Source organism: Schistocerca cancellata, chromosome 2 (genome assembly GCF_023864275.1).
Source record: "Schistocerca cancellata isolate TAMUIC-IGC-003103 chromosome 2, iqSchCanc2.1, whole genome shotgun sequence".
NCBI classification, from domain to species: domain Eukaryota; kingdom Metazoa; phylum Arthropoda; class Insecta; order Orthoptera; family Acrididae; genus Schistocerca; species Schistocerca cancellata.
Genome location: NC_064627.1, coordinates 756,496,759 through 756,568,847, shown reverse-complemented (window position 1 = coordinate 756,568,847; position 72,089 = coordinate 756,496,759).

The window sequence follows — 72,089 nt, the reverse complement described above, 5'->3', positions numbered from 1 at the left end:
ACTAGGTACTCCGCAAGAGGCAGATGAAATGGGAGTGTCTATCATCGTACAAGTCATTCATGAAAAAATGTGAGCGCGTGAAAAAATGTGAGCGCGGTGAACACACACAGTAATCGTACCGACGTTGCCTACAAGGCGTATGATAACCATACGCGGATAACATAAATAGCCTGGTCACTAATGAGCCACAAAACAGTTAAACTACGCTTACAAATCGTGGAACCTATTCCTTCCCACACAACGAGCATAGCGAAGACTAACGACTCTCATTTCCTGATAGCCTATGCTTCTCGCCATATGATAGAATGAAGGCTTCCACGACTGGACGAAGTTGCTGCTGGTAAATTTTTCGGGGTTTAAAATCATGGATATAAGATCGTAGACCACGAAACTCTCCTGTTCCTAACGTTTCGTCCAGAAGTGCGCTGGACATCTTCAGGGGCGTTGCTCTTGCCGGTTTACGGGTGGGACATGTAAGAGCGACAAAAATCAGTCAGCAAGACTCAACGGAGGAGAGTCACCTCTGAAGATGTCCAGCCCATTTCTGAGAAAGGTTAGAAACAGAAGAGTTTTGTTGACCACGATCTTATACCGAAAGATTTACCAATTTATCGCCATAATTAATACGCTGGGGAGTGGGGTGTGACGAGTGTCCTGGCCGATTTCCCATAGTCGCCCATCAGCCACTAGATGCTGTGGAAGCTAAGCACAAGTTCTCTGTTGTCAGAAGTCGAAATCTTCTCATCTGCAGCCGACCGCTAAAAGCTATCTCCCGAAGCCAAATACTGTGTGTTCTTGGACGAAACGGTTCTCTTCCGCAGCAGAAGCCTCAGTTTTTTCTTTCTCTGCTCTATACAAGGTCGCGAAAAATCAACTCCACCTGCCATACGGCTTCGCCAAAAGTTTCCCAGTGATATTAATTTTAACAAACTGGCCGACTCTTCTCCTCGTAAGAGTTTCACGTTGCAACGACCCGTCTCCCTTTCTGCATAGACAATTTTTCAAGAGATTGCATTCCAAATCCCTACTCCCTGACACTGAGAGAGGAAAACTTTGTTCACAAATACAACCGCTTCCCTCTCCAGGAGACAGAATTAAGTTTGCAATTAGTTCCTCTCTCCCTCGTGTTCTGGAAAGCTGCCGGTCCGGGACAACAAACGCTGGAAAATTGAACTCTGACTACTAGCTCTGCCTGTAAAAAGACCATTTATTCTGCGCAGGATCAGGCTTTCTCCTCAGTCCCTTATACTGGCGTTTTGATTAGTCATGGACCCCATGTCCTGTTGGCCACAGACTGCAAAAAAAAAAAAAAAAACGTATCTGTAACACAAGCCAGTGCCCGTGCTTGACTCTGGCGAACTGCGTACCCGGCCCCACATCTCACTGGACACTCGTACTCAGCCCCTAGCGCCTTCAATTTTAGAAAGCCGGACCGTCTCCGCAGGCTGCCCTTGAGGGTAGGTGGGCGTTATAAGTCACTGACCTCCTCTTGCTCCTACTAAGGCTCGTCAAACCCTCGCTAAGATGCACAGATAGACATACGACACGAACAAGCCAGTACCCAGGGTAGTGAAATTTTTTTAAGACGGGGGTTAATGGCATGATTCTTGCAATCACTGATGTTACTTACAATTACTCTTGAAAATTCATTTAATGCTTAAAATGTGAACACAGATTGGGATAAACCGGATGAAATGTAATAAAAGATGAGACGTATCAGTTCGACAATGGACGGAAGCGTTTCAACCTGTCCACAAGCAGGAAATTACATGGCCCAGTTTTTGAGACAAATGCTTATCTACAGCAGATTTATTACGTTATCTGACGTGTAATATCTTCGCCAGTGGGAAAATGGTTACGATGCTTCAATATTTTGTTATTTTTGTGGAGTTAGTTGAATCTACACTGCACATCACTGCCCTTGGGGCATTCATTCCCACACATTTCGCCGTCGACAACGACAGTTTGCAATGCAATGAGCAACAGGACGATGTTCTTGGTGGCTTTCGACTCTGCTGACAAACCTTGCACTATTCAATCCTTCTGTAAGCACATCGTGGGGCTGCAACGCCATCGAAATTGATCCGTCCTCTTTGCGACACTGTGTTCGGTCTGGTATACAACGTGGAATCACTAGAGACCGTTCAAAACCATTCGACGTAATTTGAACGTGATCCGAGGCAACAAAGGTTGTTTATGTTTTTTCAGCACTTTCATCGCGCCCTCCTGTGGCTTGAGGAGGAAGGGGGTTGCAAAAGTGACGTATGGATGAATAAAACGTAAAACGGCAAAGGATATCTGTAAGGCCCTTCAGTTTGCCAACACCCTCGGTGCCACTCGAGCACTGTAAAATGTACTTGGGCAGAGACATCGACACCCATTCACCAGAGTGGAACTGCTGCTCTAGCGACTGAGGACAAGCAAACCCTTCGACATCCCTTAGCTTAATTATACCTGCCCCCAGGCACTACAGCAACAGCGGAACACCATTAGCTGAATAGGTGTCGAAGTCTCTGTGCACGTACATTTTTAACAAAGCTGCAAGGGTGTCACCGAGAGTGATGCTGAAATGGGGGAGGGGAGGGGGGGCGCTGTTCCTAGAGCGACCCTTTGCTGTTTTCTTCTCGCATTGCAGCCCTTCATCCCGAGCTCCTCCCCCCCCCCCCCCTCTCGCCACCAATCCTTCCCAATGATCACGCCACAGGAGGACGCGAGAAAAGAGGGACGAAAAAGCATAAACACTCTTTGCTGCTTTGGATCACGTGGTCTCAGTTTTGTGTATCAGAGCAAAACTTGTGGTCTCGCTACACTCCAAAGGATTCAGATCACCTTCAATAGGCTTGTACACTCACAATGGAGGAGGAGGAGGAGGAGGAGGAGGAGAAAGAAATTAGCGTTTACCGTCCCGTCGACAACGAGGTCGTTAGAGTGGAAGCACAAGCTCGGATTACGGAAGGGTGGAGAAGAAAATCGGCCGTGCCCTTTCAAAGGAGACATCCCAGCATTTGCCTTAATCAATTCAGGGAGATCACCGAAAGCCTAAATCAGGAAGGTTGGGAGCAGGTTTGAACTATAGTCCTCCCGAATGCGAATTCAGTGTGCTAAACAAGTGCGCTGTCTTGTTTGGTAAACAGCCTCATGATGTACTTGCAGAGCGGCTGAATCGCAGGTGGTGTCAACCATCTCGTGCGTCGTCAAGAACATCGTCCTGTTCCTCATCAAACTGATACTGTCGTTTTGAGAGTCAATACCCCAAGCGAAGGGGTGGTTTCATTGGAGCTCTTCATCTCACCTGAGGCCTTTTCGTGTCGATTCTGATCGGTGGTGTCTCTGAGGGTGACGTCCAGTGCGCCACACTTTTGTACTGTAATGAGAAGGGTTGGAGGCACCTTTGAGCCAAGTTTCGAACTTACTCGTCATAATGGGAGAGAATTATGGGGTTGCGAAAAAGTGGTCCCTTAACTGCGTTGCGCAGACTGCGTTGATGTAGTGGACACTTGATGAAATGTGGCTATTTTCAGAACTCTGATTCCGTTGTTCGATGAAAAACAAGACAACTATTTAAACGGACTTCTTTTACATATCCTGCTCTATAAACTCCACAAGCCACAGTACAGTGCGGGGTGGAGGGTACTTTATACTTTTATGAGCGATTTTCCTTCTTCATCCACACTCATGTTGAGTGAAGTAAATATGACTGTCCGAGCGCAACCTAGTCTCTCTTAGATTATTATCATGACGCGTACACGGTACATGCGACAGAAGCAGCGCAACTGTCACACAAAATTCCTGGAATACGTGTTCTCTAAATTTATTTAACAGCTTTTCCTTCCAATGCTTGAAATTTAAGTTCGCCGAGCATCTCTGTTACAGTTTGGCATGGACTACAGCGCCGTGTTACGATCGTAGCAGCACGTCTCTTTAATCGTTCTATGTCTATTAGCATTCCATATTGATAAGGATTCCGAATGTGAGAACAATTCTCTAGAATTGGTCGCACAATCGTCTGGTGTGCGATTCCCTTTATAAATGCACTCCACTTCCCGAAAACTCTTCAAATAAGTCTAAGTCTGCCATTCGCCTTTCTTATTACTGATTTTGCGTTGTTGCCCCATTTGATACTGCCTGTTTATATTATCTGTAAATATATGTAATACGTTACTCGCTCCAGAAGTCCAACACTATGCTTGAAGTATCAGAGATACTAAACATATCATGTTTACAAGGTCAACGAGCTTTCGGATTATAAAAGAACGTGGGATACCCTGCACTTTCAAAGTATCGTTACACCTAATTTCTCCTACTGCTGGGGTTCCCAACTCTGAATCAGATGAAGTCTGGATAGATTTATACATCTGATTTAATTATATGCGTCCTATCAGGGGAAATAAGAAAACCTGCTCAACGGGACAAGTTATTCCGAGACGGTATCGTTTCGTGCACCAGAAACAAGGATGTAGCATAACACTGGAGACGAGCACAGGAGAAAAGATGGCTTAAAATCACCAAAACGAAAACAGGATAAGTTTGCTCACGACAGTTTCATTTTCCTTCGCTTCTTAGATGACAACCAAAGGAGCGTGAAACAGTGCTAATGAACGGAAATTGCTTAAAAAAGTAAAGACAACTTTGATTTACGTCCTCTCTGACAAGCAACGGATAAGTTTAAATATACTTCGCACATTCGATTCTATGAAACAGAACTTCGTTATAAATTTCTGCAAAGGGATCAAAAGGATATACTGCTCTCTTACTACTTCAGGAATTAACTAACATCAAACATAAGGCTATTGTACTCATGTTAACCATTCTTAAACCTTTTTTCCTTGCTCCCAAGACAGTGTCAGAGACATGTTGTGTCACTGGTTGCTTTAATTGGTCAGGCGTTCTGTTCTGACAGCGAAATCTTTCCATTCCTCATTAAGTAGGACTCCATTCAACACCATAAAACAGAACAAACTAACGTATCTGAGACTAAAGCAATCCACTTACGATCTGCTAGTATTTTGTTTCACTTACCGGCTCTATATAATATTTTCCCGGTACTAATTTCATCTAAATTCGTCATTTCTACATGCTATTACTCATGGCACCCACTATTTTCAAGTGAAAAGGCAACTCGTTCCATTTAAAACTGTTTCGAGACATCGAGGATCGCGTTAAATAACATGATTAGATAGGAAAAAATGTAGAAAAGACAGTAACTTTCGGACTCTTCGACTGAATGAAGAAAGAGGACAACATTAACATGGATTGCGGAAAACGAAGTACCAAGAAACATCATCAAATAATTAGGAATAGCAGAAAGAAACTTTTTACGAAATTACCAAATGTTGAGTTCTTTAAAGGCAATAAAAGTTAGAAAACAGCAATAGCATGGACAGAAGAAAGGGAAAGAAAACATGATAAAAAGATGGTGTAGGAAAAAATTAGGAAACAACCAACAACAATTGAGGTTGTTATGTGATCCTAAATGGTCAATATGAAGATGGAAAAAGAGAGAGAGAGAGAGAGAGAGAGAGAGAGAGAGAGAGAGAGAGAGAGAGAGAGAGAATGTACAGATTTTGAACTTGTCTCCTATTTTTGGGTGACGCATACTGTATGCGATGTCGGTACCTTTAGATGTGGCCAGTGCGAAAGACAAAGCAGAACCACTTATACAGGGTGTCCCAGGAGGGATGGTCAACATTCAGCGATATGACAGAGACGAGCATTCTAAGAAAAACGTCTAGTAAACATCGGCTATAAAATGCTTACGCTAAGAGCTACGAGAACTTTTTCATCTTCGATACTCTCAGACAAGTCTCTTCTACTTCAAGCTCTTTGATTTCCATATTTTGGGAAAGGTGGTATGGACCAAAACAAGAAAAAATTCCCTATTAAACATTGGCTTTGAAATGCATATCTTAAGAGCTATGAACACTTATTCAGTAGCCGAGATGTATTTCGCAGTATCGAAGATGAAGAACTGCTCGTAGGTCTTAACGTATGCATTTTAGATCCAATGTTTGCTCGATTTTCTTGCTTCGAATCACGGTTTCTCTCAGATCCCTGAATATTGACCATTCCTTCTCCTGCACGTCTGCTGCTATTACACAGCGATCGCATATCGACATCAAAGATAATCTGTTATTTCAATCACAGCATTCCGTTTCACATTAGCAGCCATTTAGATCTCTCAATAACCGAACCACTCAAATACATCCTGCATTCGTTTGACACTGATGCTGTGGTCAGCTTCTCATTTACCTTAAAATCACTGGCAATGAAAATCCGTTTTACATGTTTCAGGGTTTTATACCACTACGCACAAATAATTAGAAGTTTTGTCCTTCTTGTATCGCTGTCGTCCCTTTTCGTGTTGCAATCACAGCACATTCAGGTTTCGTTTTCTCATATTTATTCCCTCTATGAATTTATTTTTTATCGTTTTTATTGCGGTTACTGATGTCTTTCTCTTGCAATTCAACACGATGCTCATTGCTCTGTTCACTCTACGCAATGTGCTGCCAGTTAAGAATAGCATACTCATTCTGTAAGGAGTATTAACTCAGAAATATAAGCAGACGAGTATAAAAATTTGTTTTTCCTTCGGTTTCTTCGTCTAACCGTTTGTAGTACAACGTTTTCGTATTATGGATTCGACGTAACAGACACGTTGATCTTCAGCTACTCATTCTGTGGCCAACAGAAAAGAGTTTTCAGAATTCGAAAAACCTTGCAAATTCTCAGTGCCACCTGTTCGTCTTTGTTGAGCACCATAAGAATGTATCTTTAGAAACAGAACCCATGACGAGAGCTTTATGCGCCTGCAGGCAGGCGACGCCGCTACTTTTGCACCTGCTGGCTGGCCATGCAGAGTCAAAGGAGTGTCGAAGGTGTTGCCTGTCTGCAAGAACCTAGGACTTCGTTACAGTTGTCTTCAGGTGCATTTTTAAAGTGCTCAGCAAATGTGGATGTGTGGAACTGAGTTGCCGAACTGAGAAGTCTTGAAAGAACCTTTTGTCGTTTCATTCGTGGATGTGTCAATGAACACTCCTTTACAATCATGCCACGGCATAGCGTGAAACTAGAGGACTGAAAAAGCATAAGAACCCTTTGCTGCTTTGGATTGCCTTCGAATGGTTCTGAAAAGTTTCTAGTGATTCCGCCCTGTACACAAGAGCAAAAATTACGGTCTCATTGTACTCCAAAGGGGTGCAGTCACGTTCAATGTGGTTTCTGGCCCCCGATGCCCTTAGAGAAGTGTTGAACCGTCCGTGGGGTGTCAGCAGTGTCAAATGTTATTAAGAACGTTCTGTAGCTCATAACACTGTGAACTGTCGTTTTACACCGCAAAATGAATGAGAATCAACGCCTCAAGGAAAGGGGTCGATTTTGAACCGCGGTGTCTCTGAAATATTTTCTTCGTCCATCCGTTAGAAAACACCGCAGAGGCGTCAATAAGGGTGAAAAACGTGTAAGAGGAGGTGTGACAACCTTCCCGTCGAGCGGCACATCCACGATGGCGTTGGACAGCATTGTGGTGGCATTTGGTGCCAATGTGACACCATTAACCCACTTGACTTGAACTTCTGAGCTGTGGATTTTTTCACACGTGTCGACACCTTGCTGTCTGAAGCGTCGCAGAGCCGGAGGGTGACGTCTCAGGACTCCATGCCTTTGCACCATTACACAGGAACGTTGTTGTCACCTTTGAGCCCAATTTCAAACTTAGCGTCACGATGGGAGGCAATTCCGGTGCTTCAAAAAAGTGATGCTTTAATTATGTTGCGCGGCATAATATGCGCAACAGAACGCCACTGTGCAGCTGTCCTGCGTCTCGTAAACTCATGCCCGGCAAAAGTGCACATTTATGGACCCCTGTGCAATTTACGTAACTCAATCTGTTGCAAAAATACGAAAGTGGTACCATGAGGAAGGCAGGTCAAGGATTACGGAAGATTATACATAGGGGGCGTGAAATCAGTAACAATAATTTCTAATAAGCGTATATAATACGAATACAGCACACGCAATGAGAGTTTAGACTGCAGTCTAAAGATACTTATGGTCGATCTGAAAACGCACATTATGCCTGATCCCGTGCTACCGAAAATGCAAGTCTCACAAACTCTCACACATAATATTTTCAAAAGGCGTTGAAAAATACATTGAAAACGGTTATAAGAGAATATAAAGAACGAATAGTGGAAGAAAGAAAGTCCATGTGAGTCAGAAAACGTGGAAAACTACCGAATGGTTGTTTCGGATGCTAAAATGTGCAGAAACCAACTCATAAAGACTTCCAACTACAATGTTTCCATAATTTGTCATCAGTATTAACGTATAACACAAGTAACAGGGATGATAAAAATCCTTCAGCGAAACATGTATAAGAATAACAGACATTTCGTTACCCACAGCTGCCAGTGGAGCTTATTAGGAGGTCTTTCTTGTCATCCCATTGCTCGGAAAGTCCTCTTCACGCAAAAGTTATACCTGTAGCGGAAGTTATAGTTACCCTCTGTGTCAGGTCTAACAAAGACTCACGTGTTCTGGTGCCCGAAGAGTTTCCTGATCCAGGAATATCGACACTGAGTCAATATATTTGCTTCTGCAGGTATTTCCTCGGCTGGTGAAGTAGTTGGGGCGTGATGGAAATTAGTGTGGTTGTTTGTTGCCATACATACTGGCAACGTAGAGCCTGCTTTCAAGTTTATGTGATGTGTCAAGGTGCCATCCACACAGGAGGGATATTGTAAACCCCCATATTTGAGTACACACAACAACAATGATGTGAATGTACTGGCGATTAATGCACCGTGTAGTGTTGTCTGTCGTGTTTGCGTGTTCTCGCCTTTCTTTCATAATAATTATTATTATTATTATTATTATTATTATTATTAGTATTATTAGTATTATCTTCGTTGTGCCCTGACTGATCAGGTGAATCGCGATGTATTTCACGCATCTACTTCCGCTGGCGTTCAATAGCTGTGGTTGTGAGAAGACTTACCTGCTCCAGGATGCAGCTAGACTTCTCTACTACAAAGGCGCCAGATTGTATTTCAAAGACACTCCCACTGGACAACTGGAAAGATTTAGGGGTAGCCATGTCTCTAGACCTATAGCTTCATCTCCGGGGCACTCTGATAGCCGAAATTTGTCAACACAGGTCAGCTGCTTTGAATACACGAACATGCAACAGTAAGGAATCGAAAGACTATGTTCCAGGATTTTAGTAGACACATTGCCAGCCATTGTTAGCTAAGAAAGTCAGAAGGTCATGTGAGGCAAAACTGCATTCACGCTCATATATTTTTTTTCAGTCCCCCCCCCCCCCCCCCCTCCTCTGGGAACGCTTTCAGTAAAATCTAAGAAGGCGAGGCCACGACGCTCAAATTTTGTCCACCTTAATCTATTAGGACGACATAATGTTTAAGTAGTAAGTCGTACTACTTAGGCAATTCTAGAAAATTCCAAGGGAAGTTTTACGAGTCGAATACACTGATAAGCTAAAACATCATGGCCCCTACTTAGTAGTTTGTTTGCCTTCTTTGAACCGAAATACGTCACTGATTTAGCGTATCAGTGATCCGACAGTTTGTTGGTAGTATTGTGGAGGTATGTGGCATTAGATGTCTATGTACAGGTAGTGCAATTCGCGTAAATAATGGGCCGCTGATTTGCGTACGCCGTTATGACACCCGATAGCGACCCAGATGGGGTCCATACAATTTACATCAGACGAATTTGGTCGCCGAGACATAAGCGTGATTTCACTATAATGCTCCTCAAACGACTGTAGCGCGGTTCTGGCTCCGAAACATGGACACTTATTTTGCTGAAAGATGACATCGCCGTCGGGGAAGACATCAAGCATGAAAGGATGCATGTGATTCGCAGCCATCAGCCTGTCTTCGATTACTACCACAGGTCCCATGCAAGCGCAGGAGAATGTCTCCCATGGCGTAATGCTGCTCCTGCCAGCCTGCGTCCGTAGAGCGCTGCACATTTAGGGGCGCCGTTCATCCCGATGACGGCTTTTGTGGAGACGACCATCGACCTAGTGCAGCAAAAATATAATTCACACGAAGAGCCGACACGTTTCCATTGATCGATGGTTCAATTCCGATGGTCTCGGTGCATTGCAATCGTAATTGACATGTCATTGGGTCAACACATGAACCGGTAGGGGTGGATTGCCGCAGAGCTCCGTGTTTCAACAATGTACGATGAACAGTGTGCTGCGAAACACTCGTGCGTACACCGGCAATGTGCTCTTTCGGCAGAGATGCCACAGATCACCCACTTTAAAGAACAGAGTCCGCAGCTCGTGGTCGTGCGGTAGCGTTCTCGCTTCTCGCTTCCCGCGCCCGGGTTCCCGGGTTCGATTCCCGGCGGGGTCAGGGATTTTCTCTGCCTCGTGATGACTGGGTGTTGTGTGATGTCCTTAGGTTAGTTAGGTTTAAGTAGTTCTAAGTTCTAGGGGACTGATGACCATAGATGTTAAAGTCCCATAGTTCTCAGAGCCATTTGAACCATTTTTTTTTAAGAACAGAAAAGCCTCCGAACCCGTGTTTTGTGAAGATTCGTGGACGTGCAACCATTTAGCGCCCAGTGGTAGCTTCACTGTTCTTCTACCCTTTATCTTAATTACTTCTCTGAGACGACTAGTAATGGTCTCCACACCGAGTGGTCTAGGGCGCTGCAGTCATGGACTGTGCGGCTGGTCTCGGCGGAGGTTCGAGTCCTCCCTCGGGCATAGGTCTGTTTGTTGTCCTTAGGATAATTTACGTTAAGTAGTGTGTAAGCTTAGGGACTGATGACCATAGCAGTTAAGTCCCATAAGATTTCACACTTTTTTTTGTCTCCGCTAATTTCCGAGTATACTGGGGAGATATTTTCTGTCACTACTCTTGCTGTCCGTTTTTCAGCTGTTCTTTAGATGTAACATGTTTTTTTCTGTTTCTTTATCAAGACTGGCCAAAGATTCTCAATCACATTCGGGCCTGATGATTGAGGGGTTCAAATGGTTCAAATGGCTCTGAGCACTATGGGACTTAACATCTGTGATCATCAGTCCCCTAGAACTTAGAACTACTTAAACCTAACTAACCTCAGGACATCACACACATCCATGCCCGAGGCAGGATTCGAACCTGCGACCGTAGCAGTCCCGCGGGTCCGGACTGAGCGCCTAGAACCGCTAGACCGCCGCGGCTGGCGATGATTGAGGGGATTGATGAAGTACGTCTCGACAGTTAAACAGTAACCACATTTTCACATTCCAGGTCCCAATGTTTCGGGTCGTTATCTTGATCAAACTTCAAATGTTCCCCAATCTCTATGCTTCAGGTGCTCTTTTGCAAGTTCTTTTCCAGTATTCTGAGGTACTGAAATAGGTCCATTTTACCTCCAATAAAAACAAATTCACCAACTCCATTCGCCGAGAAATACCCCCACACCATTACGTGTCAACCATCATACTTCACAGTTGTTTTGAGATTTTCCTCGTGAAACTCAGTATTAGGTAGCCGCCAAGCCGTTATCCTCCCATCACATTGAAATATGATAAATTTAGTCTCGTCAGCAAATATAACGTCATTCCACCACACATTGTCGTCTCTAACAAGCTCTTTGGCAAACAGCATTCTCTTTCTTTGATCTATTTTACTTATGAAGTCCATCCGTCATGCAATACAACCGTGGAAGTTAACTTTTTTGAGCACCCTCTGTATTGTTTCGGGATGCAACCTCAGTTGTGAGATTTTGGAGCACTTAACTTGGGGCCCTTTCTTATTTTTCTCGTAATATAACACTCTTCTCGCACAGAAAACGTTCTTGGGACGTCCCGTTTATGACTGTCACTTGTATCTTCCTTCCGGAATTTTATGGTTATAGCGGGAAAAGTACTTTTTTCATTTCTAACATTTCTGCAATATTATGACAACTTTTTTCTTTGGCGTGGTGAAAAATTGCTAACTGCCGCTGTTCGAATGTGCTCCCTCTTCCTCTGCAAGCAGCCGTTACTTCATCTGTACACAGCACACTACCTCGCTGAATGTTTACGTTCACACTGTCCGTGCCCCTTCTACACACGATCTCTGCAGGGCACATTAACAGCGTTCGGGGGTTCCAAGGTCACTGGTTCTCAGCTGTTTCCTAAAACTAAATATTTTGCCGTGGTGTTGAATCTGGTGAACAGGTATATTAACAACTAGTTTGCGTGTACACTGTTTTCTTTGAACCGTGCGACCAGTGTTTCGCGAAGGCTGCGAATAGTGATGTGAGTCACTGTATGTGCGTTAGTGACCTCGGCTACAGAAACAGATGATGTTCCAAATATACAGGGTGGTCCATTGATCGTGACCGGGAAATATATCTCACGAAATAAGCGTCAAACGAAAAAACTACAAAGAACAAAACTTGTCTAGCTTGAAGGGGGAAACCAGATGGCGCTATCGTTGGCCCGCTAGATGGCGCAGCCATAGGTAACGGATATCAACTGCGTTTTCTTTAAATATGAACCCTCATTTTTATTACATATTCGTATAGTACGTAAAGAAATACGTTTTAGTCGGACCACTTTTTTCGCTTTGTGATAGATGGCGCTGTAATAGTCACAAACGTATGGTTCACAATTTTAGACGAACAGTTGGTAACAGGTTGGTTTTTAGAATGAGATTTTCACTCTGCAGCGGAATGTGCGCTGATATGAAACTTCCTGGCAGATTAAAACTGTGTGCCGGACCGAGACTCGAACTCGGGACCTTGCCTTCCGCGGGCGAGTGCTCTACCAGGTCCCGAGTTCGAGTCTCGGTCCGGCACACAGTTTTAATCTGCCAAGAAGTTTCATATCAGCGCACACTCCGCTGCAGAGTGAAAAAATCATTCTGTAAACATCCCCCAGGCTGTGGCTAAGCCATGTCTCCGCAATATCCTTCCTTTCAGGAGTGCTAATTCTGCAAAGCTCGCAGGAGAGCTTCTGTAAAGTTTGGAAGGTAGGAGACGAGATACTGGCAGAAGTAAAGCTGTGAGGACAGGGCGTGAGTCGTGCTTGGGTAGCTCAGTTGGTAGAGCACTTGCCCGCGAAAGGCCAAGGTCCCGAGTTCGAGTCTCGGTCCAGCATACAGTTTTAATCTGCCAGGAAGTTTCAGGTTGGTTTTAAATTGAAATACAGAACGTAGGTACGTTTGAACATTTTATTTCGGTTGTTACAAAGTGATATATGTACCTCTGAGAACGCATGCTGTTACAGCGTGATTACCTGTAAATACCACATTAATGCAATAAATGCTCAAAATGATGCCCGTGAACCTCAATGCATTTGGCAATACGTGTAACGACATTCCTCTCAACAGCGAGTAGTTCGCCTTCCGTAATGTTCGCACATGCATTGACAATGCGCTGACGCATGTTGTGTAACGGCCCCTTAGAAAAATTTATACAAGACTGTGCTTAAACTGACATACAATATTATTTAGCGCAACGCAATCTGACTTTCAAAAATCCCTACAAAAGAATGGCCCTGACTAACATTAACCTATACCTTTCACAAATCACTTACCTCACAAAAATCTTCGTTACTCAAACTACTGCAATACAGCGAGCGCCACTACTGCCAGCTAAATAAAAGATTCAAACTACTGAAGGCACTAACTACTGACAGGGATAGTTAGCAAATGAAAGATATTAATAGAGAACAAATAATGTATTTACCTTAATAGTCATAATATATATAGCAGTTCATGACAAATTACAAAACTCCGCCATCTCTCTCCCCACATCCACCACTGCTGGCGGCTCACCTCCAACTGCGCAACGCTACGCGCTGTTCACATTCAGCTGCCTCTGCCCAACACTACAATGGCAGACAACAATGCAAACTAGCCACAGACTGCACACAGCACAGCCAGTGATTTTCGTACAGAGCGCTACGTAACGTTGCCAATAAGAAAACATAAACAGCCTACTTACAGTTGTTAGGTGTTGTCGGTGGATCACGATAGCAAATATCCATCAACTTTCCCCATAGAAAGAAATCCGGGGACGTCAGATCCGGTGAATGTGCGGGCCATGGTATGATTCTTCGACGACCAATCCACCTGTCATGAAATATGCTATTCAATCCCACTTCAACCGCACGCGAGCTATGTGTCGGACATCCATCATGTTGGAAGTACATCGCCATTCTGTCATGCAGTGTAGTAACATCGCTAGAACATTCCGTAGGAAATCAGCATACATTGCACCATTTAGATTGCCATCGATAAAATGGGGGCCAATTATCCTTCCTCCCATAATGCCGCACCATACATTCACCCGCGAAGGTCGCTGATGTTCCACTTGTCGCAGCCATCGTGGATTTTCCGTTGCCCAATAGTGCATATTATGCCGTCTTACGTTACCACTGTTGGTCAATGACGCTTCGTCGCGTGCAAAAAGTCTGTCATCGTCGCGTAATTTCTCTTGTGCCCAGTGGCAAAACTATACACGACCTTCAAAGTCGTCGCCATGCAATTCCTGGTGCATAGAAATATGGCACGGGTGCAGTCGATGTTGATGTAACATTCGCAGCACCGACGGTTTTTAGATTCCCGATTTTCGCGCAACTTGTCTGCTACTGATGAGCGGATTAGCCGTGACAGCAGCCAAAACACCTACTTGGGCATCATCATTTGTTGCAGGTCGTGGTTGACGTTTCACACGTGGCTGAACACTTCCTGTTCCCTTAAATAACGTAACTATCCGGTGAACGGTCCGGAAACTTGGATGATTGCGTCCAGGATAACGAGCAGAATACATAGGACACGCCCGCTGGGCATTTTGATGACAATAGCTCTACATCAACACGATACCGACCTTTTCCGCAATTGGTAAACGGTCCATTTTAACACGGGTAATGTGTCACGAAGCAAATACCGTCCGCACTGGCGGAATGTGATACCACGTATTTAACGTTTGTGACTATTACAGCGCCATCTATCACAAAGCGAAAGAAACTGGTCCAAGTAAAACATTGATATTTCTTTACGCACTACACGTATAGGTAATAAAAAATGGTGGTTTCTATTTAAAAAAATACGCAGTTGATATCCGTTTGACCTATGGCAGCGCCATCTAGCGGGCCAACCATAGAGCCATCTGGTTTCCCCTTCAAGCTAGATGAGTTTAGTTCTTTGGAGTGTTTTCGTTTGACGCTTATTTCGTGAGATACGTGGCCCGGTCACTGTCAATGGACTACCCTATAATGACATCAGATCGTGTGTAGCCATTCCATTGAGCCCGTTTACCTACGTTACTGATGTTCTTCGTAGCCACGTGCTCAGAATGACCGGCCATCGAGGTTCCACAGCGGCCGCCGAGGCAGGCAGCCGGCCGGCGGTGGCCAGTGCGGCCGGAAGCGAGCAGGGGGTCACAAGGCCGGTTCCCACTAGAGCGCGGCAGCGCGGCGTGCGGCAGCGGCAGCGGTAAGCGTTTTCCGCGTTGACGCGGCGGCTCGCGGAATTGGCGTTCCCATCTGGAAGCGGCAGGCGTTAGCGGTAGCCAATGACGGACAGCCACTGAGGTACGGGGCAGGACCCACTGAAACGCGCGCTGCGTTTGATTAACTATATCTTACACCTACATGAAGGAAAGACGAAGTTGGGCGAAGACATACCAATTTTTCATTTTCTGTACAATGTACTCTTTCACATATTTCATTATTCATGTTTTCTCATTTCACCATGAACAGATTTCATGACTACCGTTCACGATTGTTCACTATCTCCTAACACATTGAAATAATGTACGACAAAAGAAATTATTCAGATAGTTAAGCGAGACAAAAATTTAAAATGTGATACGGTAGCAGGTACACGAAACAGTAAGAACACAAAGGCTAGGTGGAAGGGATGAAAGTGGAAGCCACTTGATAGAACTTCGCACAGAGCATCATTTAATCATCGCCAGCACCTTGCTTAAGAATCACGAAAGAATAATATATATTTGGAACAGTTTTCGAAACCAGATTTTAAATTGTAAGGCATTTCCTGGTGCAGACGCAAACCTGACTGAAGACTGTCAATAGCAAGAAAAGCGTGCTGAAAAAGAAAATTTGTTCACGCCGAATATAAATTCTAATGGTTGGATACTATTTTACAAAGGTATTTGTGTGGAGTGCAGCCTTGTATGTAAGTGAAACGTGGATGATGAACAGTTCTGTCAAAAAGACAATAGACGCTTTCAAAACGTGGTGATTCATAAGAATGCTGAACATTAGATACGAGGATCGTGTGACTAAAGAAGAGGTACGGAATTAAATAGAGGAGGAAGAGGAAATTACGGCACAACTTTGACCACAATAGGGGTTAGTTGACAGGACGTATTATGGGGCGTCAAAGAGTGAGGACAAAGGGGTTGGGTGATACTATTCTGATAATAATCATCTGTTGAAATACTATTTTACTATTTTATCTATTAATGTAAGCAGTGGATTTACTCTTCCATGCACTCCTCCACAAAACATTTAAACCAAAACTGAAAACAGCTGAACACTAAATCTTTCAACCACAGTCTGACAACTACTGGATTCACTTTCAACTTTCTATAACTATCACCGGCTAGCCACACACACATACAGATATAAGGAGAACGAAAATAAACAAACATTAGTTTTCAGCATATAATTCTGCAGTTTGGCAACATGTACATAAACAAACCAGACAGGAAGGGACATGAGGTGAACACACTGTAGTTACGACGTCAAATCAGAGTTTTCAGTAAAACGTCTACTGCTAGTGACAGAAGAAAAAAGAGCGAACATGAAAATGTGCTTATGTTCCATAATCTAAGTTTTAGTTCAACCTCCAGCATGTGACCAGGTGAGGGGAAACGTATATGTCCGCCAAAAACTCGATTCACTGTAAGTAATCAGTCATTCACGTAAAAAAAGATGTTAACTGTTTTATAATCTGCAAGTATCACATATCAAAACAAAACTGAATCATTCTAGATTCCACCGAAGATGCCTTAAAGTAAAAGGCGAAACGCGTCTTGAATCAGTAAAGTACACTGGATAAAGAAAAAAGAAAGGAAATAATCAATAGCTCTACATATTTAGTAAATTACATCTTACGACATACCAGAAAATTAGTTTCGGTTTAACTTCTCATTCGACATGCTATTAATGCCGTCTAAAAAAATTCATCTATCCCTTCTGAAAAACTGTAGTTACTTTCATATCTCGTTAGATAAACAGATTTAGGATATTTATCATGCGACGAAATACATGACTTTTCAAAAGTTATCGTTTGCAAAAAAACACGTTTCGATTTCTTGAAACGTTTACGAAATTTGCGGTTGATACAACCACGTGGTTTACGACGAGCAGGACGAAGTATCGGTCGCGTCGCGAGCGAGCCTAGCGCGGTCACCGCACAGCCCGTCCGCCGACATATCATCCAATATCTCGAGAACGGTGATAGCTATCGATCTGCTCTCAGCTTTAAAAACAATTTCGATATGTTGACTAAATTTCATACGCAATAATGTATAACCTAAAATGAACTGTACGCAAAGTCCACGCAATGCGTTTTCACCTCTGCACACTCATTAAAATTTCGTGTAAAGGTTTACGTAAATGCGATACAGCAAGTAACTACGACGAATAACGAAAAGAAATTCGGTCCTTTATCGAGAGAAGATATCAGGCTATAACATGCCCAAGAATCAAATTTTTCTACCGAATAGTTTCCTTGGAATCGGATGATATGTTTTTCATAGCTGCCGCCGCGTCCGCGCCAGCGCTTCGGCGGAAGTTCGCGTGGCCCGGGGTGGCGTACCTGACGTCACGCTCAGCGCGTTCTGTGATTGGCGGCGCGCACCTGGAGCGCGTCACGCGGCAGCGGCAGCGGTTCGACATGGGCAAACCGCGACGCAGAGCCCGCCGCGCCTTGCCGCTGACGCCGTTTCCATGGCAACCACGCCGCTACCGCGCCGTTTTGACGCGCGGCAGCCCTAGTGGGAACCGGCCTACACGCGGTCGGCCACGCAGCGCGCTTCCCACGGCGCTGCCCGGGCGCACACTAGTCGTCAAGCCGTCGTCACACGGGGCGAGGCAGCGTTGACGTGCACGCGGACGGTATATCCGACGTCACGACACACGTAGCCGCCACTACACGGCACGAACTGATTGAAGTGAGTTATCGCTCTCAGTGCTCGCCAGCAGCGATTGCCGGCTTTCCTTGGCTCACAAACAATACACGCGCATAGAATTCCTACATTAGCTCTATTGAAAACTAACATTTCTTTTCCCAACCAAAAAAGTCATGTTGTTGTATCTGTGGTACATATAAATAAGAACTTCAATACCCGTGAACGTGTAACCTACATCTACATTGATACTCTGCAAATCAAATTTAAGAGCCTGGCAGAGGGTTCTTCGAACCACCTCCACAATAATTCTCTATTATTCCAATCTCGTACAGCGCGCGGAAGAAACGGAACACCTATATCTTTCCGTTCGAGCTCTGATTTCCCTTATTTTACTATGGTGATCGTTTCTGCTGGTCTAGGCCAGCTTCAACAAAATATTTTCGTATTCGGAGGAGAAAGGTGGTAATCGAAATTTCGCCACAACGAAAGACGCCTTTATTTTAGTGATGTCCACCCCAAATCCTGTATCATTTCAGTGACACTCCGTCCCCTATTTCGCGATAATACAAAAAGTGCTGTCCTTCTTTGAACTTTCTCGACGTACTCCGTCAGTCCTATCTTGTAAGGATCACGCACCGCGCAGTAGTATTCTAAAAGAAGGAGGACAAGCGTAGTATAGGCAGTCTCCTTGATAGGTCTGTTAAATTTTCTAAGTGTCCAGCCAATAAAACGCAGTCTTTGGTTAGTCTTCCGCACAACATTTTCTATGTGTTCCTTCCGATTTAAGTTGTTCATAATTTTAATTCCTAGGTATTTAGCTCAATTTACGGCCTTTACATTTGACTGATTTATCGTGTAACAGAAGTTTAACGGAATCCCATTAGCATTGATTTAGAGCCGATTATCAATTTTTGCTCCATATAGATATCTTTTTCCAAATCGTTTTGCAATTTGTTTTGATCTTCTGATGACTTTACTACTCGATAAACGACAGCGTCATTTGAAAACAATCCAAGACGGCTGCTCAGATTGTCTACTAAATATATAGATAAGGATCAGCAAAGGGCGCATAACAAAACCCTGGGCAACGCCAGAAATCACTTCTGCTGTACTCGGTGACTTTCCATCAGTTACTACGAACTGTGACTTCTCTGACGGGAGCTGGCCGGGGTGGCCGAGCGGTTCTAGGCGCTACAGTCTGCAACCGCGCGACCGCTACCGTCGCAGGTTCGAATCCTGCTTCGGGCATGGGTGTGTGTGATGTCCTTAGGTTGGTTAGGTTTAAGTAATTCTATGTTATAGGTGACTGATGACCTCAGAAGTTAAGTCCCATGTGCTCAGATCCATTTGAACAATTTCTCTGACAGCAAATCATGAATCCAGTCACGTAACTGAGACGATATTCCACAAGCACGCAATTTCACTACAAGCCTCTTGTGTGGTACAGTGTCAAAAGCCTTCTGGAAATCTAGAAAAACGGAATCAGTAAGATAAAAATGGAAGACACTTGTCCCCTCAGGAAAGCTTATAATAGTTCACCAAATCAAGCAAACATATATGTGTTCCGTTACGACTTATAAATTATCTGTGGCACTTCCTCCGGTGATCGCAGACGTCTTTCTCTGACGTATTGTCACATACATTATTACAAGGCCCCGGGTTCGATTTCCGGCTGGTTCGCAGATTTTCTCCGCTCAGGGACTGGGTGTTGTGTTGTCCTAATCATCATCATTTCATCCCAACGACGCGCAAATCGCCGAAGTGGCGTCAAATCGAAAGACTTCCACCCAGCGAATGGTCTATCCGACGGGAGGCGCTAGTCACATGACATTTACTTACACAATATAGTTATATACGCCATATTAATTCACATAATGAAAGAGACTTAAATCTTCGAAATGCGTTGTGTACATAAATAGTGATTCGTAACAGTAATCTTGTTATTTTATTCGATATCAGTAACAATGAGGAAAAACGTTCGCATTTAAAATTCATTTCCTTATGAATAGGCGTCTGGAAAAATTAAAATAATATGAGAAACTTTCACTGTTATATTAACCCTGTAGTTTTGTCTGACAGCAGTTTAAACACAGGAACTTATAACTTCAACTGTGGTCGGAAATATGACAGAGACGGTTACTTGTCAGCCAAAACATCCATCTGTTAAGAGTGACACAAATTACCGCTAACACCACTGTTGTAAACTCGACGCGTCTACCTCTGGGAAGCGTGAAGGCTTACTGCCGAGGCAGCGACTGGCTGTCGCCGTTCGAGTTCCTTGCAGGTGATCTTAATGACATAGGTGTGACAGTGGATAACCCAAAGACGTCTGAACAAGAATTTGTCACGTTCCATCACTAATGGATGTGGCAACATACCCGTATTTCTCTATAACGTCCCTGTGTTTGCCATGAATTGTGGATATACTTATAATTATATGTATACATAGTACATAAAAAGTATCTCTGACAACGATATTTTGTTCACATATTTGAATTTCCCGTGGTAAACTGGCTTAGAAGCACACACTTTGAGATCAAAATCGAGATTGTTGGAGGGTCCTGCCCATAAAGCTTCAAACGTTCTCAGCTGGGAGCTTGGAAGAAATCCGATGACCTTGCTAGTCAAGGTAGGGTTTGGTAAGCGCGAATACAAGCAGTAGAAACTCTTGCCGTATGCAGGTGAGCATTATATTGCTAAAATGTATGCCGAGGGTGGCTTTCCATGAAGGCAACAAAACCGGCCGTATTGTCGATGTATCGCTATGCTGTGAGGGTGCCGCGGATGACAACAGGAGTAGTTCTGCTATGAAAAGAAATGGCTCCAGGCACGTCATCAGGGCTCAATTCGAGGCGGGACTCATCATTGAAGACAGTTCTACTTCAGTCAATGAGATTCTATTCCGAATGTCCCCGACACCGCTGCAGACAGGCTTGTTGGCGTACGGAGGTCAATGGAAGACGGCGCAAAGTGTACCGTGAGCTGAGACCGGTTACTGTGAACTACCTATTAATTGTTGTTGTGATCACTGAAGCTCGAGCTGAACGTCGTATCGATGACAATGAGGAGTCCGGGGCTCTTAGTAGCTGACGATTGCTCGGTTCTCAAGTTCTGTAGTGTCTCTAGATCGACCACTTCCTCCTTGACGGTGTTTTCTGCCATGGTTCACTCATCCCTGTCAACATTGTCGAATAGTGGCATCGCTCCTATTCAAATGTCGAGCGATTCGCCGATTACTCCAACTAGCTTCTCTGAGCCCAACTAAATGCCCTCTCTCAAATGCTGCGTGTATTGTTCACGCGCCTGTGAGCGATGCATAGTTGCAGCTCAACTGAGTACACGAAATGAAATTCTCAAAGACTCTATCGCCTGTTTGCGACATGTCCCCTGTTTACTGTCCTTGCCAGCTATGTGATGAAACTGCTACTGCAGCATCACACATTCATCTGTCGGTACCTCTATGAATGTCAATTTGTGACCAGTTTGCGTAACTGCTTCATAATGTGTCGCCCTTTTTTTGTCTTTCGGTGTATGATGACAATATTTAATGCTCAAAAGTTAAATTTAGTTCCAATTTCTTTTCTTCAAAAAACATAACCACACATGAAACGAAATCATTACGCAAAACACGTCTAATCACATTCAAATCTGCACATACCTTCCTGCCTGTGGCATCCACGGACCTAACCAACCAACCAACCAAGCAACTCGCGCACGCGCGCCCTGACCGTGACATCGCTGGCCGCAGTTCCTGTCGCGGCCATCGGCGTCTCAGGGTGTTACCGCCGACGGAAGAGGTCGCGCCATGGCTGAGCTCGGGTCCGCGGCGCCCTCTACCTTTTGCATATGAGGAGGAGCTCTGGCCCCGAGACGGACAGTCTACTGTCAATTGTCTACTGCTAGCCTTTCGTGGAGTTTATAGCGGAGCCATTGCAGTGTGATATTTGCTACTGTATTCGACTAGGCTCAGTACACGGATTACTCTTGGATATTACTTGGACTTGTATTGCTGGTGCACGTTTCGTCAGAAATAAAGATAAGTCATCTCTTCATTCTAGCTGGCGCTATTCTTGTCATTAATTATTTTTCCACCAACAGACATAGCTACATCCTGGTCACTACCCACGCTTTATACAATTTATGGTGACTCACCCAAAAGTACCGCCGAGGACCTTGGGTTTGGGAGCCGTCACAAAACTGCCAACTTCCGATCTGCAGCATTTCGCCATTTCTCCTCCTCTCTCGATAGTCCATCTTTCCAATCGACTTCTCGATTTTAAAAAAGACCAGTCTGTTTTAGATCGTCGTCTGGTGCTGGTCTCCAAGGACAAAAACGGCTGTCACGCAGGCGACCTCCGAATGTTTTATTCCTTTTCAATGTGCGACGCTTCGAGCGCTGCGACGCATTCGGAAATCTCGTTGTGATGTGGCACTTTCGCACACTCAGCTCACAACATTCGGTGTTATCTCGTTGAGAGCAATTAGTGAAGAAAAAACTTTTGCGACTGGCACTGGGAAAGGTAACAGAGACGGTGAGAGACATGGGGAGATATATAAAGAGGACAGGGGAACAAAACAGTAGGAGAACGTGCCGCGAGGAGAGAATAGACTCGCAGAGGTGTGGTGATTAAGGCCGAGAGAAATCACCCCGCCTAGCGCGGCTGCCTCGTTAGCTGTTCTCTTCCATTCTGTTCTGGCGGCGTCGTTAATGAGATGCACGGTCGGCTCTGCCTTGTTTTTGCGAGCACATCGCTTTGACCCGGCAGCCGCAGGTGGTGGGCCCAGGTTACGCGCCCCTGTCGCGACAACTTTTCGGGAAAAGTGGGAAGCTGGCGCTCAAAGCGGCCGCCGAGTCAACCGCCGTGGGCGGGCGCCAGCGGCTCTGCTTTGAAGCTCGCCTGGGCCGCGCTTTGCCACGAGGCGACTGCAGAATTTTTGCGCGGGAGTTTGCGGGCAGTTTTCTGAATACTCCTAACGCAATTTTGTGAATTGCTAACGGTTTCGCGAACACTTTAGGTCAAGCCGCCGGGAGTGAAAAAATCACGTTAGAGTTCCACGGTCAGCGTAAGTGGGGCTGTTCAGCCTTACGAATTAAGTTATCGTATAAAGGACATAAATACACAGACGAAAAAAAAATCGCAATACCAGGAAGTAGTTTAAAGCCATAAACGAAAGATGTTAGGCGGGCGTGTTTCTGCATCTGCATGTTCAAATTTCGCGCCAGTGGTATAAGAGTGGCGGTAGTAGCGCCACTATGAGAATATAAATCATTTTTCCTTTAATTACTCACTGTTACCGTCGTGAGCGTTACTTACCTTCGAGAATGAACGTGGTGAGCTGATGTAAGCGAAGAGTGCTTTTAAGGTGAAAAAGACGCCGTTGTCAGCACCTCACTGCGTTTGAACGATGTCGTGTAATAGGGCTAAGAGAAGCTTCTGCGATATGGCAAAATGAGCTGGCAGTAATACGATGTGCATTCAAGTTCTAAGGCCTCCGATTTTTTTTCTCCGGACTGGAAAGAGATAGAAACATGCGCATTGTTTTAAAATGAGGCCGCATTCATTGTCAATACGCTCCAGAGATGGCAGCACCGTACGGCAGATGGAATTTTATCGCCAGCGGCGAGAATGATAACTGTTTTAAATACTTAAAATGGCGACGTTTTCCTTACTTGAACAGCGTGCAATCATTCGTTTTCTGAATTTGCGTGGTGTGAAACCAATTGAAATTCATCGACAGTTGAAGGAGACATGTGGTGATGGAGTTATGGATGTGTCGAAAGTGCGTTCGTGGGTGCGACAGTTTAATGAAGGCAGAACATCGTGTGACAACAAACCGAAACAACCTCGGGCTCGCACAAGCCGGCCTGACGACATGATCGAGAAAGTGGAGAGAATTGTTTTGGGGGATCGCCGAATGACTGTTGAACAGATCGCCTCCAGAGTTGGCATTTCTGTGGGTTCTGTGCACACAATCCTGCATGACGACCTGAAAATGCGAAAAGTGTCATCCAGGTGGGTGCCACGAATGCTGACGGACGACCACATGGCTGCCCGTTTGGCATGTTGGCAAGCAATGTTGACGCGCAACGATAGCATGAATGGGACTTTCTTTTCATCGGTTGTGACAATGGATAAGACGTGGATGCCATTTTTCAATCCAGAAACAAAGCGCCAGTCAGCTCAATGGAAGCACACAGATTCACCGCCACCAAAAAAATTTCGGGTAAACGCCAGTGCTAAGAAAATGGTGGTGTCCATGTTCTGGGACAGCGAGGGCGTAATCCTTACCCATTGCGTTCCAAAGGGCACTACGGTAACAGGTGAATCCTACGAAAATGTTTTGAAGAACAAATTCCTTCCTGTACTGCAACAAAAACGCCCGGGAAGGGCTGCGCGTGTGCTGTTTCACCAAGACAACGCTCCCGCACATCGAGCTAACGTTACGCAACAGTTTCTTCGTGATAACAACTTTGAAGTGATTCCTCATGCTCTCTACTCACCTGGCCTGGCTCCTAGTCACTTTTGGCTTTTTCCAACAATGAAAGACACTCTCCGTGGCCGCACATTCACCAGCCGTGCTGCTATTGCCTAAGCGATTTTCCAGTGGTCAAAACAGACTCCTAAAGAAGCCTTCGCCGCTGCCATGGAATCGTGGCGTCAGCGTTGTGAAAAATGTGTACGTCTGCAGGGCGATTACGTCGAGAAGTAACGCCAGTTTCATCGATGTCGGGTTAGTAGTTAATTGTTGTTGTTGTTGTTGTGGTCTTCAGTCCTGAGACTGGTTTGATGCAGCTCTCCATGCTACTCTATCCTGTGCAAGCTTCTTCATCTCCCAGTATCTACTGCAACCTACATCCTTCTGAATCTGCTTAGTGTATTCATCTCTTGGTCTCCCTCTACGATTTTTACCCTCCACACTGCCCTCCAATGCTAAATTTGTGATCCCTTGATGCCTCAAAACATGTCCTACCAACCGATCCCTTCTTCTAGTCAAGTTGTGCCACAAACTTCTCTTCTCCCCAATCCTATTCAATACCTCCTCATTAGTTACGTGTTCTACCCACCTTATCTTCAGCATTCTTCTGAAGCACCACATTTCAAAAGCTTCTATTCTCTTCTTGTCCAAACTATTTATCGTCCATGTTTCACTTCCATACATGGCTACACTCCATACAAATACTTTCAGAAACGACTTCCTGACACTTAAATCTATACTCGATGTTAACAAATTCCTCTTCTTGAGAAACGCTTTCCTTGCCATTGCCAGTCTACATTTTATATCCTCTCTACTTCGACCATCATCGGTTATTTTACTCCCTAAATAGCAAAACTTCTTTACTACTTTAAGTGTCTCATTTCCTAATCTAATACTCTCAGCATCACCAGACTTAATTCGACTACATTCCATTATCCTCGTTTTGCTTTTGTTGATGTTCATCTTATATCCTCCTTTCAAGACACTGTCCATTCCGTTCAACTGCTCTTCCAAGTACTTTGCTGTCTCTGACAGAATTACAATGTCATCGGCGAACCTCAACGTTTTTATTTCTTCTCCATGGATTTTAATACCTACTCCGAATTTTTCTTTTGTTTCCTTTACTGCTTGCTCAATATACAGATTGAATAACATTGGGGGGAGGTTACAACCCTGTCTTACTCCTTTCCCAACCACTTCTTCCCTTTCATGCCCCTCGACTCGTATAACTGCCATCTGGTTTCTGTACAAACTGTAAATAGCCTTTCGCTCCCTGTATTTTACCCCTGCCACCTTCAGAATTTGAAAGAGAGTATTCCAGTTAACATTGTCAAAAGCTTTCTCTAGGTCTACAAATGCTAGAAACGTAGGTTTGCCTTTTCTTAATCTTTCTTCTAAGATAAGTCGTAAGGTCAGTATTGCCTCACGTGTTCCAACATTTCTACGGAATCCAAATTGATCTTCCCCGAGGTCGGCTTCTACCAGTTTTTCCATTCGTCTGTAAAGAATTCGCGTTAGTATTTTGCAGCTGTGACTTATTAAACTGATAGTTCGGTAATTTTCACATCTGTCAACACCTGCTTTCTTTGGGATTGGAATTATTATATTCTTCTTGAAGTCTGAGGGTATTTCGCCTGTCTCATACATCGTGCTCACCAGATGGTAGAGTTTTGTCATGACTGGCTCTCCCGAGGCCATCAGTAGTTCAAATGGAATGTTGTCTACTCCCGGGGCCTTGTTTCGACTCAGGTCTTTCAGTGCTCTGTCAAACTCTTCACGCAGTATCTTATCTCCCATTTCGTCTTCATCTACATCCTCTTCCATTTCCATAATATTGTCCTCAAGTACATCGCCCTTGTATAAACCCTCTATATACTCCTTCCACCTTTCTGCCTTCCCTTCTTTGCTTAGAACTGGGTTGCCATCTGAGCTCTTGATATTCATACAAGTGGTTCTCTTCTCTCCAAAGGTCTCTTTAATTTTCCTGTAGGCAGTATCTATCTTACCCCTAGTGAGACAAGCCTCTACATCCTTACATTTGTCCTCTAGCCATCCCTGCTTAGCCATTTTGCACTTCCTGTCGATCTCATTTTTGAGACGTTTGTATTCCTTTTTGCCCGCTTCATTTACTGCATTTTTATATTTTCTCCTTTCATCAATTAAATTCAATATTTCTTCTGTTACCCAAGGATTTCTATTAGCCCTCGTCTTTTTACCTACTTGATCCTCTGCTGCCTTCACTACTTCATCCCTCAGAGCTACCCATTCTTCTTCTACTGTATTTCTTTCCCCCATTCCTGTCAATTGTTCCCTTATGCTCTCCCTGAAACTCTCTACAACCTCTGGTTCTTTCAGTTTATCCAGGTCCCATCTCCTTAAATTCCCACCTTTTTGCAGTTTCTTCAGTTTCAATCTGCAGTTCATAACCAATAGATTGTGGTCAGAATCCACATCTGCCCCAGGAAATGTCTTACACTTTAAAACCTGGTTCCTAAATCTCTGTCTTACCATTATATAATCTATCTGATACCTTTTAGCATCTCCAGGATTCTTCCAGGTATACAACCTTCTTTTATGATTTTTGAACCAAGTGTTGGCTATGATTAAGTTATGCTCTGTGCAAAATTCTACAAGGCGGCTTCCTCTTTCATTCCTTCCCCCCAATCCATATTCACCTACTATGGTTCCTTCTCTCCCTTTTCCTACTGACGAATTCCTATCACCCATGACTATTAAATTTTCATCTCCCTTCACTACCTGAATAATTTCTTTTATCTCGTCATACATTTCATCTATTTCTTCATCATCTGCAGAGGTAGTTGGCATATAAACTTGTTAATTAGAAAAAAAATTAGAAAAAAACTTGTTAATTAGAAAAAAAACTTGTTAATTAGAAAAAAAAAATCGGAGGCCTTAGAACTTGAATGCGCCTCGTACATCCAGTGAGCACGCTGCTGGTAGCGGTGGTCACGGGAATGTACGGTCGCAAGAAGACCGGGTTGCGGATGGCCACGTCGCACTACCGAGGGGCATCTGGGTCTGGCGCATCGTACTGCATCTGCAGCAGTCATTTGAGCAGCACCACAATGCCATAACGAACTGTTACTAATCGCTTACTTCAAAGACAGCTCCGAGCCAGAGCGTGCATTCCACTAATCCGAAACCACCGCCATTTGCGACTTCAGTGGTGTCAAGCATCATCGGAGGGCAGGGTGCAGGTCTCTTGTGTTTACTGATGAAAACTGGTTCTGCCTCGGTGCCAGTGATGGCCGTGTGTATGTATAGAGGCCATTTGGGGGCCTGCATCCAATCTGTGCTAGACACGCTGGACCTATACCTGAAGTCATGGTCTGGGGTGCGATTTCGTGTGACAGCAAGAGCACTCTCGTGGTTATCTCACGCACACTGACTGCAAATTTGTTCTTTAATCTGGTGACTCCTTGTGTTGCCGCTCATGAACAGGGGCGGTGATTTACAACAGGATGACTCTCGCCCACATACTGTTGTTATAACCCAATACGCTCTACAGAATGCCGACATGATTCCTTGGCTTACTCGATCACGAAATCTGCCTCCGATCGGGCAGATATGGATATCAGCATTAACCATCCCTGTATTTATCGACCAAGTGCGGCGGGTATGGGACTCCCCACACCGCGGGCTGACGGCCGGTGGCTGTGCAACGCAATGCTTTCGCGTTTGCGGCTTATCTCGCGCTAGCGTTAGCTTACTTTAATCACTGATAGTATATGGGTTAGCTTACTTTAATCACTGATAGTATATGGGTTAGCTTACTTTAATCACTGATAGTATATGGGTTAGCTTACTTTAATCACTGATAGTATATGGGGCGCCCTGCTGGGCAGTCGGGTGGTTCCAGTTGTTGAAAAAGAAAAAAAAAAAAAAGAGGCCGATTCTGCCCTTACTGTTTCATAATGGACAATTTGCGGCTGCGAGAAAGAAGCTACGCTCTCTGTAGCGTGACGCTTCTCTCTGGACTTCGCGAATAAGCGAGTTCGAAAGCGTTGCCAGAAGTCCAGCTAGTGCAACGAATGTCCGGAGGAAGCGAAAAAGAAATGGGTACAATGGTCGAGCAGCTGCTCATAAGCCACACATTTTTGTAGTCACTGCTAAGCGACGTTTGACGTCGTGTCACAGTGGTTTGGAATACACTCGGGGCAATTCGCTCAAAGTGTGTGGATTTGACGAATGTCTGAATAACGGTACCTGCCATCACGGGTAGAACCAATAGTGAGGTACCGAGGAGGTAGTGTTACCGGTGGTATTTTTCATGGTTAGGGTGTGATACCCTTATTGCGCTTAAGAAAACGGAAGGGTATGAACGCATTTTACTGCATTGTCACTCTGCATTTCGGAGACAACGACTATTTTTGTCAGCATGAAAATGCAACCTATCATAAAGCTGCATTTGCGAGCCAATGGTTTGTGGAAATAACATTCCTTAAACGAAATAGACTGCCCTGAAGCCGGCCCCTGTGGCTGAGCGGTTCTAGGCGCTTCAGTCCGGATCCGCGCTGCTGCTACGGTCGCAGGTTCGAATCTTGCCTCGGGTATGGATGTGTCTGATGTCCTTAGGTTACTTAGGTTTAAGCACTTCTAAGTCTAGGGAACTGATGACCTCAGATGTTAAGTCCCATAGTGCTTAAAGCCATTTGAACCATTTTTGAGCCTGCCCTGAGTCTCAAGCTGAACCCAGTGGAACACCTTTGCGATGAATCAGAAAGTCGACTTTGACCCAGACCCCTGAGTCCAACATCGCTACGTTCTCTAATTTCGTCTCTTGAGGAAGAAAGTAATGCCATTCCACTGCAGTGATTCAGCCACGGAATGAAAGCTTCCGCAGCAGAATTTAAATCGTCATAAGGGCGAAGTGTGGAGACATCACATGTTGATGTTCGCTAATATATGTCCGGATACTTTCGATCAGATAATGTATACCAAGCTATGAGCTGATTTATTGGCGCCTACTACCTCATTTGTAGCGCATGATGCTTCTAGGTCAAAAGTAAAACAACTTCGAAGTAATTCAGAGTGAGATCCATACTATGATTTTTATATTTCTGCCGTTCGAAGAGGATCGTATTTGATGTATTCTGCTCATCTCTGGCTCAATAACCGAAAACTGCTAAAGCTATTGCCACGACAGAAGCCTCACACCTAAATAAGGCAAAGGAAATACAGACAGTTGTCCGAAAATGCGAAAAGCTGTCATTATTGTTTCAAGTCTTAAGGATCAGTAACGAAAGCCTATTCCGGTGTTTACTTGTAATACTGAAAGTGTTGTTAATAAAAATTCTCTATTCAAACTAGAGTGAACTGCATGTGACTGCTTTAGTCTTTAATAAAACTTGCATCTGACTGCATATTTAACTGAACTTTATCTGACTGCATGAAAATATTGTTGGAAAATTAATACTCAAAATACACATCTGACTGCATGAAAGTTTAGTGGTAAAAATAAATGAAAGTCACCAACCTGCATCTGACTGCGTCTGAGGACTTAGCTCGAGCACTCCTTCCCGTTTAGCCGACAATAAAACATATATTCAACTCAGCCGTAGTGCAATGGCATAAAATTGTCATTCTAGATAACTTTACTCATTTTGGCCCTTTTTGTTACTTAATAAACATTCTGTCCTGATCTGAATAATTTGCCAACTGTGCAATGGCATATAGATTATTTTACTCTGATAAATGAAATTATTAGCTTTACTCATGGGAACTTTACTTTAATGTACCTTTTGGTTCAATACAAGCACAGGATGCGGAGAACGACATAAGGTGTGAGATGAAACTCTAATTTTTCAAACTTTTAAGGGACATGTGAAAAACTAAAAAAAAAAAAACTTCTATAGCATGGATTTAAAAGGAAGTTTCACAAAACGCTTATTGCATCAACAATGGGATTTCTATCTAGCTTTTAGACATTATTTAACCAAAGAAAACCTATTCTATTAATTATTCTTTCTAGTTTCGCCAGGTATGTAACGAGTTTCGCTCAATATATAGCTTATTATGTGCGTAGCGCCAATTCTTACTTTGATGCTGTCACGACCCGGCTGCCTCCTGCAGGTGTCTAGCTCCGACTCGGAACACGTCTGCTGTCTCTGCGCATCTCCTCACCACTCCTCAAACTTTCACCGCGTGCACCTAGCTCTGTTAGCTGTCAAAGATCTTACTACTCGAAGATCTACTACTCGTCCAACCTTGCGGTTGGGAACTATCGACAGTTTTCACTGGCTCTATCCTGATCGAATCTCAGCACATACCTTTCAGTACTAACAATTCACTAATACTTACAATAAAACAGAAATAATTTTTTACTAAAAGCTGCCACGTTGCTTCATATTCTGCTATTTACTCGTAGAGTATATGATATGCTCGTGGCTCTGGAGTGTATGAAGCGCTCCAAGTTTAACTACAGTGCACAGTGTACATAGAAGCTAAATCACTATTCTATTAATTACGCTCCGTTTCGTGCGACACAATAATGTTTACCAATGGCGACGAGGTTTGACATTTCAATTTTGAATGCTGCTGGTGGCTACTGGAAACGTTTATGCATTTATTTTTACAAGGGCAACTCAGGAGTCGTGTTTTACTGATGTCTTAGTTTCTTTCTTTAACACCCACTCTAAAGGGGACAGGATGAGCTATTGAAGAGCTGTTGGTCTCTTTCAAACGTTACTAAGTTACCATTCGGGAAATGGAAATTGTAATTGCGACTGACTGAGTCGAAACTTCAAGTTACATCACTAGCCCTACAACCGACAACAACTTCCTGAATATCTTCGTGTGAGGCGAAAATGGGTACCTGTTTAAGATGAAACGTCCCCTTAGAACAATTTATACACGACTGTGCTTAACCTGACACACAATATTATTTAGCGCAACGCAATCTGACAATCAAAGATCCCTGCAAAAGAATGGCCCTGAGTAACATTAAACTATACCTTTTACAAATAACTTACCTCACAAAATCTTCATTACTCGAACTACTGCAATACAGCGAGCGCCACTACTGCCAGCTAAATAACAGATTCAAACTACGGAAGGCACTAACTACTGATAGGGATAGTTAGCAAATGAAAGATATTAATAGAGAACAAACAATGTATTTACCTTAATATCATCACAAGTCATAATATATGTAATTTCAAAACTCCGCCACCTCTCTCCCTACATCCACCACTGCTGGCGGCTCACCTCCAACTGTGCAACGCTACGCGCTGTTCACATCCAGCTGCCGCTGCCTAACACTACAATGACAGACAACAATGCAAACTAGCCACAGACTGCACACAGCACAGCCAGTGATTTTCATATAGAGCGCTACGTAACGTTGCCAATAAGAAAACATAAACAGCCTACTTACATAGAGAAAACATAAACAGCCTACTTACATAAAGAAAACACAAACAGCCTACTTACAAAGATAAACGAGACAGCAAAATTCGGGTCAAAAGTAAAGTCGCCTAGATATCTGTTCAAGTGTGTGAAAGACAAAGAAGTGAACGACTCATTCTACATGAACCATGATGTGCTTAATCAAATTCTTTTGATTCCGAAATCCTGAAGAAAGATTTATGATGAAAATTAACACTTATATATCTCAAAAACGATACTTTCGCTCTCACACTGGGTATAAGTTCTTGAAAGAGAATGAGGAGCGTGGCGTTAAGTCTGAAGTTAAGCAGTGGCTGACGTAATTACGTTGTAATAAGTACGAAAAAATTTCGGCTTAGTTTATTTTACTAAACATCATTGTAAAGCAATGGGTATCTGAAATATCACTCACTTAAATTTAGTGTTAAAAGATCACTAGTGCTGTGGATAATGAGCGGAGTGATCACTTGGAGCCTTTCATTGATTAGAAAACTTCCGAATATGTAAAGACGCATTCGCATTACTGTGTGCATAATTATCTAAAACTAGCTGAAAATCCCAGCTTTGCACGGGTTTTCAGTTTGCCAATATTCTATCAGAAATGAAAACAAAAAATTAAGTTTGTTTGTAGTGTAATACCCTGGACAATTTCTGTACGCTGGGCGCAGTTGCTTCACGTGTCTACGACGCCAATTTGTAAACGTCTCTAGGGCAACGTCTTTTCATAACTCTATAGGCGGCTACTGTTGTCGCCTACAGCCAATTGCGTTTCGCAGTTTAAAACTATCAAATGCGCTGCCAGGTAGCAGGGATTGCCATGACTTGTTTTCAGGGGTATCTTAGTAGTGAAGAATAAATGTATTAAAACTTCATGCGTGATGCGGCATTTTTTCACTCATCTCAGTGTTCATGAAGTCACATCTGTCGAACTATGTGTCATACAATGATACATTGATGTAGGTGCATTTAGCGGCATATGAGGACACTGTCGGCAAAATGTGTTGCTAACAGTGTTAGCAGCAAAGAAGTTATAAATTTAAATGTCATGCACAATGCGGAAGTTTTAGTTTTTCACGCAGCTAATTGTTTATGACGTCATATCTCCTAAACTATGTATGGTACCATAATATTCTTTTGTAGTTGCATTTAGCGGCGTATGTGGACACTACAAAATTTATTGCGAATAGAATTAGTGGGATAGAAGTAATAAACTTCAACGTCATGCATGATGCGGCCGTATTTCTTGCATCTTATTGTTTACGACGGCATAACTACTCAACTGTGATACGTAGTTGGTTCTTACCCCCACAGCTATTTTGGCTGACAGTGAGGGATATGTGAACCAAGTCTGGTTGCAATTGGTCCACTGGTTTAGGAGGAGGTGTGGAACTAGACACACACACACACACACACACACATATATATATATATATATATATATATATATAGCCAATTACATAATATGTGTGGATTAGCAAATAAAAATCTGTGGTCGCCGCCATACCAGAGATTGATTAAAGCAAAGATTTATTTCATTCAGCAAAAGTGCGACAGTAATGTTTTTCAGTCCATTAAATAAAAGAAGTTAATAATTTCTTTTTTTCCTTTATTGCACATAAAATCAATTTGCCCACATTAGCTAACATTTTAAAAAGCAATTACCAATCTTGACCCAGAAGCATTGTAGTGTTAATATACAGCAAGAATCGATTTTGGGAGCTGAAACCTGGCAGCAGAACCTTCATTTCATATCGATGCTGGCTTGTTCACATGACCACGCAGAAGTGTTATTGGGTAAAAGACTTACGAAAACGTAGTAACTGATAAGCCGACGATCATGTAAACCAATGTGTTCCACTTTCCCGGCTGAATGAGTGGGTCACATTTATTGTAAATCTGTCAACTATTGCGCTGGTAACCAACTCACTAATGTAGCAGCGATTCCCATTGCTAAAGTGCACACTAAATGCACAGTGTCAACACGTCGCATTTAACTCTCGCTGCCTCTTCCTCCACTGATGTCTCGTTCCAGTACTGCAAGAGAAGTTAGCATTGGGAATTGTTACCAATTTAATTCTTAAGTTAAAGTAAATTACCATCTTCGCCTTGTAGGCCTGGAGAATGTGACACTTTTTTCTTGTATACACTTGTGTTTACACAGTAGGAAAACAATATGTTTGCACCAGTCTGTTCAAACTATTATCAAAACCCATGACCTTTACAGATACTAGGATTTTGTAAGCAAATTTAGAAACACTGTCTACTATGTGCTGTTCCGAAGATTAAAACTTTGTGGTAGCTGAAGATAGCAACCAGTAAGAGATTTATTTTATGGTTCATATGTATACATTGATTTACTTCCACATACTTTTAAAATGAAACGCTGAATTAGGAGAGTTGTGCGTTGGCGGGTTCTTAACTTACGTGGAGGATTTTAGAAAATAATATTGACTGAGAAGTTTCAGATGCTATTCAGGCCAACACTGAATTGGTCCCTCTGAATTTTGAGTCTCGTTTATTTCATTTTTTAATCGCAATCACCATATTATTTACTTTAATGATAACTGCATGTTTACATTTAGGAGCAAGGTTCTTTTTAAATCTTTATTTCGTCAAAATTATGTGCTTATTCATTGAACTTTGAAAGTAATTACATCGCTTTAATGGCGGTGACCGGAAGTACCATAAAATACAAAACAAAAAGCGACGTACGTTGGTTGTGTTTTCAATTAAACCTCCGGCGATTTCAAGGCTTTTATTTTTTTGAAACTGTATTTTGGCCGGTTTATTGGCAACAAGCGGTGCCTGCTGTTCGATATTTACCACTTTTATTTTGTTAATCACAGGAGGCAGAAAAAGCAGAAACAGAAATTAAATGCGTAATATTAGGCTGTATACAAAACACGCCTCGGGGCTTACTGCACGGCAGCTGTGGATTATTTTACCAAACATTTCGAGCTCTCTGCTATCTCTGGTCGTACTGTTGACGCCGATATCTGTTGATTTTTGCTGAGTTGTCGAAGCAAATAGAAAAATGCGCTACAGTTTCTGACCAAGAGACAAACAACTTACCGGTGCGGATCCACGAGGTACGTAGTTCGCCTGTCTCAGAAGTTGAGAAAAGTTTTTAGACAACATAGTTGTATGGAGATAAACAGCGATTAATTGACTTATAATCAATTATTGAAAATGACAGTCACAATCGCATTATTTATTTTCCCGCCAACCGGATTCAACCCGCGATGGGGCCATCTTCAGGGCAATTTACACCATTTGGTCTTCCGCTGGAGTCGTCACCCTACCTGTGCACGGTTGGTAACTATCGTTACTATAGTTACCAACCGTGCACAGGCAGGGTGACGATTCCAGCGGCCCACCAAATCATGTAAATTGCACTGAAGATGACCTCATCGCGGATTGAAACCGGTTGGCGGCAATATAAATAATGCGATTGTGACTGTCGTTTTGAATAATTGATTATGAGAAAAGTTTGTCGAAAGTGTGAATGTTTCACTATAAGAAAGAAAGACATGAGTTCTCAGTCGTTGCTGATACTTTTGTTAGAATAATCTGACACTTACTCATTAACTCATTTCAGAGACGGCGTGATATTCATTCTAACCGAGATATGACCGTGACTGACAAATTAGAAAATGTTGCACACGACAAACAGTTGGTACTGTCCTACCAAACCAATACTGCATTATGTCCATGGCACTGAGATTTCATCCTTATATGAAGTTAAGTACGGAAAACAAAACAGTCCTACAGATGAAGAATGATGTGAGTACATGACCACTGTTGGATGTTTGTAACGTTACTGGAACTATTCAGGTGGAGATCGCAACACGGCATGTCCAGAGGACGAGAACGAGTACCATCTTTCTGACTGAGAAAGGTCGAATCATTGACATGGAGGACATCAAACAGACAGATCGCACAGACAGTTGAAACTGCAGAACATGCAATAGCGAGATGAACTCAGGACAACAGTGTGGTAAGAGGCTTAGACGCGGGCCTCCCCATAAGAACTGCACTGAGGTGACAAAAGCCATGAGATATCGTGTCGACCCTCTTTCGCCTGGCTTAGTGCAGCAGCTCTACGTAGCATGGACCCAACAAGTCGTTGGAAGTCCCGTACAGAAACACTGAGCCATGCCGCCTCTGTAGCCGTCCATGACTGCCAAAGTGTTGCCGGTGCAGGATTTTGTGCACGAAGTGATCTCCAATAAATGTTCGATGCGATTCATGTCGGGCGATATGTGGGGCTAAATCATTAACTCGAATTGTCCAGAACAGGGCTTCCCAACAGTTTCAGCTGGTGGACCCCTTCTTCAGGCGAAAATCCAAGGCGGACCCCTAGTCTGTTCCCAATGATCCTCCCCCCCCCCCCCCAAGTATCAATAGTCTTTGCTTTAGAGATGAATGAAAACAACTTGAAGGTCAAAAATCGACTTATGAAATAAGCAGTGCACTGACAAAGCAAGTTTAACATTTAATCGTGCCTGGGGCCGCATACGTGCCAGCGAGTGCTGTGATTGGTCGACAAAGCTCGCTCCGCGCATGCGTAAAAGGTTTCAGCGCATCTACCGCCGTGAGCCGGAGCACAAAAGACCCCCATATTGTTGCGAAACAGACGATCAGAGAAGCCGCATTCTCCGGCACTAAACTGTGTACGCGTTCTCACTTAGGAACCGCAAAGGCTGCTTGGGACTACGACCTGAAGTAAAGGTACACATTTTTTTCACACGGAAAAAAGGTGATGAATTTGATTTTCACATTTTTATTCAATAATTTTACTCATTATTTTACACGATTTGGTGAAGGGTGGCCGCGGACCCCCTAGAAAGAGACAGCGGACTGCTAAGTGGTCCGCGGACCACACGTTGGGAAGCCCTGGTCCAGAACGTCTTTCAGACCAATCACGAACAATTGTGGCCCAGTGACAAGGAGCATTGTCATCCTTGAAAGGCTGCAGATGGTCTCCAAGTAACCGAAAATAACCATTTCCAGTCAATGATTGGTACTGTTGGACCAGATTATCCAGTCCATTCCATGTAAGCACAGCCCACACCATTATGGAACCACCACAAGCATGCGCTGTGCCTTGATGACAACGTGGAACCATAGCTTTGTGAGGTGTGCGCCACACTCAACCCCTACCATCAGCTATTAGCAACTGGACTCAAGACTCTCCTGAGCAGGCCACGGTTTTCCGGTCGTCGACGGTCCAACCGATAGGGACACGACCCCGAGAGAGATGCTGCAGGCGATGTTTTTCTGTTAGCGAAGGCACTCACGTCGGCCGCCTGCTGCCGTAGCCCATTAACGCGAAATTTCGCCGCACTGTCCTAACGGAAACGCTCGTCGTACGTCTCAAACTGGTTCTACGGTTATTTCACGGCCGGCCGAAGTGGCCGTGCGGTTAAAGGCGCTGCAGTCTGGAACCGCAAGACCGCTACGGTCGCAGGTTCGAATGCTGCCTCGGGCATGGATGTGTGTGATGTCCTTAGGTTAGTTAGGTTTAACTAGTTTTAAGTTCTAGGGGACTAATGACCTCAGCAGTTGAGTCCCATAGTGCTCAGAGCCATTTGAACCATTTTTTTGTTATTTCACGCAGCGTTGCTTGTCTGTTGGCACTGACAACTCTACAGAAACGTCGCTGTCGCCTGTCATCAAATGAAGGCCGCCGGCCGCTGCGATGTCCATCGAGTGAGTAGGGCCTCCCGTCGGGTAGACCGTTCGCCGGGTGCAAGTCTTTCCATTTGACGCCACTTCGGTGACATGCGCGTCCATGGAGATGAAATGATGATGATTAGGACAACACAACACCCAGCCCCACAGTGGAGAAAATCTCCGACCCGGCCGGGAATCGAACACGGGCCCTTAAAATTGACATTCTGTCGCGCTGACCACTCAGCCACCGGGGGGCGGGCGCGGTGTCCATGATGAGAGACAATGTATGAAATTCGGTATTTTCAGTGCACTCTTGACTCTGCGGATGTCAAACGATTTACGAAAAGGAATGTCCCAGGCACCTAGATCCTACTACCATTCCGTGTTCAGAGTCTGTTATTTCCCGTCCTGTATCCTGCTCGCTCTTCGATTTATATACTGACTGTGCCAGCAGTATATATTTGACAGTGTAGCACTGCAAAAGCTCACTGTCTACACCACTTCCGAGCAATAAAGTCCCATATGTCTGGCAGCAACAATCTGGTAGCATACAAACGTTCTGACAATGCGCGTGCTGCCCATCCTACATTCGATCCCTTATCATTTAGCTACAAAATAGCAGGTCAGCAACTGGAAGCAGTTAATTCCATAAATTATCTGGGAGTACGCATTAGGAGTGATTTAAAATGGAATGATCATATAAAGTTGATCGTTGGTAAAGCAGATGCCAGACTGAGATTCATTGGAAGAATCCTAAGGAAACGCAATCCGAAAACAAAGGAAGTAGGTTACAGTACGCTTGTTCGCCCACTGCTTGAATACTGCTCGGCAGTGTGGTATCCGTACCAGATAGGGTTGACAGAAGAGAGAGAGAAGATCCAGCGGATAGCAGCGCGCTTCGTTACAGGATCATTTAGTAATAGCGAAAGCGTTACGGGGATGACAGATAAACTCCAGTGGAAGACTCTGCAGGAGAGACGCTCAGTAGCTCGGTACGGGCTTTTGTTGAAGTTTCGAGAACATACCTTCACGGAAGAATCAACCAGTATATTGCTCCCTCCTACGTATATCTCGCGAAGAGACCATGAGGATAAAATCAGAGAGATTAGAGCCCACACAGACACATACTGACAATCGTTCTTTCCACGAACAATATGAGACTGGAAGAGAAGGGAGAACCGATAGAGGTACTCAAGGTACCCTCCGCCACACACCGTCAGGTGGCTTGCGGAGTATGGATGTAGATGTAGTTGAAGCTTTGTACAGCTGTGTTGCGCTGTGAGTCTAGTAGTCCCATCGACCGCGTGACGTAGCATTTTTCAGTTCTGAGTGCACAATATGCATGTGAATATGCCTGAAGTGTGAAATGCCTGCAGGAGCGGGGGTGGGGGGGTGGGGGGGTTCGTCTCATTTCAAGCAACCCACATAACGTAATTTTCATGCGTTTCCTTCTCCGTGACAATTCTCAACAGCACAGGTGCAACGAAAACGCTCCTGCAGTGTTTTCGATGGGAAATATTTGATCATCCACAATACGGCTCGCACTTGGCTGCCTTTGAGTTTTATCTCTTCGCTCACGCAGACCACTAGCTACGAAGACAATATTTTAGCACAGACAGCAAGCTGCAGACGAGCGAAGAGAATTGGCGCAAATCACAGGAAGCTGCCTTCTGTGAGGATGGTTCTGGAAAGCTGGGTCACGATATGACAGCGGCCACTATGTACAGAATTAGCATAAAAATGTAGATAAATGTTTTAACTTCATTTTGCGACCGACTGGGGGTTAAAACAAATTAGACCTCGTCATGTCCACTATGGGTTGGTCTCTAGCGAACAAATCTGCATCTGTATTTATAGTCTGTAAGCGACCAGTTGTGTGTGGCAAAGGGTACTTCATGCTTTACTGCCACTTTTCCCGATTCCTGTTCCAATTGCGATTGGGGAAGAAGGATTTTTAGTAGTTCTCCGTGTGAACTCTAATGTGTCTAATTTTATCTTTATCATCAACTTGCTTATATATATATATATATATATATATATATATATATATATATATATATATATATAGAGAAAGCAATAAATTTGTTGTGTCTTCTAGCAACGTATGCTCTCCGTATTTTAACAGAAAATCACGCTGTGATGCAGGGCACCTGTCTCGTAGAGTCTGCCACAAAAGCTGAGTACCTCAAGCTCCACCTGCGGTTACAGACCGAATCTGTGACGAAACACGCTTCTCTTCTTTGCATATTATGTTTTTTTTTTATCAGTCCAATTTGTCCTTGACGCTTTGTAAGCTACCTCCTTCGTGTGTGGATTCTGCCAGTGAACGTGGCATCTTCTTTGCCTCATATCAGCTGTATGCAGGTCGTTTCACTATAAATTATCTCTTACACATATTTCCAGATATTTAATGGGCGTATCTGCTCCCAGTGAATGTTTGGCAGCCATACTCACTTTTTAAATGCATATCAAACGTGCGTGTAAAGAGTTTGGTTGCGAAAATTTTTAATTTAATAATACAAATATTCTCATTTTCAGCTAAAGATCCCAGCTTTAATACTAATTTCGTGAAATACGACATGTGTGGGAATAGTAATGAGACAATACTGCGAGCAATCTGGCAATGCTGTGTTGTTCTACTTGAGTAGACCGGTGTGTTCATCCCTTCCAAATTCTCAGTCCGAGTTTCACCTCCGTACAGTCACCACGTGATTTAGGAACGGTATGCTGTCAAGTTTTATGTAAACTTTGGGAATACGCAAATTTGACGTTTGAAAAGTTAAAACAAGCCTATGGGGGAGCTTTCCTTATCAGGCACATAAGTTTTTCGCTACCACAAATCATTTTGGAAGACCGAGAAGAAGTTGAAGATGAACCTCGCTCAAGGAGACCTATAACTTCAAAAACGGACGAAAGCGTCGAACGTGTGCGTGTTCTAGTGAGATCGGACTGACTTTTGACTGCAAGGATGATGGCTGATGTTTTAAGCACTTTCATCGTATATCAAATTTTGATCGAAGTTTTGCACATGCAAAAGGTTTGTGCCAAAATGGTGCCGAAGAACCTTACAACCTAGGAGGAGGACATTCTAAGAAACATGTGCGTTGATCTTTTTGAGAGGACTGTCAATATCCACGAACGGTTCACTCGTGTGGTCGCTGGTCGTGAATCTTGGATTTTTGAGTAAGTTTCTGGGACAGAGAAGCAAATCGAGCAGTGGCATACTGGGACATCTCCGCGACCGCAAAAAGCTCGAATAAGCAAATGAAAACAATGCTGATTTGCTTTTATGACTGTAGGGGTATCGTGCATAAGGAATTTGGTTATTCAGGAAAAACTGTCAACCACGTGTTTTGCAAAGATTTCCTTCAAAGGCTGAGGAAAAGGGTGAATCGAGTGAGACCGGACATTGCAGATAAGTGGGTGCTGCATCGCGACAACGCCTCATGTTACAAGGCCACTTCCACCAGGCTATTTTTGACCTAAAAAGGTCTACAGCCGTCTCTCCCCTCCATTCTCCCCATCTGCGTCAGACATATTAAATGTCCTACCAGCTGAAGCTTTTCGGCGTAGTTACCAAGGCTGGGAGCAACAGCTCTGCCGGTGTTCAGCTACATAAAGGAGTGTGCCGAGCGAGGTGGCGCAGTGGCTAGCACACTAGACTCGCATTCGGGTGGACGACGGTTCAAACCCGTGTCTGGCCATCCTGATTTAGGTTTTCCGTGATTTCCCTAAATCGCTCCAGGCAAATGCCGGGATGGTTACTTCGAAAGGGCACGGCCGACTTCTTTTCCTTATCCGATGAGACCGATGACCTCGCTGTCTGGTCTCCTCCCCAAAAACAACCAACTCCAACCTCAAGGAGCTACTTTGAAGGGAACGTTATTGTTGTTCGAAAAACAAATTTGGCAGTTAAAAATCATTCCGTTTTCTGACATCCCTCATATGAGGCTGTTGCATGGTGGTCCCAGTACGTTAGGTGACAGTGGGTTAATTAATTGATACTAGGAAAGTTACCACATCTGTTCGTTGAAAGCACTGTGTCACGACAGAGCTGACAGCGGAGAGCGCCGGCGGCGTGTTGGCTGTGAAGACCTCGTCGGCCGGCCATTGACGTGTCTACTGGCGCCGCGGGCGCCGCACACTGATGAGAGGTGGGAGTCGTCGGTGTTGCGGGGAAGAGGGTGGAAGGGGGGGGGGGGGAAGGGATGGAGGGCGGCGCCGCGGCTGCCTGCCTGCCTGCCGACACAATCGACGCCGGCTGTCAGCCGCAGGCCGCTCTGCTGACGTCCTATTCCGCCTGTAAGGGCAGCGGAAGGGCGCTCACAGCTCTAGTTAAACAGGTACTCTGTCTCTCTGGCCCGCACACTCTCCCCAGAAAGGCGCTGCGTTTAACATCTCTCTTTATCTTTCAATTATTTACAGTGAGAAGTGGAATAGTCGTAACATATATGTCCTCTGAGTGTTTCGTAGTGGCATGCTTCAACGAAATCTCGGTGTACAAGCCGCGTCATTTCAAATAAAACACTCGAGCTTTCGACACCTGTCATCAGGAATTGAAATCACTGACTGTCAGGGCTGGTACGGTGATCTGCTTGTTGTTGTGGTCTTCAGTCCTGAGACTGGTTTGATGCAGCTCTCCATGCTGCTCTATGCTGTGCAAGCTTCTTCATCTCCCAGTACCTACTGCAACCTACATCCTTCTGAATCTGCTTGGTGTATTCATCTCTTGGTCTCCCTCTACGATTTTTACCCTCCACGCTGCCCTCCAATACTAAATTGGTGATCTCTTGATGCCTGAGAACATGTCCTACCAACCGATACCTTTTTCTAGTCAAGTTGTGCCACGAACTTCTCTTCTCCCCAATCCTATTCAACACCTCCTCATTAATTATGTGATCTACCCATCTAATCTTCAGCATTCTTCTGTAGCACCACATTTCGAAAGCCTCTATTCTCTTCTTGTCTATACTATTGATCGTCCATGTTTCGCTTCCATACATGGCTACACTCCATACAAATACTTTCAGAAACGACTTCCTGACACTTAAATCTATACTCGATGTTAACAAATTTCTCTTCTTCAGAAACGCTTTCCTTCCGATTGCCAGTCTACATTTTATATTCTCTCTACTTCGACCATCATCAGTTATTTTGCTACCCAAATAGCAAAACTCCTTTGCTACTTTAAGTGTCTCATTTCCTAATCTAATTCCCTCAGCATCACCCGACTTAAGTCGACTACATTCCATTATCCTCGTTTACTTTTGTTGATGTTCATCTTATATCCTCCTTTCAAGACACTATCCATTCCATTCAACTGCTCTTCCAAGTCCTTTACTGTCTCTGACAGAATTACAATGTCATCGGCGAACCTCAAAGTTTTTATTTCTTCTCCAAGGATTTTAATACCTACTCCGAACTTTTCTTTTGTTTCCTTCACTGCTTGCTCAATATACAGATTGAATAACATCGGGGAGAGGCTACAACCCTGTCTCACTCCCTTCCCAACCACTTTTTCCCTTTCATGCCCCTCAACTCTTATAACTGCCATTTGGTTTCTATACAAATTGTAAATAGCCTTTAGCTCCCTGTATTTTACCCCTGCCACCTTCAGAATTTGAAAGAGGCTACTCCAGTCAACATTGTCAAAAGCTTTCTCAAAGTGATCTGCTTATATAGGTGTAATTGAAACGTGTGGAACATTCCAGAAAGGGCCAGAGGGGCGCATTCGCGGATGGCAAGTTGGGCGGCTCCTAGCGGCTCCGTCTCGCCCCGCGACGGAGTGAAGTCTCTTGAGGCGAGTTCCTGGTGCTTGTGGTGTCCCATATTAACATGCTAATGTTTAAATAGGTCAGACCATTGGCATTTCCGAACGTTGTTCACAACATATCAAACAAAGGCAACTTGGGATGTTGGCCATGGCTGAACATCGCCTAGAAAATAGGCAGAAAATACAATTAGAAAAAACGAGTGCTTTGGCTCAAACAACATCATACCAGCATTCTGTTATCAAAGAAGCGGCCGAAGTTAGAATGAAAAGCAATAATTTTAACAGAGACCAGGGCTACACAGTATGGAATAGAGGAGTGCTTTGGACATCGAGCGAAAGCAAAGATGTAGGCTTGACGCTTGTAATGACGCGGGAGCGACAGTTTGAAACCTGGCGCCGGCTGGTGGCGCCATGCGACGTCATTCGGTCCCGCCAAGGGCGCAAGAGAATGACAGGCCGTGGCGTGTGCGTCATAGCACATGACATTGCCGGTCTTACGAGTACCAGCAACCGTCTCCGACAGGAAACGAGTAACTTTTTCAGACGAGTTTAATCATTCTTGACTGGGCTTCAAAAGCATGCAAGCTGTTCATAGGACAAGACAAAGTGAAGTCCTTTAGTGGGTACCTTTATGATTACACATTGGTTTAGCGTTGGCTCTGTACGGAGCCGAATGTTCATGAAACGAGGCGGACAGAAGTTTGTTGCACGGCCCGTATTTCTCGTTGGCCCCGGTCCCGCGAAGGGCCTTAGTCGCTAGGAACCGCCCAACTTGCATTCCGCGCATGTGCCACGGCGGCCTTTCTCGAAGATTCCTGACACTGCCATTTCATCTACATATGCAGAACACCGTCAAAGCCTTGACAGTCAGTGATTTCAACTTGTGACGACGATGGCGGGCACACCTATCGAAAGCTCGAGTGTTTTATTCGAAATGACGCGACTTTAAACCGAGAAGATTTCATTGACGTGTTACATAATTCACACAGCTATCTATGAAAAAGAGAAAACATACGAAAACCGAAATAACACAGAAGCACCTTATACAAAAGCTGTGTGTCAGTTGTTGTTTCAACCAACAGTCCGAAGACTTTAAAATCTTGAGCATGGCTGGAGACAGCAACTGTCGAATGTGATCTTTACGAGGAGAATATGAAAGACGCCCATATCGTAAATATTATTGACAATGACAATTCCTGTAGTATAATGTATTCTGCAAAAACTCGGCTGCGCGGGATTAGCCGAGCCGTCTAAGGCGCTGCAGTCATGGACTGTGCGGCTGGTCCCGGCGGAGGTTCGAGTCCTTCCTCGGTGTGTGTCTTAGGTTAAGTAGTGTGTAAGCTTAGGGACTGATGACCTTAGCAGTTAAGTCCCATAAGATTTCACACACATTTGAACATTTTTGAAAAACTCGAAACAGCCAAGATCGCTAGTAAACTATTTATTTGGATGACCAGTTTCTATAAAACCACTTGCCATCGGATCTCCAAGGACAGAACCAGATTGACAGGATAATGAGTTTACAAAAGATGTAACCAAATACCGTTGGCGTGACCATACATATGGAAAAGTAAGATACCTTCAACTTTACAATTCATACAAGCTCCGCCATTTGCGCTATGTATCGTGCACCTTCTATTTCGATGTATGTTACACAACATGGAAAAAAAATTAACTTGACTGCTTACTATATTGCGTCATAAAACGCTTCCAGTTATAAGTTGTTAAGACTGTTTTAAGAATTCTCTTTAATATAAGAATATTTTATAAAATTGTCTGGTCAGTACCACTTAGGTCCGTGTTGGATTGTGCGTCGAAAAGGAATAACGACTGTTGAAAAGATTTTTAGTTACTATGTTAACCAATTTTTGTTACTGCACTGCTTTTTTAATTAATACGGTATCAATCTTAATATTGTATAATTGGGCCTTGCCCGACGTAAAACCAAATTTTAACACACATTAAAAAAAAGATATATATATACTTCAGCTCTCTCTCTCTCTCTCTCTCTCTCTCTCTCTCTCTCTCTCTCTCTCGGTAAACACACCTAAGAGGAGGAAACATATAATGAAGTTACAGTATGTACGTTGTTGAAAGCACAATGCTCGAACAAATAGCTATAAGTAGTTGCCAAACAATAATAGTACAGTAGGAGAGACCTGGTGAAAAGTGTGAAAAAGTTCGGAAAACAAAATTGTGCACATGTTTCGAAATAAAGTGGTAGTGCGACCTCCAGATCATATGAGAGGAAACGCAGATCTCCGCAAACTGTAAGTAGTTAAGCCTACTTATTTACATAAAAAACGCAACATGAACTGTTTGATAATCTAAAAATAACAAAATTGTATCGTTATAGATCCGATTGAAGATGTCTTAGAGGAAGAAAAAGGTGAAACGCGTCTGGGAAAAATAAATTAAATTGCAGTATTAAAAGGCGGTTTTATTTACAAAACAAGTATATATGGCTACATCAAACTTCAGAACATGAACTGTTGGTTTCCTGGAAACCCACAGTGACAGAGAACTGGACAAACAAGGACCTTGGTCAGTCAACGTGTGTTGCAGTCTTCCAAATAACCAAACTGTTGGTCCCTATTTTCTTCATGGGAACTTAATAGTACGAGGATTTCTTATCAGAGGTACTGTCCCTGTCATTAGAAGACATCTCACTAGACGTATAACAAGTCATGTGGTGCCAACACGATGGATATCCTGCACATTCTGCACGGAGAACTACAGAGATTCTGGACAACATATTTGAATATCATTGAAATGGCCGGTCCGGAAACACAGAATGGCCTGCAGACGTAACGCCTGTGGATTTTGCTTGTGAGGTAAACTGAAACAAGTTTACAATGAAATTCCAACGGCTTGCAATGACGCGAAAGCTCGGATTATGCCCAATTCTGTTCTGGTATCAGCTCGGATAAAATTCAACGTGCAGTATTGTCCACATCCAATCGTATTATAGCGTGTATGACTTCTAATGATCTCCATTTTGAACACGTGTTGTAACAATGTTACCTGACTTAATCAAATTACTTACTGTACATTTCATCCTTGTTTCATTGTATACGTTTGCAAATGCAGTTATAAAAAGTTATAAAGCTACTACTCCCCCTGTTATACCGGCATGCGGTATAACCTAGTGACGACAGGGTTTATGTCTGTCACAAGGCAGCCACGTATAACACTATTGCGGTAGTAAATTTGCCAAATATGGCCTAAATTTGCAGTAAATGTTACCCTCTGAGAGGAGTTTTGAAATTTGACCGATTTTGCCTAACGGAAAATCGATATCGAACCTTCATTTCGTAAGAATAACTGTAGGTAGCAGAAAGAAATAATTTTGCAAGAAGTAACAGCAACTGATTACTGTTAAATGAAATAGTTATACGGTCGCTAGCCCAATTAGGCATAAAAATGTAAGAACATTATTTATAAAGAACCTATTTTTAATAATTCAGAGCGAACTTTCATTAAATACTGTTCTGTGAAGTGCAATGAACACACCTAAATGGACAAATTACACAGTGAATAGCAGCAGCTGTCACTTCAGCAGTAAAGCAGTCACAAGATTTGCAAATGAGCCCATTCTCTTGCTTACTTTAATCATTACTTTTGCCTTTAACTACTGTAGTCCAAACTTGCTCTTCACAACCCACACAAAAGCAGATAGCACATGATAATGGTCAAGTACAATTAGTACACACATTTACTATACAAAAGCAATAAGGAGACACAGAATACAAACCTTTTATCTTTGCTTCTCACTAATCACTTCAAGATTCATTAGCCAGAAACCTACTAATCTGATTTATACTTTCTATTAAGATGGAAAAGAAATGTGGTCCCACAAACTATCCGTTTCATTGTAACAACAAAACTATACACACTTTCAAAATTATGTAGGATTAAGGTAAAACTGAATTACTCTAATCTCCAATAAACTTTTACTTCAAACAGCCTCAAGACAAAGTGTCATGATACCTCTTGTGAAGCGAGTAGTTTTGAAAACAACTTTAAAGCAACAAACATTAGAACACTTATTTTCCAAGTAGTACTCTTTCCTAAACTGATATTAAAATTCATTTTCTAGTTAAGGTTCGAAATACTCAAACATAAATAGTCTCTTTTATATGTATGAAAACAAGTAAATTTTACCCTGCACATTAAGAGTACTGACATAACTTTGCCACACTTCAATAAATTGCACTGTAAACTGTTAATGCTTTTTATGCAAAGGACACTCTTGGATTTCATCACTTACAGGAGAGGATCCTACTTGGATAAGTGACTTCGATGGACACATTGTTCAAACACATTTTGCATATTAGGATTATATTTTCACAGAACCAAACACAGCATTACTGGTTCATACAGTAATACAGTTCTGACCTTTCGTATGTGTGACGAATTGCTTGCGCAATCGTGGTGGCGAGCATGTGACGGCTAGCTAGTCTTTCCATTGGCAAAAATAAGCGCTATTTACTTCTTTTTGGGGTTGTTAATACCATTTTTAGAGCTTTTTCAAAATCGAGAGCACCCTTTCACAGCCGCTTGTTAAATCCGAAGCCATCCCATTCCAGTTGCAATACTGAGGTCTCACGCGGCACCTGCGCTGTTTACTCGTCAGTTACTTGCTACCGACTGACTACTGTGCACTCTCACTTGCCGCCCAGACTGAGCGCCACATCCACCCTTTCCTAGCGCGACAACTCACTTCTGTTGCAGAGGGGAACTACTTTGGGTTTCTCTTTATACAGTACGAAGTCCTTATGTATGAACCAGTTATTACATAGTTGCCAGCAAACATATTCTAAAAAATCTCATTATTTAAGCATATTAAGAAGTCAACACAAATATACATAACTAAATACCACTCCCTTCCAAATAATACAAAGAACTTAACTTGTAAAGAGTAAATGTCGCATTACATTTCCACTTCTTTACAGTAGATCAAAGACATCACATAGTAAAGAATACACACTTGACATTTTGCAGACTTAATCAGAACAAGTTATTAACAATACCGATTGTAGTGTTACAAGGTGAACACCATTATCTAAGATAATTATTGTACTACCTAATGTATTGTACATATCTTCAAATGAATTATTAAAAAATAAATAACATACATATTAATTTAAAATATCAGTGTTGACTGTGGTATCCCCTGTACCCTTCCACCTACAAAAAAGTGAACATCACACTATGTCCCCCATAAAGCTAATCTGCATTTGCTTGAACGCTTTTCTTCTATCACTAAAAGTGGCTGAATTATTCAGGTAGCCTGCCTTAGGTACCTCATCCTGTATACATCTTTCACCAAGACTTCAGAGAAAGATGGAAACAGTCAGAAATAGTATGATATAATTGCATTATCCGCTTGCGTCATGCTGCAACATTTAACCACACAGACTATTTTTATTATTATTACTTTATTGTCGTTGTTCCTGCGTATAGGCACTGTTGGACTCCGCAGTTCTTTTGTATTAGTTTTTCTGATGTTCATATGGCTCTCATTCTGTATCCTTGGGTTATTTTTCTATATACATTTCAATCGGTTTCTGATTTTTTCGGAACTTCATTCTCCGGCTGCCCAGAAATTTACATTGTGATTGACCTGATTTCTGTTTCGTGCTTCAACTGCTTCTAGCTGGGCTTTCTCGAGGTCCTTTTAAACTTGGTGAATCCATGGTATATTTATTAGTTTTCCGATGTATGTCATAATCTTGTCTGTAAGCCTCAGCCTTTGAACATTTCCATAAAATTTCCATTTTCGTTTTCTTAATGTCCTCTATCATTTTCTACAAGTTCTCAATTGCTTTACAGAATTTCAGACTGCATCCCTCCTCCGTTTTGTCTAGGCAAAGGATTTTCCCCGTAATCCTTCGCACTGCCAGATGTTTTCCAGATTGACTTTTACGTTGCGAATTAGAGTTTCACTACAATACAGAGCTTTGAGTTTAAATACGGTGTTGTAACGCCTAACCTTCGTGTAGGGCCATGCAGTTTTTGATGTAGATGTAATGCGTTATCCCACACCCTTTCTTCAGTTCCTGTAAGCGAATTCTCTGTTCTTCCTTCTGTAGTCTCGTAGGTTCTGTTATCACGCCGACATACATGAAGTATCTGATCCTTTTAATTTGTCCATATGTGATTTTTAATTTCTGAAAAATTTTGTGCGGTGTTTCGACAAGATATTGAAATGAAATAAGAGTTTGGCGTCATTGACCGGGAGGCCCCTTGCGGGGCAGGTCCAGCCGCCTTGGTGCAGGTCGTATTGCATTCGACGTCACATTGGGCGACCTGCGCGCCGTATGGGGATAAAATGATGATAAAGACAAGACAACACCGAGTCCCTGAGCGGAGAAAATCTCCTACCCAGCCGGAAACCTAACCTGGGCCCGTAAGACGGCAATCCGTTATGCTGACCACTCAGCTATCGGGGCGGACAAGATATTGGTAGTCTAACGTTCTCAGCACTGAAAAAGTGTTACATACAGCAATGACCCAAAGTATTATACCCACGTGATTCATAGCTTGTTGTTCCAGTTTGAAACACAATACAGCACCGATTGCGCGTGGCATGGGTTCGACAGGTTTCTGGAAATATGTGGCACGAGATTTCTACATACAAGTCACGTAATTCCCATAAATTACGAGCCGATAATTTGTAGATACGGAGCTGGCAATCCATAGCTTCCCTGCTCCATCGGTTTCTGATTAGGCGAATTTGGCGGTCAAGATATTAACGCGAGTTCAGTATCATGTTCCTCAAACCAATAATGCACGATTCTGTCCCTGTGACACAGGCACTTATCCTGCTGGAAGATGCCACCGCCGTCGTGCAAGACATCAAGCATAAAGAGGCGCAGGTGGTCTACAATAATGTTCACTTAGTCCACAGCTGTGATAATGCCTTCGATTGCTGGCACAGATGCCGCGGAAGCTCGGGTGAAAGTCCCCCGTTGCAGAATACTGCCCCCAAGGGCTTGCGCCCGTGGTGCAGTGCAAGTTAGTAGCATTAATTCATGTGGTTGACAACGTATCCGGTTAAGAGCATCGACCTGGTGTGACAATAAAGGTGATTCGCCTGACAGGACGATACACACTATGCGATCAAAAGTATCCGGACACCTGGCTGAAAATGACGTACAATTTCATGGCGCCCTCCATCAGCAATGTTGGATTCAGTATGGTGTTGGTCCACCGTTAACCTTGACGACAGCTTCGACTCTCGCAGGCATACGTTAAATCAGGTGCTGGAAGGTTTCTTGGGGAATGGCAGCCCATTCCTCACGGAGGGCTGCGCTGAGGAGAGCTATCGAAGTCGGTCGGTGAGGTCTGGCACGAAGTTGGCGTTCCAAAACATCCCAGAGCTGTTCTATATGATTCAGGTCAGGACTCTGTCCAGGTCAGTCCAATACAGGGATGTTATTGTCGTGTAACGACTCCGCCACAGGCCGTGCATTATGAACAGGCGCTCGATCGTGTTGAAAGATGCAGTGGCCATCCCCAAATTGATCTTCATCAGTAGGAAGCAAGAAGGCCTGTGCTGTGATAGTGTCACGCAAAACAACAAGGGGTGCAAGCTCCCTCCATGAAAAACACGATCACTCCATAACACCACCGCCTCCGAATTTTACTGTTGGCACTACACACGCTGGCAGATGACGTTCACCGGGCATTCGCCATATCTGCACTATACTATCGGACAGCCACATTGTGTACCATGATTCGTCATTCCAAAGAACGTTTTTCCACTGTTCAGTCGTCCGATGTTTTCGCTTCTTACACCAAGCGAGGCGTCGTTTGGCATTTACCGGCGTGATGTGCTGCTTATGAGCATGCGCTCGACCATGGAATCAAAGATTTCTCACATCCCGCCTAACTGTAATTGTACTTGCAGTGGGTCCTGATGCAGTTTGTAATTCCTATGTGATGGTCTAGATAGATGTCTGCCTATTACACATTACGACCCTCTTCAACTTTCGGCGGTCTCTGTCAAAACAGTGGCGCTAGGGATGTTTAGGAGTATGGAAGTCTCGCGTACAGACGTATGACGAAGGTGACACCCAATCAAGTGCCCACGTTCGAAGTCCATGAGTTCCGAGGAGCTCCCCTTTTTGCTCTCTCACGATGTCTAATGACTACTGAGGTCGCTGATGTGGAGTACCTGGCAGTAGGTGGCAGCACAATGAACCTAATATGAGAAACGTATGTTTCTGGGGGCGTCCGGATACTTTTGATCACGTAATGTATTTCCGTCTATTCGTGGTCCAGTCTCGATGCTCCGTTCCCATTGGAGTGGTAATCCATGACTTCGGTCGCTGCAGAACGTCGTGTTCAAATATGTGGTCTGAACTGTATGGTCCAGCGTTGTCTGCAGCAACATTGTCAACTCTACCACTTAAACTGGAGACGAGGTACTGGCGGAAGTAAAGCTGTGAGGACGGGGCGTGAGTCGTGCTTGGGTAGCTCAGTTGGTAGAGCACTTGTCCGGAAAGGCAAAAGTCCGGAGTTCGAATCTCGCTCCGGCAGACAGTTTTAATCTGCCAGGAAGTTTCTACCACTTAAACTGCTTTACAGAGCGGGCAGATATTCGACTTCCACGTTCAGTGATGAGGCCTGGTCATCTAATATCGTGTCGTCTGTTCCTAGTTTCACCGTCGATCGACCACTTTCCATAGATGCTCCGCTACTAGCACGCCGACGACCGACAGCTTTTGCCTTTTCCGATATTCTCGTTCACAGGCGGCAAATCATAACAATCTACCCTTTGTCAAAATCACTTACGTCAGTGGATTTTTCGCAGTTGTGCCCACATCGTCGCTGAATGATTAGGGCTATGATGCTGGTATCAATGATCACGTGAACGTTCTCATACCTGTAGACGAGTTTCTGGACGTCCACACAGCACAGAATCTCCTAGGGTCGTCGTATTGTAAGAGCAGACCTTACAGCAGAGATAAGAGGGCTTGTGAGCCCAGACGTGTCAGCACGAACTGTTGCGAACCAGTAATTAGCAGCAAAACTACGGGCACGCGCACCTCTAGCCCGTCTGCCACTCACGCCACAACACCGATGTGCACGGCTTGACTGGTGCCGTCAGAGACTCGCTTGGGAGATGGACTGGGGCGCCGTGGTTTTCAGCGATGAAAGCAGATACTGCTTGCACGCAAGTGATGGCCGTTTGCGCATACGACCCAGATCCGGCGAGCACTGTTTCGTGGAGTGCATTCGTCCCAGACACATCTGTCATTACTGGTCCAGGGTGCGATACGCAACAACTGTTGTGTTCCTAGAGGAGCGCTAACAAGCGCCTCGGTGCGTGCAAAATGTTGTCAGATCCGTTGTTTTGCCGTTCTTGCAGCAGAGAGGTGACGTGTTGTTCGAGCAGGATACAGCTCGCCCACACACACTGCCCATGAAACTCAACTTGCGCTGCAACACCTGCATCATCTTCCCTGGCCAATAATCTCTCCAGACTTGTCTCCAATCGAGCACATGTGGAATATGATGGGACGAGAAGTGACTCGTGCGATTCGTCAACAGGCAACTCTTACAGAACTACGTGCACAGGTCGAGCAGGCGTGCAATAACGTACACCTTGGCAGAATTCGCAATCTGTACGATCGACTGGATGCAAGAGTCAGCGCTTCCATCGCTGCCTGTGGAAGCAACACTTAGTACCGGTGTTCCAGCATGAGTCGATACCTGACACCTCAGAATCGCTTGTGTTATTGATCTGTAAATGTAATCCGTTTGTATACTCCATTTGGACCGTTGCAACACTAAATCCTGAATGAATTGGAAACCTCTAAAAGGGTGTACTTTTTTTTTCGGCAGTGTAGTTTTCTCACCGCGTCACGTGCCCGCAACTGTGGTGGGCAGTGGTTATAATGTTTTGGCTCGGAAGTGTATACAGCGCGGAACATGTCATACCTTCCATCAGTGAGGTCACTGCGCTGGATCTGCCACGGAGGCGCGATAAGCCGTGGCGGCTGTGGCTTTTATGGAGGAGTTGGCTGCGCTGCGGCGGGTTTTACGGCGGCCCGCCCTCTCCCCGGGGCAGGGCGGCAGCGGCCGACGTAACGTCGCTGTCGGCTCGTTTGTGGCGCAGAGCGGTTGCGTGTTTACACGCCAGAGCCCAGAGCCTCGCCTCCTTTCTAACTCCCCCCCCCTCTCCCCCTCCCCACGTCTTACTCTCCTATCAGGGCGCAGAGGCAGCCAGCTTTTTGCCACCCTCCCGCCCCCTCCCCATAACCTGCAGCGGTATGCTCTGCCGCAGTGGAGGGAGCTCCAGGTGGCTCCCATATCCGTTACTTGTCGTTATATCAGCCCGCTGCTACGCTGGCTGTTTCTTTACGCCGGCAGTTTAGAGCCTGCGCGGCGACCAGGCCATTACACAAGGATTATCCCGGCTTACGTGTAAGGTAACTTTATGGGGTGACAGGAAAAGTATCCCTCTGGTCGAGTTATTATTTACCTTTGCGTTTTTCAATTTTTCCTTTGTATTTACCTACTACTACCAGAGGGAAAGCCCGCCCGGCTTGCCGCGAGATCTAACGCGCTGCTTCCCGAGTTGGAAGGCGTGCCGGTCCCAGGCACGAACCCGCCCGGTGGATCAGTGTGGATGGTTTTAAAGGCGGTTTTCCATCTACCTCAGCGAATACGGTCGGGTTCCCCTAATTCCACCTCAGTTACACTATGTCGGCGATTGCTCCTCAAACACTGTCTCCATGATGTACGCATACACCGTAATTACTCTACCACGCAAACATTTGGGGTTTCACTCATCTGGTATGAGACGTCACCGGAAGGGGGGGGGGGGGAGCGGCTCCACTGGGGGCCGAACTGCGCAGTAACCCTGGGTTCGGTGTGGGGCGGCGGTGTGGTGAGTGGACTGCTGTGGCCTCTAGTGGGGTTGTGAATAAATGAGGGCTGCGGCGGAAAGAGGAAAAGCTCATGGAACGAAGAAACGGGGCTAAAGTTTGACTCTGTCGACATTAGGACATGGTAGTCTAGCTGAAATTATTTGGCTTCTGAATTTTAACGTCCGAAGTTGCGACGTTAACGCCAGCAGTATGGTCTGAAAGCCACCACCAAAGCGCTCTGCTCTCTGCAGCGGTGTAATCCAGCTTTTCAGTCGTTATATCCTACACAAATCGCGTAAAATCTGTGGTTTACGTAAAGAATTTATTTATTTATTTATTTATTTGCTAGCTCAGAAATCCGGCGTTGCTCAGGTGCTTATTTACTGCAATGTTGTGGTAGCCAGTTCCTCTCTCCTTTCTCCATCCATCTCCTCCCTTCGTCTACCTGTCCTCCTCCTTCCCTCCGTCTATCTGTTCTACCCACTCCCTCCCTCTCGTCTTCCCACCTCTCTCTGTCCATCGTTTGCCCTCTCCATGCCTTCCCATCTCCTCCCTCCATCTATCACCTCTTCCCCCTCAATCTATCCATGGGCTTCCTCCATCCCTCCAGTCTGTTCATCTCCTCATCCCCCCTCTATCTGTACACGACCTCCTTCTCCCCTCCTCTGCCCGTCACCCCATTATCTCTCCCACCCCAGCCTCCCACCCCAATGAGAGATTGGTGGGTTTCACGCCTACAGTATCACTTTCCACATAAAGCGTTTTATTCAGGAGCCTGTCAAAAGCAGTAATGTGCTTTGAAAAATGCGTGACAGACAGCATATTGTTTCCATTTATTATTACTACTCCCGGGATTGGTCATAAACCATCATCTTGATATGAAAGAATGACTACTTCTCACATGCGACACAAACTCATACATGGATACACATTTACTGGTACAATTGTGCATATCCAGCAAAGCGAAAATTAATAAATGTGAAAATGAGGCCGATAAATTGTTAACAGAGTAATTTGACGTATGTGATTAATCGAGTTACACTTTCCAGAAAGCAAGTACTATGTGTACCACGTTTGGATGAAACTTATGCAGCTTGCTAGGAGCAGGTGTTGAAACGTATGTGACTTGTATTGCAGACATCTAAGTTGATTCTCCGCTGTTTTACACTATAAGACTCAGAGAGCACGTTACATTTACACATGGTATTCGGCCGTGTGGCAAACTGACGAAATTACTGGCTCAATGCACTGCTCACGTCGCTATCTGGTGACACACCTCAGGAGAAATGAGAGACAAACTGCACCTCACACATTTAAAGGTATTACAGGCAGACTAAATAGAGAAAATAAATACCAAGACGTCGTTTTCGAGCATTTTTGCGTCCCCCTCTTCATCTACAACCCCACCCCTAGTGGTAGTGGGGAAACATACTCCTACAGTATTTTTATACAAACAGTGAGCCATGCACATAACAGATTTTGTTGAAATTGCTCCAAGTGTTCCTGAGTTATATTTCAATGTCAGCCCTTTTTCATTCGAAACCCTGTGGGATGTAAGTAGTTGTTAACTCCATAGAGCTTATTTCCAAATAGTAAACCCCCAATTCTTTCTATAATAATCTAACTCCGCAGTATAAAACAGCTACAAATTTCGGTTACTTTGCAAATGAGGTAATGAGTTTAAATGTCTGAGGTTATGAATGTAAGCCAGAAGAAGTTTACAAAAGTTTGAAAATATGAGTAAAGTTTGTTGCAAATCGCTAAGTGCCCTCATTCTCAAATACTGGAAGAATATAGTCTGGGTATTTGCGCACGGGGCGCTCTGCTTCTTTTTCACCCCCACTCCTTTGAGTGGTAGACTGTTGTTCTGCCCACAGTGCTTTTTTCCTGATATGGAAAAACGAGGATAATGGAATGTAGTCTAATTAAGTCGGGTAATGCCGAGGGAATTAGATTAGGAAATGAGACACGTAAAGTAGTAAAGGAGTTTTGCTATTTGGGGAGCAAAATAACTGATGATGGTCGAAGTAGAGAGGATATAAAATGTAGACTGGCAATGGCAAGAAGAGCGTTTCTGAAGAAGAGAAATTTGTTAACATCGAGTATAGATTTAAGTGTCAGGAAGTCATTTCTGAAAGTATTTGTATGGAGTGTAGCCATGTATGGAAGTGAAACATGGACGGTAAATAATTTGGACAAGAAGAGAATAGAAGCTTTCGAAATGTGGTGCTACAGAAGAATGCTGAAGATTAGATGGGTAGATCACATAACTAATGAGGAAGTATTGAGAAGGATTGGGGAAAAGAGAAGTTTGTGGCACAACTTGACCAGAAGAAGGGATCGGTTGGTAGGACATGTTCTGAGGCATCAAGGGATCACCAATTTAGTATTGGAGGGCAGCGTGGAGGGTAAAAACCGTAGAGGGAGACCAAGAGATGAATACACTAAGCAGATTCAGAACGATGTAGGTTGCAGTAGGTACTGGGAGATGAAGAAGCTTGCACAGGATAGAGTAGCATGGAGAGCTGCATCAAACCAATTTAAGGACTGAAGACCACAACAACAACAACATTTGGCTATGAACGTACATACAGGTCTAGAAATTTCTCGGTTGCGGTGGCAGCATGCGAACAAAGAACGAGTCAGTATATAATTCACAGAATCGTCTTCGTCGGCTCTTCTTCTTGTTCTTGTTCTTCTTCTTCTTCTGTGTCTGTGCTGTTCCTGTTGTCTGTGGGGTTGAAGTGATGTTAGTGGCAGCTGGTGTACGGATTCCTTTCCTGAAGCCTCTACTCCGCCCCACCGGGATGCATTTGGTATCCCACCTGTTTGTGTGTAAGAGTAAGGCTCACTTTCGAGTATGAGAACCATTTCTAAAAGTTTGCGTGTCATTTATCTGTAGCAGGTCGTGGGTAGCAGTCTGGTATTTACCTAATCGGATGTGGGAAACCGCCTAAAAACCACATACAGACTGGTTACCTCGCCAGTCCTCATCGTTAATCGGCGAGGGATATTAGATCCGAGACAGGCTCGCCTTCCCGAGTGCCGAAAGCGGCGCGGTAACGCCCTCCGCTGGCCGGCCGGGTACACAGTTTACAGAGGTCTCATCAGGAAATTTGTAAACAAATAACTAAAGAGTAAATGAAACATAAAACAACAGAGAGTATACGCTTAAATGTCATTTTCAAGAGGGAAAGAATGATGACCTCTTAAGTCCCATAGTGCTCAGACCCATTTGAACCAAGAGGGAAATTCTCCACTACTATGAGAAACACCTATGCATAATAGAAGAAACGCATACCAGAAGAAGGTCTTTATAATTGGATTTGAATATTTGGGGAACTTTGCGCAATTTTTTCAATTATTTTAGAAGTGTTGAAAATGGAACCTGCTGAATAGTGCAAACATCTATGTACCGCGGTTCCAGACTGTAGCGCCTAGAACCGCTCGGCCACTCCGGACGGCCTTCGTGTTTCAGTGTCAGCGAGAGTGGAGATCATTCTAGTGGTGAAGATAGCAGCACTCAGTTTCTGCACGAGATCTTGAACGTCATTGTTTCTACACATATGTTAGAAAATACAATATGCGGTCAGACGTATCCGGGCACTACCAGAAACATCCGTTTTTCGTATTAGGTGCATTTTGCTGCCAGCTAGTGCCAGGTACTCCATATCAGCGACCTCAGTAGTCATTAGACATCGTGAGTGAGCAGAATGGTGCGCTCCGCAAAATTCATGAACGCCGCGCGGGATTAGCCAAGCGGTCAAGCGCGCTGCAGTCATGTACTGTGGGGCTGGTGCCGGCGGAGGTTTGAGTCCTCCCTCGGGCATGGGTGTGTGTGTTTGTCCTTAGGATAATTTAGATTAAGTAGTGTGTAAGCTTAGGGACTGATGACCTTAGCAATTAAGTCCCATACGATTTCACACACATTTGAACATTTGAGAACTCATGAACGCGATTGGGTGTCACTTGTGTCATACGTCTGTACGCGACGTTTCCACACTTATAAACGTCTCTAGGTCCATTGTTGTCGATGTGATAGTGAAGTCGAAACGTGAAGGGATACGTACAGCACAAAATCGTACAGGCCAACCTCGTATGTTTAATAACAAAGACAGCAGACAGTTGAAGCGGGTCATAACGTGTAATAGGCAGACATCTATCCAGATCATCACAGAGGAATTCCAAACTGTATTAGGATTCTCTGCAAGTACAGTGACAGTTAGACGGGAGGTGAGAAACCTTGGATTTCATGGTCGAGCGGCAGCTCATAAGCCACACATCTCTCCGGTAAATGGCAAACGACGCCTCGCTTGGTGTAAAGAGCGTAAACATTGGACGATTCAACAGTGGAAAAACTTTGTGTGAAGTGACGAATCACGGTACACAATGTGGCGATCCGATGGCAGGGTGTGGGTCTGGCAAACGCTCGGTGAACGTCATGTGCCAGCGTGTGTAGTGCCAACAGTAAAATTGGGAGGCGGTGGTGTTATGGCGTGGCCGTGTTTTTCATGGAGGGGTCTTGCAACCTATATTCTTTTGCTTGGAACTATCACAGCACAGGCCTACATTGATGTTTTAAGCACCTTCTTGGCTCCTCACTGTTGAAGAGAAATTCGGGGATGGCGATTGCGTCTTTCAACACGATCGAGCGCCTGTTCATAATCCACGGCCTGTGGTTGAGTGCTTAAACGATAACAACATCCCTATAATGGACTGGCCTGCACAGAGTCCTGACGTGAAACCTATAGAACACCTTTGGGATGTTTTGGAACGCCGACTTCGTCTCAGGCCTCACCGACCGACATCGATACCTCTCCTCAGTGCAGCACTCCGTGAAGAATGGGCTGTCATTCCCCAAGAATCCTTCAAGCACCTGATTGGACGTATGGCTGCGATAGTGGAAGCCCGTAAAGAACGGGCTGCGATTCGCCAAGGAACCTTCCAGCACGTGACTGAACGTATGCCTGCGAGAATAAAAGCTGTCATCAGGGTTAACGGTGGCCCAGCACCATAATGAATTCCAGCATTGTCCGCAGCTCGTGGTCGTGCGGTAGCGTTCTCGATTCCCACGCCCGGGTTCCCGGGTTCGATTCCCGGCGGGGTCAGGGATTTTCTCTGCCTCGTGATGACTCGGTGTTGTGTGATGTCCTTAGGTTAGTTAGGTTTAAGTAGTTCTAAGTTCTAGGGGACTGATGACCATAGATGTTAAGTCCCATAGTGCTCAGAGCCATTTGAACCATTTGAATTCCAGCATTACCGATGGAGGGCGCCACGAACTTGTAAGTTATTTTCAGCCAGGTGTCCGGATACTTTTGATCACATAGAGTACGTTCTTAATTTTAAGTAATACTGCAATTTTTTTAAGTAAATGGCTTTTTCGGCCCAGGAAACAGTTTCAGTTTTATTATCGTAGTGAAAACTTATGACCTCGTTGACGTAGATCCTTTTTCAGTTGATTTGTATAATATAAGAGGCGATCAAAAAGTTTCCATTCAAAGGCCGTACAGTCCAGAATCGCCATGGCAGTCAGGTAAAATTGTCGTGAGCATTGAGGCAATTGTCCTGCTGTATGAACTCTAGGGTGGCTGCCCGAGTGTCTGCCACTTGAATTGGCATAACGTCTGCTCAGGTCGTGCGTTGTTATAAAGTAGCACCACCCTTTGTTACGCGCAATTCCACAATGTTGGTTTTCGACACACATGCTGTCCCATACACATTCTTCTTTCTCAGATGTATTTCTAACGGCGTATGTCCTTGGGCAACCAAGATACGAATAACAGCACGTTAGTCCTGTTTGGGCATATTTGGCACTAACCGCGCCATAGCTCGCGTTTCCACATTTACCGCACGCACGTCGGACTGACACGGATGGTACTTTAATCCATTTGCCTACATTTCGATGCTCATATAACTGCATGAGGCTCGCGCTAGGTTGCTTATACCCTGTAGCAACGCCCCCAAACGGAAATCTTTTTATCCCTTCTTATACTTCGCTTGGCAACAGGTAATTCCAAAGTGATGTATCCTGTTGCATTTGATATTCCTGATGTAGCACGAAATCTCAGTGGCCTACAAAAATCACTCGCAATATCTGATACTCTCGTATGTATCGAGCACTTTATTATCTCGCATGACGTCAAGAACCTGTTCTCAATTTTTATTAGTGCCAGAGTTACAGTTTGTCCCCTTGAAAGAAGAGAAGTTTACAGAGCCGGAAATATTTCCTACTTTAGAGCTGACAGCAACACAGATTTGCTCACTTGAGGTGAAGACAATGGCAGACACTCATTGATGTACAAGGGCACTGCAGGAGGTTCTTAGCAGCTCTTAAACGGGAAGGCTGGTGGCAGTGGTTGCCTTCCATTCGATTTCAAACGATACTACGATCGCTGAATAAAGACGTTGGCAGTACTGAGTCAGACATAGTGCAATGTGGATCTGTCGTTTCGCGATTTAGAACAATGATATGTTATGGTTACGAAAAAAAGTTATGAGCAGAAGAATACCATTCTTCTCCGGTATGTGTTTTTGGTGAGTCTGACTCTTCTGAAACCATGATTGGAAAATGTTTTCACGAATTTTCAAGGAGTCAGGATATTTTGTGACATTAAAGGAACTCTAAATATTGGATCAAATCTGCGACACAGACTCCTTGCCCAGAGAGGACCAACATAGAGGTGCGGCTTTATCGTACTATAGCTCTAATATTTACGGAGATACAGTCATGCGAATTAAGTCCCGGCCATAAGCTGCTCTGCATGACAAGTTTGTTACTTTGGGAATAATATCGAGCAGTGTTACCAACTTGCTCTGCAGCGCAGCCTACACATCAGATCTGTCATGGGCCATCGGGTAGGCAACCCGCCCTACGTGGACTTAACTGCCTCCCAGAGCACAATATGTCGTTTCCGAAGTGATGATTATCAGTACATCACAGCAAGCGTGCTACACGTGTTGCGATTCCGCACACAGTGTGTATCCCATGTCGTGAGGCCGCCGATCGTATCCCAGGTTCTTATTGCAGGTATGTACCACTTTATTAATCCTGTCTGAAATATCTACATGTTGCCATTCCCATTACACTTATGTACAAATACCACATTCGTTATGTATCCGGTAGGGACGACGTAGTATTCGGTGCAATATGGCTCATGCGTCCTGACACCGGATCTGAACACCCTTGATATCCTCTATTGCATTACACATTACTTTCACGGGTGAAACATGCTGAGACGAAAGTACACGTCATTATGTCAAGTGTGCCCCTGTGCCAACGCTAAAATGTTTATATGTGCACAGGAACGTCCTGAGGACATGAAACGATATGGAGAGTGTTCGAGAAACGATATGCAGAGTGTTCGAGAAACGATATGCAGAGTGTTCGAGTCTGCTGTGAGTCTTCAATGTCTAAAACAGTACGCTTCCCACTCATGAGCACGTGAGACTCCACTTCATCGTGAGACACGACTCGAAAACATGAGACATCGCCAGGCAGAGATATCCACACCTCTCCCAGGTGGCCTACCATTATGTACCTCACAAGACATATGCAGAGATACCAACTGTTTGTGTGGGTGAAATAATGACATTACGTTCCCATTGCAAACCACTTAGCAAGTGTTATAGAAATGGCCAGGTTAAAATGCCACATCCCTGTCCACTACCAGCCGAATTACGTGCATTGACACAAGGCGAAATGCCACAGTCAATATGTTACATATGTCACATACGAAAGCGTAACACAGGATTCCACATGACGTCGTTCGCTATAACGGCACCATGTACGTACACCATAGTGGGCGCCACGTTCACAGTATACAGTTGAACTTTCTCATAAAGACATCGGTTACAACGACAACTCGACTATAACATCTTGATTTCCGTGGTACAACCATATTTCTCATAAGAAACATCCTTTTCATCCTTGCTTAATACGGCAAATGTTCACTGATCAGCCAGAACCTTATGACCACCTCATAATGGCCAGTATGTCCACTTTTACTACGGATAACTGTGGCCACCCATCAAGCCATGGAAGCAGTGAGGACTTGGTAGGTCTCTGGAGAGAGTTGGCAGTACATCTGCACGCGCAAGTCACCTAATTCCTTTAAATTCTAGGGAGGTGGTGGGAGGGAGGGGCGATGAGCTCTGATGCCACATTCAATCACATCCTCGGTGTGTTTTATCGGGTTCAGATCCGGCGAGTTGGAGGTTCAGTACATCAATTGTAATTCGTCACTATGTTCCTCTAACCACTCCATCACACTCCTAACCTTGTGACATGCCGCGTTATCTTGTTGAAAATTGTCATTGCCGCCAGAAAACATGATCGTCATGAAGGAGTGTACAAGGTCTGCAACCAGTGTATGATACTCTTTGGCCGTCATTGTGCCTTGCAAGAGCTCCATAGGACCGATGGATGTCCACATGAACGTCCCCAGAACATAATGGAGCCGCCACGAACTGCTCCCTTGAAGACGACGATTCGAGCCCTCTCATTGGCACAATGAAGAAGGTATCGGGATTCATCAGACCATTCAAAGCTCTGCTACTTCGCCAATGTCCAGTGTCGATGGTCACATGGCCATATCAATCGTAGTTTCCGATGTCGTGGTGTTAACAGTGGCACATGCATGGGCCATCGGCTGCAGAGGCTCATTGTTGGGAGTGTTCGGTACACTGTGTGTTCAGACACATTTGTATTCCGCCCAGCGTTAAAGTCTGACGTTAGTTCCGTCACAGTCTGCCCAATATACGTCATACGACATCTGTAATGATGGGTGGTCGCTCAACCCCACGACGTCTGTACGTGGTTTCACCTTGGTTTCGCTACGTGTTGAAGACACTCACCAAAGCACTCCACCAACACCCGCAGTGCAATTTCCGAAATTCTAGTGCAGAGCCTCTGGGCCTGCGCAGACTGCCCTAGGTCAGATAGATCGCGTGCCTTCCTCGTTTCACACACGGACAGCACACTCGCTGATACTACAAGCACTGTGCATGTGTCTGACTAGCTGTCATTCCAATCACTCCTCGCCAAGTGACGCTGCCATTGCCTGGAATGGTTTATATCGATAGAAGGCCGGTGGTCATAATGCTCTTTCTGATCAGTGTATATGATGTACCTCATATGTAACGTCATTTTCTGCCTCAGTTAGCTACACTTTTTTATAAGAATCAGGGTTCTGTAGAAGGAAACCTGTAGTTGTATTATATCAGCCAGTCATATTCTTTTCTTTGCCCTTCCGTCAACAAGAGGTGTAATATAGACACCTCATCTCATTGTTACCCTAGCACTTTCATAGTGCAGTAATAGTGACAATCGCAGAACGCGTCATCAATATACGTGATGTCAGTATCCATAACAATTTGTTACGAACTGCATGCATTTTAGAACAGCATAGCCTGTGAAAGAAAAATTTTAACCCTGGAAGAAGTGAAAGCGATTCATGAAATCGTGAATGGAGCTTAAAAGTTTCATGTGTGTCGTCAGTTTGACCTCGTAAATTCTACAGTCCAAACGATTTTAAAAAGCAAGAATGAAATTGTTACTGTGTTTGAAAAAAAAGTCTAGAATTGAGCGATTACGAAAAACTAAACGGAGCGACCTGGGTGAAGAGCTTCTTCAGTGGTTTAAGCAAAGAAAAGCTTCAATCTACGCGATAGTGGACCTCTTCTTATTCCGAAAGCAGGAGAATTTTCCAAGAAATTAGAAGATGAGGAAACTGTGTGTAGCAGTGGCTGAATTGACTGATTCGGGCAACGTCACGGCATTACTTTGGGCAAAGTGAGCGGCGAGACCAACAGTGTGAATACTGAAACATTGCAACAATGGGTCACTACCGTGTGGGCCTACAATTAGTGAGTGATATGCAGACCGCGACATCTTTAATGCAGGCGGAATGGCATTTTTTTGAAAAAAAAACGACATCGGACAAAACTATGAAATTCAAGGGCGAAAACTGTATTGGTGGCTAGTTATCAAAGAACGAATAACAGTGCCAACGCAGATGGAAATGAGAAAATTGCTCGTGATAGGTAAATCAAAAACCCCTAGGTGTTATGAGCATGTGAAAAATCTACCAGTGGACTACAATGCTAGTAAAAAGCCCTTGATGACTTCCTAACACTTTGAAGGTGAAATAAGGCATTGCTATCGGGAGCTTAGAAGTGAGAAAAAGAAGACACTGGTTCTTGTTGACAACTGTCCAGCACAACCTGCACTCTTGTGTGGAGAATATTAAGCTTGTTTTTCTTTCTGCAAATACGACAAGCTTACTGCAGACCACAGACCAAGGAGTAATTAGGAGTTTGAAATCAAACTATCTTAAGCTGAAATTAATGAAAATAATTCAGTTCCTTCAGGAAAAGCAGGATTATTTTATTACACTGATTGATGCGATCAGATGCATTAGCAAATCTTGCAGCCGGGTCACAGCCCAAATCTACAAGAACTGTTTCTGTTATGAGAGAATCACAACTGAAGGAATAAATGCTGCCAGAACTGAAGACACTTTCCATGACACTGACGATCGGCCGCTATCTGTATTGGTGCCAGGAATCAACTGTGATAGTCTCAATCAGCGCGACTTTGAAATGTATGCAACAATAGATGATGACCTTGTTACAACTAAAGCGGCAACTGAAGACGACATTGAAAATGATGTGAGAACCAGGGCTGCAGTGGCCGTAAGTGCTACCGTAAGTGAGCGAGGGAGAGTGACGCTTTAGAAGCCATTAGAATTGTGAACAGGTCCTATGAAGCTAGGGGAGGGGCAGCGAAACTGCAAATAAAATAGTGAAAATTGGAAGTAATTTAGAAAGTGTGTATTTGGCAAATACTCGTAGACAGCAGAATAAAATTACTAATTATTACACTCCTAAGTAAAGTCGTATGCTGAGTATTTGACATACTGCCGCATTTACTGTATTCGTGTAAGCTTATGAGTGAATATTGTGTGTAAAATGAAACAAAGCTGAATAAATTTGTTCTTTTCCGCAACAGACTGAAAATATGAATCTCGAATACAACGACGCTCGTTTATAAAAACGTAATTTTCAAGGCCCTTTGAATACTGGTATAGCCACGTTCCACTATATAACACTGGACAGGGTCCTTGTTGCTACCTGAAGGCAATGTAGTCAAATACATGCAACTGTATTTCCTACGTAACGGTATGCTCCAGGCGAATGATGCGAATTCAAATCCAGCACACATCACGAGGTCTTGATTACACATCAAAAAATGCTGCTCACAAACAACAGGCTAACTGCACAGTTTAAAAATGCCTTAGAAACTATGAATACAAATTAGTGACACGATTCGATAAAACTGTTAGGGGATCACGAACGTGATTCGATAAATGATTGTTACGAGAGCACGAACACCGTGGCCCAAGACTGCAGTGAGCAGAGATGGACAGAAGGAGAGGAAGGAGAAAACTGAGAGAAAGTTCCGGTGCAGCAGCTCCTTGACACTGTACTGCAGGACGAAGACAAACTGGTAGCGGTTCCATTGTTCTTTGAGGAACATTCACGTGGGCAACCATAGGTCCAGTGGAGCTCGTGCAAGGCACCATGAAGTCCAAGGTGTATCGTACACTGGTTGTACACCCCTTCACGACGATCATGTTTCCCGACGGCAGTGGCATTTTTCAACAAGACAATGCGCCATTTCACAAGGCCAGAAGTGTGATGTAATGGTTCGAGGAACACAGTGCCGAGTTCCAGTTGATATGTTGGCCCTCCAGCTTCATATTTGTACCAGATCGAACACACCTAGGACGTGATTGAACGTGACGTCAGATCTCAGCGACCCCCCTCCCGGAATTTACGGGTAATTAGGTGATATGTGTACAGATGTGGTGCCAACTGCCTCCGTCGACCTACGAGCGCCTCATTGCTTCCATGACATGACGCGTTGCCGCTGTTATCCGTACCGAAGGCAGGCATACCGACTATTAGGTAGGTGGTCATAATGTTCTGGCTGATCACTGTATTTTAGTTACTTCTACATGAATCATGGGTGGAAGATTTTATGGTTCAAATGGCTCTGAGCACTATGGGACTTAACAGCTGTGGTCATCAGTCCCCTAGAACTTGGAACTACTTACGCCTAACTAACCTAAGGACATCACACACATCCATGCCCGAGGCAGAATTCGAACCTGCGACCGTAGCAGTCGCACGGTTCCGGAATGCGTGCCTAGAACCGCGAGACCACCGCGGCCGGCGAAGATTTTATGGTTATTGATTATGACCATCTTGAAAAAAGTGTACTTCATTTAATGAAACTGATGACAGGAATGAATCTGAAATAAAGATATTAGATTTATACTAATTATTTGATCACAAGAATACTAGAATTTTTCACAGGACGAATCGATTGAGATTACATGAGATCAGGCCCATAACATAGATTTGAAAAATAAGATGGAAAACATTTACCAAATTGAGATATCGTCATACTGAATCCGATCGCGAATGAAATACAACTCACAATGCGAAAGTAATCTGCTCCACTTGGTCGTAACCACGAATAACATTGTGCTAAGCGTCACTAACAGTGCCTAAGAAATATCGTCAGTTCAGTATGGCTCGGCAAACATTTAGCTATAGAAAAACGTTAGCTTCTGATGTAGAATAGTTGTATGAGAGGAGCTTTAAAATTTTATATAACACTTCACTAAAACAAACCCATTGCTGATTTTATGACGGACGGTCAATAACTACTACAACACTTTTTTCCGAAAACAGGTATCCAGGATGCCAATAAACCATATTATTTCCCACTCTTTTGCCTATAAAATCCTATTTTTCGGCATAATCTGTGTTCAATGCGACGGCCTTACGCCACCTCACTGAGAGCTCCTGTATGCTTGCACGATACACACCATTGGTCGACGTCGGTATCGACGTCTTGCTACATTAGTATCATCTATGTATTGCTTCCCATGAAGTCCATTCTTCGTTGTGCCAAACAGATGATATTCGCAAGCGCGAGGTCCGGGATGTAAGGTGGGTGAGGAAGAACAGCCAGTGAATTACGTTGTCATGGAGAAGAAAAAGATCGTTTGCATTTTTGTGGCTACCAATATGCTGAAATCGTTCTGCAAAATACCCTTCCTAATTGGAAGGGAGGACATGAAGCAGAATAACCCCTTCAGGGTCGCAGAAGACCTTCGCCATGACTTAACTGGCTGCGCATGTGGTTTTGAACCTTTTATTCGGAGGAGACATTGTGTAGCGCCACTCCATGGCTTGCCGTTTTGTTGACAGTTCCAAGTGATGAACCAACGTGTCATTGGCAGTGCCGATGTTCGCCAAAAAAGTTGTCACGTTTAGTCTCGTAACGCGCAAGTAATTCGTCACGGATAGTCCTTCGTTGCTCTTTATAGTCTTCTGCTAGGCGGCGAAATGAGGACAAAATGTTGTTGTTCGTTTTATTCAAAAATAGTTCAAATAGCTCTGGGCACTATGGGACAACTGCTGAGGTCATCAGTCCCCTAGAACTTAGAACTACTTAAACCTAACTAACCTAAGGACATCACACACATCCATGCCCGAGGCAGGATTCGAACCTGCGACAGTAGCGGTCGCACGGTTCCAGGCTGTAGCGCCTAGAACCGCTCGGCCACTCCGACCGGCCTGTTCTTTCTGTTCTGTCCGATGTTCTAGAGTGAAGGAGTTTTTTTTGTGTATGTGTGTTATACTGTGTTCTTGCAAGTGGCTGCATTTAGTTTGCTGAGAAGGGGAGGGGGGAGGGGGAGGGGGGAGGATACAGAGAGAGAGAGAGAGAGAGAGAGAGAGAGAGAGAGAGAGAGAGGGAGGAGGAGGAGGAAGCTATTATAAATGAGGGGCGTTCAATGAGTAATGAAGTTAAAATCTTCTAGGTTATAGTGTTCTAGCAGTAGTGGACACCAGAAGATCCTGAGGAAGATCCCAGCAGAGGGGTCGAAACGTCGATCATTTTAGAAGAAACATGACGCGGCCTAATAACCCAAAAGATTTTAACTTCAGTGACAACGGCCACGAAAGCCTGCAGTCTTACATATATTTCTTTTTCTCGGCCCATTTCGTTTGAAAAATGTGGAATTTTCTTGTGGGTCATGGTGGAATACTCCTCCTTCAGTGCCTATATTTTGATGTATTTGCTATAGATGGTGGCGCTATACGTAGCCTTCCTCATTTTCAAAACTTGGGAAGCATGCCTAGCGTTGAGCGCCCTGACTGATGCTGTACTCACTTCGAAGAACGATGGCAGAGGAAACTACTTTAACAGACGCCACTGCAGACATAAAAGTAACGTTCCTCGCACGTATCCGACAAGTAACAAACTGTACATCTGGAAACCGGCAAATACAACAGACAACTTTCAGCTGTTCACTTATTGCGGTACATTAAAAATGGAGAATACAAGGTGCAAAGAAATTGGACACAGACGAACTACAACTTACTGGAGAAGATATCGAGGAGTCTTATGAAGAAGGCTGTAGCCGCTAAGAAAGTAGAGAAATATATAGAAAAGCAGGCCGGTTGAGGCGTAGCGCCGTATAATGATCCTGCCTTGGAGGCGGTTAAGTGGGAGATGTGTCTCAGAGCTCGATAGTGACAGATGGTGACGTGAGAATGGACGCGCATGTAGTTTATGTATCAGCCGATAGTGGACAATATTAGATAGGGGGACTGTGATTTTAGTTTCGATTGTGCCCACTAGTGTGCACTAAAGTAATAGAATGGTTTTCATAAACTGTTCTAGTATTTTCATAAAGTGTTATTATGTCTTTTTGTGTATGTAAAATGTTATAAATGTGTTTTAGCAGTATGAATGATGCGTGAGTGTGGTTTAAGGTTAATATGAAGAAAATTGTTTAACGAGTTATGTAGTGGGATTAGTGTGGGGACATTTCGAAGAAGTATGGATATGGACAAAGGGAATTTTTGTAGAGTAGATATGTAAAGTAAGTTTATGGTAAAGGGAAAGTTAATTCAGGTATAAATAACAATAGTAAATAACTTGATGCAAAAGCACAACTTCAGCATATTAGATAATTACGTCGGTAAAAAGTGCAGTCGTTAGGTTTACTATTTTGCTATTGGCTGTTGTGTAAACTGACCAATGGTAAAGCAATATTATTCACGCGTCTTTCTCTGCTGGTAGATAAGACTTAGAGTATTGTAGAGAAGAGTCGGAGCCTAGCAATGAAACAGTTCGGACGTGTGTAGTAGTAGTTCCGATGGAAATGAGAAGTTGCCGGATCTAGCAGTGTTTCATACATCAAAAGTGTTGTAAAGTGACGGCATAATTATTCCTATGGGCGTGTAGAAATTTCGGAAATTTTAAGTGAATTTTGTGACGAAAAAAGACATATATTCCGCGTCGCGTATTGAGCTGGTCGGTGGCTAAAAACTGTGACTGCGATTGGTACCGACAGAGTTATTATTTGGCGAACATTATCAATAAAAACCAATCAGTATTTTAGTAGCTATTACGTTTTCGGGAAATGCAACACCATAAACTTGCTAACGTGAGTGAAAGGGATTGTGATTGACTGTGTTAAGACTATCACGGGCTTGGCAGTGATACTTGTTCACCTAAGTCTCAGAATATATTAATTGAGGACAAAATTTCCAACCTTTCATTTGTGTGAAAAATATCTCCCGAAACGTAGATTAGTGACTTAAATTGCATCCTCGTTCACGTCGAAGTACAGTAGGTATCACTCGGCTTTCTTACTGATGATCTGCTGAGACAATGTTCACAGGTAGGTGCAGGTTCGTCGTAACGGGACGGAAGGAACCGCGCCGCCGCACGGTGCGGCAGAGTGGTTCTAGACGCTTCAGTCTGGAACCGCGCGACCGCTACGGTCGCAGGTTCGAATCCTGCCTCGGACGTGGATGTGTGTGATGTCCTTAGGTTTGTTAGATTCAAGTAGTTCTAAGTTCTAGGGGACTGATGACCTCAGATGTTAAGTCCCATAGTGCTCAGAGCCATTTGAACCATTTATAAAGAAATTACATAATAAATATGGAAGCAAGAATAAAAAAACCAGAAGCAATGGAAATAAACGTGGAAAACAGAGGCTACTTCAAATGCAGTTGATGTAAGGCAGAAACGGTCCCCTTTAACGCTGTCTTCCAATTGAATAAGGTGCAAGAACAGCTAAAACCCCCGTTACGTAGAAGTTCGGGTACAACAGGAAACTGGAGTGTGAGTGCAGCACAACGTGCTGTGTTTCCATACAGCTCTTGAAACGGTAGTTTACTCCGCCCATTGCCTAGGACACGGACGGACGGATGCAAGCAACACACACACACACACACACACACACACAGAGCGCCTCCACTGGCCCCACCAAAGTACTCCAGTGTCGCGCTCCCCGCCGCCAGCAGCAACATGCAATGTTTATACGGCGCGCGTGTTGCCTGCCTGATGGGCGCGCCGCCCGCAGTTGGCATTCCGCAGGGAGCTACTCTGCGGCGAACACTACCTGCTGCGGCGGCGGCCGGGCTGAATCTTTCAGCCGCTGGCAGATCCTGCCGAGCCACGCCAGGGCAGGCAGGGCGAGGCAGGAGAACTGGGACCCGCGGTAGTGGGAGGAAATCTCAATTTAAAAAGCGCCTGTTATATTGATTTATGACATTAGCAAGTCAGATTGCGGCAATCGTTCTTCGCGGGACCAGACCGGCCCGGCTGAGAGGCGGAGCGGTCGGAATGCAGCTCGCGGCCGCGCCCGGCGGAAATGTTGTTTATGGAAGGCCTCTCCCCGCCTGCACAGGATTTAAGTAGGGAGCCGCCTGAGAGGTAAACCGAGTCACCGGATCCGTAGCGGCGAACGTTCCACCACTCACGTCCCTTACGGGAAGAGACTCGTCGCGTAACCACTCATGTTTTTACTGTTATCTCATACTGTACTATACTGCCAGCTCAGTCTAAGATGTAATAAACTAGCGCCGTTTCCTTGAGATACCTCCGAAGGAGATTAGAAGCTACACAATTCAAGTTCAGTGTTCACACAGATTCCCTTCTTCCCCTCTTACCCGTTTTTTCAAGTCTAGAGAGCTGGACGGGTTGTTGCAGGGTTTGTCCTTTTCAGCCAAATATCGCCACTGGCTGTGAGTAGGCCACAGGTAGATCACGACTGGGAAAGTTTCGGAAGGGTTCCCAGTTCCGACATGACCAAAGGGAACCTTGAAAGGACTGAGAGATTGGAAATATTTTAAAGTATTTCTCAAACACGAGATTCAAAGTTAAAATATCGACTCTAATAATCTGGTTTAGACTACAAAACTTGGTGATGGTGCTTCTCCTTCCCTATACAGGGTGTAAATTTAAAGTTGACAAACCAGAATAACTCGAAAAATACGCTTCACACGAAAAAAAATGTGTAGGATCCAAAGTTGATTATTTTCGAGGGGGACATCTGCTGGTGCTAAAATTAGCCCTCCACCTCAGCCCCCTGGGATTGGGGCGGGAGGCAACTTCAAAATTTCAAATGGGAACCCCCATTTTTTATTACAGAATCATATTCTACATAAAAACTACGTACATTTTGTCTTCAACATTTGTTTTGATACTTGGTGGTTGCCGCTGTAATTCAAGAAATTCCATGTTCTCATTTTTGCGTGGAAAATGATTAGAGAGAAATAAAAAATACTTATTTACTTCTTAAATTGTGATTTGCCAAAACTAAAACTCTCCCTCTCTCCCCAGTGCGTGGGGTTTGAGAGAGAGAGATGAATTAGAG